This window comes from Scyliorhinus canicula, chromosome 3, assembly GCF_902713615.1.
Source record: "Scyliorhinus canicula chromosome 3, sScyCan1.1, whole genome shotgun sequence".
NCBI lineage: Eukaryota > Metazoa > Chordata > Chondrichthyes > Carcharhiniformes > Scyliorhinidae > Scyliorhinus > Scyliorhinus canicula.
The window spans coordinates 90,517,650-90,589,738 of NC_052148.1; the positions used below are offsets into that span (position 1 = coordinate 90,517,650).

A 72,089-nucleotide genomic window follows, 5' to 3' on the forward strand; every position below is an offset into this window, starting at 1 on the left:
ATATCATCAGGCCTACAGGCTCACCAACTAATCTGTATACATGGCAACTAGCCTTTTCCTCTCAAGCTCCGAATAGAGTTATGATGAATATACCTTTATTTATAAATATATGGTGGCATAAGAGGCACAAATTGAAAGTGCCTTAATCCAGCCAGGCTGAAGCATGTCAGAGCAATTTTTATAACAAGTTGATCAGGCATAGTCAGTATGAATCTGTGATGTTAGTTTTAAGAAGCTGATGTTATTTTCAATCTGCTACATTTATTCTAGGAATTCACTGAGAAGCAAGTAAGCATTGAACACCATCATTATGTTACTATGGTCCTCAATTTCTATCCTCCAGAAAATAGTATTTATATTTGTGATGTAGAACTGATTGATGAAGACTACTTGTGGAGACAATTTCCTTCACTCATGAGATCATAACGAAAACCTAACATGTCTCTGGTTGGCAAAAGTAAAAGAATTTAAAGAGCATTACAATTGGAGTGGGCTGTAAATTAATCGTTCTGTTGGAAGCACGGGTAGCATGGTGGTTAGCATAAATGCTTCACAGCTCCAGGGTCCCAGGTTCGATTCCCGGCTGGGTCGCTGTCTGTGCGGAGTCTGCACGTCCTCCCTGTGTGTGCGTGGGTTTCCTCCGGGTGCTCCGGTTTCCTCCCACAGTCCAAAGATGTGCGGGTTAGGTGGATTGGCCATGCTAAATTGCCCGTAGTGGCCTAAAAAAAATAAGGTTAAGGGGGAGGTTGTTGGGTTACGGGTATAGGGTGGATACGTGGGTCTGAGTAGGGTGATCATGGCTCGGCACAACATCGAGGGCCGAAGGGCCTGTACTGTTCTATTCTATTCTATTCTAGCCTCTTGTGCCTTCCTGAATCATGTGAAATGGGGCTGGTTCAGCACAGTGGGCTAAACAGTTGGCTTGTACTGCAGAATAATGCCAGCAGCGCGGGTTCAATTCCCGTACCGGCCTCCCCGAACAGGCGCTGGAATGTGGCGACTAGGTGCTTTCCACAGTAATTTCATTGAAGTCTACTTGTGACAATAAGCGATTATTATTATTATTATTATTATTATAAATGGATAAAGGCTTGGCCACAGAATTACAGCATCAACATTCTGCAGCCTGTCATGGTTAAGGTGAAAGCAGATAGATGTATAATAATTAAAATTAAATTTAGTACATCACGAGGATAATGTTAATATCAGAATTTTTAACATAACAGTAACCTACCAATATTGCATGATGCCATTTCACCCCAAATACTTTCACACCAGACAGTTTGCATGAATGGATATGACTAGAATATATATTTCACATTGGAAATTTCTATTTATTACACATTAATGGGAAGTTTGCAGCAATTGCTTATATTCAAATCATTGCCCTCATTCACCTTTTAAAACGTGACCACGCATATTACCTAGTAGAGACTAGCACTAATTTTTACTTGTGATTGTTGCCCCCACAGAGGCACACTTATTCCCTGTGATCCAGGCCCACTTAGATCTTGGAACTGTATCACTAACCTTAATGGGTGCTACTGTACCCTTCTGACTATTAATTTCCACAAGAGTTGGACTTTTTGCCTAAAATTCAAAGCACTTGATTACATTAAGGTTAATAAAACTGTTTTCGAAATTCCCCCTAACTCGTTAGGTGTCCAAAAGTAAACAACTTTGCCGATAATTAGTACTAAGAAACATAATCTAATTATGTTATTTATTTTAAAAGACTTTCCTTCCCTTTAATTTGTTAAAGAAATGAAGGAAACTTGTTTCTAAAGTAGGCAATCACAGGTTTAAATTGAACCTATTTGCCACATTTGGAAGGAACCTTGGTAGTATTTGGCAGTTCAAAGCGCTGCAGGAGGATATTCATGTCACATGATCATAATGGATCAGTCATAGAATGGAGCAGTATTAATAAAATATAATGTACAAGCTGGCCTGGAAATACCTGCACTTCAGATGATAAGAATAAGGACAAGAGCTGAAATGTAGTGAAAATATCAAAATTAAGGCTGCTCTAGACACAATAAGCAATAATCAAAAGATGATTTATGTCACGAAGAATGGCAATTAAATACTGATCAGTAGGGATTGCAATGCGGACAGCAAGTTGCCCTGTTAGTGTGGGTAACTCTTCAACATTATTATCCCAAAAATGTCAATGTGACTGGTCGCTGCGCTGGAGGTCCAGAGGAGCAACAGCAACACCTGGAGGACACTTGTAATATGACAACAAGCAACACTGGAAGAAGATAAGTATTGCAGGACTGGAATAGTCACAACTAATTATGTTATAATATTTTTATACAATGCTGTTGAGTCCCTGGAATTTCCTAGTCACCAGTAGTAAATGATCTTTTGGTGAGTGCGCATTAGGAGCAGTAATTGTGGAGCAGTGAGATAGACTATACTGATGGTTGGACTAACACCTGCAACCAGGACAAAAACAGGCCAAAAAATGAATAAATTGACCGTGTTGGACTGACAGCGCAATAATTACAAAAAAATGAGGTACCAGGGGCTGTAATTAAACATTGCAATTTAGTTTATTTTTTATATAGCGTGCAGCCAGAGCCTACTGTAGCAAGAATAAAGCTCTTATTGCCTTGGTGCTAGATAGAAATGCAATACTAACGTGGACATATATATCCCAGGTGCCTTGGGCAACCCACACAATTCATCTTTAACCATTCAAAACCCATCCAGTTATTGGCCATCGGTCAGTCCACGTGTGTAGGTACACCCACAGGATTGGATTTCTTTATTGTCACGTGTGCCGAGGTACAGTGAAAAGTATTGTTTTGTGAACAGTCCAGATAGATCATTCCATACATGAAAAAAACAATAGGGAAAATATAAATATACAATGTAAATACATAGACACCAGGCATTGGGTTAGGCATACAGGAGTGTAGTACTACTCAATAGAGAAGATGTTTGAAGAGATCAGGGCCAGGATTCTCCCCTACCCGGCGGGGTGGGGGGTCCCGGCGTGATGTAGTGGCGTGAACCACTCAGGCGTCGGGCCACCCCATAGGTGCGGAAGTCTTTGCACCTTTAGGGGCCAGGCCCTCACCTTGAGGGGCTAGGCCCGCGCCGGAGTGGTTGGCGATCGGCCGGCTGGCTTGGACGGCCTTTGGCGCCATGCCAGTCGCGGCTGAAGGGACTTCGCTGGCCCGCGTAAGTCTGCGAATGCGCCGGAGCATCAGCGGCTGCTGACGTCAACCCCGCGCATGCGCAGGGGAGGGGGTCACTTCTGCCTCCGCCATGGTGAAGACCATGGCAAAGGCGGAAGGAAAAGAGTGCCCCCACGGCACAGGCCCGCCCGTCGATCGGTGCGCCCCGATCACGGGCCAGGCCACCGTTGGGGCACCCCCCGGGGCCAGATCACCCTGCGCCCCCCCCCCCCCCCCCCAGGATCCCGGAGCCCGTCCGCGCTGCCTGCTTCTTCCGGTAAGGTAGCTGGTTTGATCCATGCCGGTGGGAGAGTGTTGACAGCGGCGGGACTTCGGCCCATCGCGGGCTGGAAAATCACAGGGGGGGGGCGCCGACCGATGCGCCGCGATTCCCAGCCCGCCAAATCTCTGGTGGCGGAGAATTTGGAACACGGCGGGGGCGGGATTGACGCCAGCCCCCGGCGATTCTCCGACCCGGCGGGGGGTCGGGAATCCCGCCCCAGATCAGTCCATAAGAGGGTCATTCAGGAGTCTGGTAACAGCAGGGAAGAAACTGTTTTTGAATCTGTTAGTGCGAGTTCTCAGACTTTTGTATCTCCTGACCGATGGAAGAAGTTGGAAGAGTGAATAAGCCCGGGTGGGAGGGGTCTTTGATTATGCTGCCCGCTTTCCCAAGACAGCGGGAGGTGTAGACAGAGTCAACGGATGGTAGGTGGATTCACGTGATGTACTGGACTGTGTTCATGACTCTCTGTAGTTTCCTACGATCCTGGGCCAAGCAGTTGTCATACCAGGCTGTGATACAGCCAGGTAGGATGCTTTCTATGGTGCATCAAAAAAATTGGTATGAGTCAATGTGGACATGCTGAATTCCCTTAGTTTCCTGAGACAGTGTTGTGCTTTCTATGTCGTAGCATCGACGTGGGTGGACCAGGACCGATTGTTGGCGATGTGCGCACCTAGGAATTTGAAGCTGTAAACCATCTCCAACCATTGATGCAGACAGGGGTGTGTATAATACTTTGCTTCCTGAAGTCAATGACCATCAGCTTAGTTTTGCTGACATTGAGTGAGAGATTGTTGTCGTTACACCATTCCACTAGGTTCTCTATCCCGCTTTTATATTCTAACTCATCATTGTTCGAGATCCGACCCACTACGTTGCGTCATCAGCAAACTTGTAGATGCAGTTGGAGCCAAATTTTGCCACAGTCATATGTGTACAGGGTGTATGGTAGGGGCTAAGTACGCAGCCTTGCGGGCCCTGGTATTGAGGACTATATTGGAGGAGGTGTTGTTATTTATCCTGACCAAGTGTGGTCTATGTGTCAGAAAGTTGATGATCTACTTGCAGAGTGAGGAGCCAAGTCCTAGGTTTTGGAGCTTTGATATGAGTTTGGCTGGGTTATGGTGTTGAAAGCAGAGCGGTATTTAATTAAATGAAAAATGAAAATCGCTTATTGTCACAAGTAGGCTTCAAATGAAGTTACTGTGAAAAGCCCCTAGTTGCCACATTCCGGCGCCTGTTCGGGGAGGCTGTTCCGGGAATTGAACCGTGCTGCTGGCCTGCCTTGGTCTGCTTTCAAAGCCAGCAATTTAGCCCTATGCTAAACAACCCCTAATGAATAGGAGTCTGGCATAGGAGTCCTTGTTGTCGAGATACTCCAGGGATGAGTGTAGGGCCAGGGAGATGGCATCTGCTGTTGACCGGTTGTGATGGTATGCAAAATTCAGCGGATCTAGGCATTAATAATAATAATAATAATAATAATAATCTTTATTGCAACAAATAGGCTTACATTAACACCGCTATGAAGTTAATGTGAACAGCCCCTAGTTGCCACAGTCCAGTGTATGTTCTGGTACTAAGAGGGAGAGTTCTGGGAGTGTGGATTTGATGTGCCCCATGACCAACCTCTCAAAGCACTTCATAATGATCAATGTCAAGGCCATCGGACGTTAGTCATTGAGGCACATTGCCTGGTTCTTCTTTGGCGCTGGTATGATGGTGGTCTTCTTGAAGTAGATGGGGACTTTGGAACAGAGTATGGAGAGGTTGAAGATGTCCACGAACATGTCGGCCAGCTGGACTGCACAGGATTTGAGTGCAAGACCAGGAACCTCCGTCAGGACCCGTCGCTTTCTGAGGGTTCACTTTCAAGAAGGCCGACCTGACTTTGCAAGCTGTGATGGTGGATATGGGTCTGTCCGAGGCTGCTGAAGCAGTTGACAAAGATTTGATGGTACACCGGGTAAAAATCCATGCCAATAATTTTAAACACTGAAACTTTGTAATGGTGACATCAGGGTGAAGGGGAAATTCACCCCTGGTCAGGATCTAAACGGGTGATAGTGGATTAGCAAGCATTCTGCTCCCTGATCAATTTACTTTCCATGGACTTCATTTACCAAACTGCTGCTGCCCGCTTTGTACCCCCATTGGAGTTGGCTTTCCACCAGTATTATTTGAACCCATTTGTTAATTATTGGATCACATTCATACAATCACTGTCAAGGATCAATTATTTCATCTTGGTTCCCTGCAAAATTAGTAATGAAAATACAAACCTTTTGTTATGAGCCATCTTTGCTTGCTATTTTAAGCATTGATCCATTTATGTTGAGAAGAATTTCAGATCAACATGTGATCATGTTTGTTATTAATAGTGCATGGTGCTATTTTGTCCCATGTACTTTCACACCAGACAGTTTACTCAATGGAAATAGCTGATTCACCAGAATCTATATTTCACACTGACAAGTTTCAATCTACATTTCATGGCTAAACATGTCAAAATGAGAGGCAGGTTCACAAAATGCTAGCACTTATTATGCAGAAACATAAATCAGAGGTTATCGAAATCCTATAAATCCCCGCTATAGTGTTTTAATACTGGAAGTATGTATTTAAATTGAATGGCACCGGAGCAGCTGAGGCAGCAGTTGTTTAAATCGCCCAGTTTGGTTGAGACAGAGGACTACCCGCCCACTGCTCAGTGATCAGCCGCTCCAAGTGGCAGCCTCATTTGTGATGGAGTTCGCCCCGCTTTGAAGGGATTGATATTCCAATTGGCTGGTCGGCGTGGTAATCCTCAGCTCTGATGATACCTGAGTCTAACCGGAGCAACTAGGCTGCCTTCCAGTGGCGCCCTCCAGTCTTAATGCAGCAGTGCTCTCTCTAACATTATTATCATAACAGCCTTACACATCTGTACACATTGGGCCTGTGCTAATTGAATGTTTACCGGCCGCTGTCTAAATAAAACTTGACAAGTTATAATCTATAGAAGAGAAAAGGTATGGATTTGTTGATTTTATGCTAATAAAACCAGGGGGAAGTTTTCAGGCCGCAAATGAAATAATTTGTGTTTCTTTTTTCTCCCCCCCGAAAAGACAGTTCAGTAATGTGTCATAATCACATGCAATTATACATTTGTTTCTGTATTTCCCCAGCACGGAGGCTAAACAGTTATTTGGATCCAAAATTTTAATTGACTGCAGCTGGAATCCAATGTAATTGAATGCTCGCTGCATCACTTAACAACACACACACACACAAAGTGAAGCGTCTGTGTTTCTCACACAACGCTTGCCATCTCACCGAGCAGGAAGTGCACACAGATCATCCAGCACAAGCAGCATTTGCGGTCCAGCTGCTTTTTGTGTTGTTCTCTGGCAGAGATTCATTTTTCTCCCCCCACTGTGATAATGAACATGGGAAGGCAGGCAGTAATATACTAAACTTGATTAGGTTTAGGTTTACTTCAAGATCACTCAGGTAACATGCGAACACCAAAGAAAGCAAATGAGAGACCAGACACACAGGGGCTGTGCAGCTGCTGTGATAGTTGGCTGCAGCAAGAAGTGTACAATCACCAGAGCCCACAAGCATTTGCTTCCTTATCATTTGGAACAAATTTGTTGTTCTTAAGCTGTTAGCTAACCCAAACATCTTTTAAATGCTGCCACAATGCGGGAGAGGTGGTATAGATTGGTAGCTTCAGGCTCAATCGCTTGGAAATTGGGAGAGCACCAATCTACGAAACTAAAAGGAGTGCAGGAAACAAACCTTTACCTGGGACTGATGTGTCTCAGATAGGTCCTGCAAGAACAGGGAAGTGACATGGAAGAGTGGGGTTATCAGGGGAAGTGGAAATTCATCAGGGACAGGGGAATTGTGAGAGGGAAGGATTATCAGAAAAGAGAGTTGGTGATCGGGTACATGGAGGACATTGGGAAAAGGAGGTGATGGCAGTAGGAGTGGATATGGCAATGTTCTATGGCACTGCATTGCAGCTGAAAGGGCCATTCAGGCACCTCCCTGCTCCACATTCAAGAAAGTGTATTTTAAGAACCTAGCTTTTTGGCGACTGACTCCAGTGTTCCTTTTGAATGTTTTTTTGCCCATGGTCAGCAGGTAAATGTGTTCCAGATTGGCAGCTTCAGTGTCCATTATGGGTGCAATGCCATCAAACATCTAAGCCAATGTCGTTCACATACATCATTAGTACAATGGGCTACTTCAAAAAAAGACGACAACTTTGGGATTGGTGCAAAGCAGTTTTACTTTAACTCAGACATTAATGAAGAAATCTGTATGGGACATGCAGCCTTTGGAAATCAATGTTGCCGCTGGCCTGCACTCCCATCTGGCAAGGTTCTGTACCAGGAGTAAAGCCTAGCAAAATTACCCTGAACAACTTTAGTGTACAGGACCAATGACATTAGCGGCATAATGTGAATTCACTATTCCAGCTATCTTTGAGGAAACCCTACACGTCTCTCTTTTTCAGATGGTGATTGACCTGAGCTGTATTTCCAGCATTTTATGTTTTATTGCAGGTTTTATCCTTTTGGTTAAACAACTTCTGGGCTAAATTACTGAATACACTGTACCTGATTTCGAGCTTATTCAGCAGCAAATGCAAATTGGAAATTCAGATGCACGTGTTTTTGTGATTTTAATGGGCCAAAAAATCGTGGCGGTAAGCACTTGGATTTCCAATATACACAGCTTCACTTGGCAAAGCTGCACTCCAGGACAACACATTTGTAAAAGTGCCCCTCAATTTATTTAACTGCTTGTTCTCAGTACAAATGGTTGGTAATAATATCAAACTCAGGAAAGTTATAATCAACATTTAGGGATCATGTGTATTCAAGCAGCATCATATTTTCTTGTTCCTATCTCTGTCACTTCCTCCTGTCCTACAAACTTCCAAGATATCTATGCTCCTACAATTCTGGCCACTTGATTTTCACCAGGAATAAGGCTTTGGTGGCCATGCCTTCAACTACCTTGGCTCCGAGCTCTGGAATTCCCTCCATAAACCTCACAACCTCTCAACCCCTCTTCCCTTCTTTAAGTCACAGCAACCTGTGTTCACCCGTCCTAATGTCTGGCTCAGTGTCATCATTTTGTCAGCGGACGTTGCTGTGAAGTACTTTGAGATGTTTTTACCATGTTAAAGATGCCATATAAATGTAAATTGCTGTTGTTGGTAGGAATGGCTGGTTTCCTCCCCTTAGTGAGCCTGTTGTATTTTTACATTGGGCTGTCACTTTCACTGATAATAACTGTATATTTCATATTTTTACAAAAATCCTTCTCCAAACTGCCATGGTGACATTAGAACTCTTGTTTTATGAATTATTAGTCCTGTCTTCTGGATTAACTAGTCTAGTAACATGTCTGCCTGACTACCATACCAGTCACAAGTCTGTGGCTCGAATGCATTGTAAGAAGGGTTGCCAAATTATTATCTCCGTTTTCCATTGATGACCCATTTCAGCCCAGAAAGTAGGTATGAAGCTGTAAGTTATAAGAGGGCTGCAGCTGACAGCTGAGGAACTGGAGCTAAAACTAGAGACACTACTTCAGAAGAGGAGTAATGGGCATGAATCAGAAACTAACCTGGAAGAAAATGCCATTAAAGGTCATTTAAAGATGTTCTGCCATTTATGGATTTTAAATCTGCTTTTAAAGCAATACAAATATTCTCCTTACCATGTATAGCTCCTCATTTGGTTGTACACCACACCGTAAACCCACTACTTAAGTTATAATACATGTCAATTGTTTTTTAACCTGCAGTTATGCCTGTTTGATTTACTCGGCAGTATGATTAATGAATACCTGGTACAACAGCATACCTGACAGTAAACGACAGTGTGCATTCAACATATAAGAATTTAAGGAATATGAGCAGGATTGGACCATATTCCCTGAGCTTGGTAACCTAAGGTACATCATATCTAATGCATTGTATATAACTTATGTTTTACACCTCGATGATTTTCCATAAATGTCTGCCACAAAGTGTGTAAAACCGAACAGTGTGGAGTTGATTCACATTGCAGTGATGTAGAACCCCTTTCTCAGAGTTAAAGACATTCCATTTATTTGCATTCTTTCACTGCTTTAAAGCTACCAGAGATTGTTAGCAAGTATTTGATCAATCAGTTGCAGCATCTTTTTATTTTAATAAACTTTATCTTCCAATAAATTCAAATATGTTTAATGTACTTGCATTATATTGCTCTGTGCTCACTTTTTAGGTATTGTAATCTGTATATTTTACCCAACCTTCCAAAAATAGCGTTTGAAGGAATATAGTACCAGCATGTTACGTGAACTTCACCAATTGGAAGGTATACCCCTTTCATAATCTGTATCTTTCTGACCAGCAATCTGATATTTCCCTTTGCAAAAAGTTATAGGGCAGGATTTACCAGCCTCGTCACGACCTGACTTGCGGTGCATGAGCTGCCTCGTGAGATTTAACCGAACCTCGCAGGACGATGCGATCTGGAACTCACCCTCACTGGGCGTGATCCTGATCAACATAATTAAATGAGTCATTCGGTTAATTTAAGTATGTCTGCTCCATATTCTTCTGGGGCGTGGGAACGAACAGCCTCCCCAGCGAGACCTTGACCGGGAGCCGTTTAGCACCCCTCCACATAAAACGTGGACCAGTCGTAATGGCATCTGGGGGTGGGGGGGGGGGGGGGGGGGGGTGGGGGTGGGGGGGGGGGGGGGGGTGTTTCCAGGTCATTTGAGACTGCCGGGTGGTTGGACTCTGCCAGGCAGCCAGGGGCACTGCCATGGTGCTAGGCTGGCAGTGCCAAGGTGCCTGGATGCCAGGTTGCCCATGCCAGAGGTGGGGTGGCGGGAGGGTGGCGGATACCCAGATGAGTTAAGTTGGGTGCAGTGGAGGGGTTGAAAGATCAGGGCGCCCGATCCGCGAATACTCTTCCTGCACTGGTGAGCTGAGCTTGTCAGTGCAGGAAATTATGTCAGTGCAGCCCCGATGGGGCATTCCTCGCCGAGGTCAGAGAAAAACGGTAAAGTGTCGTTGAATAGGGGGGTGTTTCTTGGCACTGCAGCTACCAAGAAGCACCAAAAAAACGCGCCCCAAAACGGACTCTGCTTTTTTCCGTTGAGTCGTCCCGATAGTTTGTATTTGATTCTCCACCAATACACTAGATATCAATCTATTCATATCAATCAAGGTGCCCAAAAATAATGGAACGATGATATGAAACAAATGACAATGGAATCAAGAATCCATGAGAACACGCAGCCCACTTTAAGTGCCTGGGATTTCACTGTTGCAGCTCTCGGCAGAGTTCAAGTCATGAGGAAACATGCCATCATTTTACATGTGACTACCTGTTGTGCCACTTGAGATATTGCTCGGCACTCATTTACCCCAACATGCTGGGAAGTCTGGTGTAACCCGGTAATTCAGTGCCAGGGTGGGTGTATGGGGGTAGAGGTGGTTTGGTCATGGTGTCAGTTCAGCCCCCACCCTACCACTCACCATCCAAAGATAAGAACCTGTAGCTGTTCTCTCCACTGTCCCCTTGAGGCCAGTGTAACACTTCCATATTTCCAATGCAGACTATGTTTCAACAAAGTAGTTAATTGGCTGTAAGACATTTCAGGAGGTTCTGAGGTAGAAAAAGAAAAGACGCAAGTCTTTTTGTTCCTCTTCAGAATTAAAGTAAAAATAAATTTGCATCCTTTTTTACTGATGTGAATGGTCAAGGGAAAATCACTGGGGTTGGAGTTCCTGCTCCCTCTTATAGTGTTGCCAATGTCATCAATGGGTAGAGGCTTTGCCCCTTCCAATGCACATGGAACTCTCAATGTTTGGCCAGAATCCAGTGTCACTAAATTCGATTATCTCATGTGACTTTATTGATGTAAAATTCCTTTCATTTACAATTTTACTGTACTTTGTGTCTACATTTAAAGACAGGTTTGTGGCACAATGTTGTGAGACAGTAAATTAAAGATATCTCCTGCCACCTGGTGGTATTTCTGAGTTTTACATTTGTGCTCCCCAGACACAACAACCTCCCCCATTTCCATTGAAATACATTTTTAAAAGTAAAATCAAACAACAGAAAAGCACTTCATTACTTTATTTTACCCCCAACTGCATGTGCTTATAGTTTCTTCACTTAAAAAGGCACATCTATGCATTGATGTAGACCATAACTTGAGTATCTTGTATTATTCAAAGGACGATTTGAATGTGGTGTTTCAATGAGGTTATGGGCCTGGATTCCCCGCCCTGTGACACAAGGATTGAGCGGAGAATCGGGCATCTGGCTGAAATTGAGGTTCACGCCAGATGCTGAATGAACCACTATTCTCAGGCCCTCTGCTGGCAGCGAAATCAGGGTTCTCGCTCACGCACCTGCGGGAGAATTCTAATGGATGCAAATAGGACCTAATGACCCATTTGCATCCACTTAGCGGGTCCGGCTCCAGATTCTCCAAGCACTTGCGATTCTCCCGTCTTACTGGCTGGGAATCACGTGCGTGCGGATTACTACAGGTATCACCAAATGTGTACCTGACGCGGTGGACCTCATGGTGGGCCAAGGGGACCACACCTAAGGGAGTTGCTCCCAAACTCCATTCGAGGGCCACCCCCCCCACCCCTACAAAGCACTACCTACCGATCCCTCCCCACCAGATCCCCCACCACCACCCATCGCCCAGAGACCCGTCAAAGTGGAGACCATCCCCCTCCCCATGGGGGATCCCCAGTCCTAACTAATAGGACCCTCTCAGAAACCCCTAACTAAAGGGACCACCTATGTAAGGAGATCGCCACAGGCACCCCCCAACTAAACGGACACTCCCACAGACGCCCCCAGAAAAGGGATCCCTGTCTGGAAACCAGAGAGCAGTCCTGACAGGGGCAGTGAAAACAATTACAGTTGGAGCACTCACCTGGAATGTCCCAGCATGTCCATTGCTGGGAAGAGAACAGATGTGACCTATGGTTAAACCCCTCCGTTCCTTGAGCTGCAAGCCATTCATTTGTGTGGCCTGCGATTGACAGCTTCCACAAAACAGCTCTGAGCCTTTCTTCATTCATCTTCTTCACTCTAAGTGCTTTAACTATAATGTTTATAAACATCAACCAAATCAAAGAAAGTTAATTTAATTCCAATCACGCCCTCATGGTTCAGTGATCTTGCAGTGCTGAGCTGGAAATTGACAGCACTTTGATGTGGTTGATGTTCTGAGGGGTTTAAACACAGGTCACAGCTGGTCTCTTTCCAGGAGTGGACACCTGGTGCTTCCAGATAATTGTTACAACTAATGTCTTCCACTGCCCTTGTCGGGACTGCTCTCTGGCTTCCAGACAGTGATCTCTTTTCTGGGAGGGGTCCCTTTAGTTAGGGGGTCCTGTCGTGTCTCCCTATTTAGGGGGTCCATATTGTCATGGGGTCTCTGAGAGGGTCCCTTTAATTAGGAGGCCCTGGGGGGGATCTGACTATTTAGAGGGTTCATGTGGGGAGTCTCCCTATTTAGGGAGTCTCTATGGTGGGGGGGGTCTTCCTGTTTGGGGGTCCCTGTGGGGGTCTGCCTAATAAAGAGGTCCTTGGTGGAGGGTCAGGTCACCTTCATACTTGGGGGAAGGGAGGGCACCCAGAAAGTCCTGGAGTGAGGGGCTGATTTGCGATGCAGGGGGTTGGGGAGGGGTTGAATTGCAATGCGGGGGTGTGGAATGCGCAGGCCTTCGCTATCAGGTCACTCACTCAAAATGGCGGCTCGAAAGCAGGATCACCCCGGGAATCCCACCAGAAAACGGGTGCGATGGGACGGAGAATCCTGCCCTTAGTCTCTCAAACAGGGGATCCAGACCCTGATGCCTAATAAACATTAATTATTCCAAATATTTGTAAAAAGAATCATTTCAATATACACAGCTTTGTATACTGTCAGTCTCCTGGCTGATGAAGTGTAAATGAGCTGCTGAATGATCTGAAGAATTGTTTTCCACTTTGATATATTGTTTGAAAACAACATTGAGCTCACCAGGGAGGCTTCCTTTTAATGTCGTGCTTTGAAATTCTGAAACCTGACTTTCCTCTATATGAATAAATAAATGTTGCAGGAGCTTTTGTCCATCGCAATAAATGGGAGATTTCAGTTCTGTCAGGCTCTGGGTTATCCTGATTTCATAGAACATAGAACATACAGTGCAGAAGGAGGCCATTCAGCCCATCGAGTCTGCACCGACCCACTTAAACTCTCATCTCCACCCTATCCCCGTAACCCAATAACCCCTCTGAATCTTTTTGGTCAGTAAGGGCAATTTATCATGGCCAATCCAACTACCCTGCACGTGATTGGAATGTGGGAGGAAACCGGAGCACCCGGAGGAAACCCACCACAGACACGGGGAGAATGTGCAGACTCCGCACAGACAGTGACCCAGCGGGGAATCGAACCTGGGAGACCCTGGCGCTGTGAAGCCACTGTGCTATCCATTTTTGCTGCCGTGATGCCCATATTTCCTGCTGTCATTATGTGGGAAATGATTGGGACCACATTGCTATGGGCCTCGAGTTACATGTAGGTCAACGTGGTAAGAAAGGAAGATTCCCTTCCCTGAAGGGCATGAGTGGGCCAGTTGTTCTTTTTTGAACAAGAATTCATTATTTTATAAGTCACCAGGCTGACACTTATGGCTAAGGATCAGGCGGCTAACCTTCGTGCCTCGCCGTAAAATCATCCTTCATGACAGTGGGTTGGGAAGCCGGTGTTGGGACACCGATCAGCAATGACGCAGAACATGGAGGCCCACTTACCTTGCAAATATGAGCAATTAGAAAGCCATTAAACTAATTGAAGTCAATGGAATGAAACTTTACGTGGCCCATGCAATTTTTCAGGAAATGCACAGGCAAAGTGGGGGAGTGATTCAGGAGCAGCAAGAAAAGCATTATTGGAGACGGAATAATTCTGGGAAGGTGAAGACAGCATCTGATCCAGCTGGTAGAGGCAAAGTTCTTTTGTTCTGGACTATGTCACGATGGTGCTGCTTGTGTATGAATAATATTAATTAATTAAGTTCAATGTCAGGAACATAATTATAATAAATGTGCATATCATTATCAGGCCTCTGTGTCAGAATCATCCACCCAGATCAAAAGCTCCATGCATCGCAGCATGATGGCAGAACGACATGAGGCACGACTGGTCTCTGAATGTAAACACCCAGCAAGCAAACCTCCCAGGGGAGCTCAGGTGAGTGCAGAACTTAAAGTGGAGAGAGTACTGCCCTGGTTGTGCCTGTGTAGTTCCAAGGGTGTGCCAGTTTGATGCCAGGGTAGTGTGCCAGTGTGTGCCGGGGTGCCGGGGTGCACTTGGGTGAACTGGGTTGCTTGCTGTCCGCTGGGGTGGTCTTCAATAATGGTGTCCTGGATCAACAAGTGTCTAAATTGTTGGTGGGACGGGTGATGCAGAGACCATCGCTCCTGCTCCATCAGCCGAAATTGGGATCTCGGCGTAACATGGTGAGAAACCAATTATCACCACTGAAGTCTATTTGCATACAATTAACGAGAGCCACCCCATATCCAACAGCCTCCTATCATTCAGCAGCCTCTCCAGCAAGTGCTCATGCTGGCACCGATTAGTACTCCTTTTAAAAACATGAATCTGGCGCAAGGGCTTCTGCGGAGAGCCGAGGTGGTGAGTAGCCATTGTTGCTCGCAGGCAAAGAGCCCGGCGTTCTGGGCTTGCCACCCCAGTGCTCGGTGGAGGATGGGGGACCCTCGGCTGAGGCTGGGGGACCCTCTGTGGAGGTCGTCCAACATTGGGGGTGTCGGGGCATGCGATGGGGGGACAACCGGGAGGTAACTGCTCACGGCACCACCATGCCAACCCTGGGATTGTGTGTTTCCATTCCAATGGCAATTCCTGTCCCTGCCCGTCTGCCTGAACGATCACCCATAACCCCCACTGACTGCTGAGGCCTCTGGCGGCACGGCTGAAGGCGATGCTGATAGGGAATTGGCAATCATGGTTTACACATGCCAAGTGGATTCCTGTGTGTGGGTGGGCGATCTAGCATGTGGGAGTCATTGTCTAGCATCCCAATCACACCCTGAAGCCGGTTCCCTGTGCTGGAACACTGCGGGAGGCAACACCACACACCCAGGGGATAGGAACAGCTCCGGAGACTTGCTCATGGCCGGAGGCTGGGTGAGCACCAGGGGGTGGAGGGGATGCCTGGAGAGATGAACAAAGGGCCCGGGAGTCAGCGTGCATTGTGTAAGGAAGTGACAGAGGCATCATAATGGTTGTGCGAAAAGGTGTTTAATGTGTTGTACAAACCCACTCCCGATTGTGTCGCCCCCCCATCCCACAAACCCACTCCCCCTTCCCACCTCCTACGTACATCCCCCACTTCTTCCCCCCTACCCCTGTGACCTCAGTGATCTTCAACGTGCTTGGCTCTCCTAGCTCTACCAATATGTCTAGTTGTATCCACCAGAATACACATCAGAGGTGGAGGCAACCAGCTGCTTACCTCACCCTGTGGCCTTCAATTCCCCTCGCAGGCATCCTCTGATGGCTCTGGGGTCGGAGGGCACCGGCTCACTTGCTCACTTGTCGATGGCACATGCACAGCTGTGTCGCCCTGTCCACCCTTCATCAGAGGGGTGGAACTCGGGGGAGCTGGTGGCCATCGTCGGCACTCCATGGGACGGGCACGGTTTGGTACCCAGCACCCCCTCCTCCCAATCGGTACCCATTGTGTCCTGGGGTTCACCTTGGGATGGAGGGGCAGCTGGTTCAAGCCCCGGCTGCCTGCGCATCATCTGGCTCAGCCAGCCCTGGCGGTTTGCCATGGTCCGCACCATAATGTTGACACCCTCCGAGATGCTCCTCAGTGACTGGGACAAGCTCTGCAGTGCCTCAGCCATGCCCAACTGCGACTGGGACATGTCCCACAGAACTTCATCACGATCATCCTGGTGGGGCGGCATGGTGGCGCAGTGGTTAGCACTGCTGCCTACGTTGCTGAGGACCTGGCCCCGGGTCACTGTCTGTGTGGAGTTTGCACATTCTCCCAGTATCTGCGTGAGTTTCACCCTAAAAGCTAAAGGTGTGCAGCTTAGGTGGATTGCCCATGCTAAATTGCCCCATAATTGGAAAAAAATAATTGGGTACTCTAAACTTAAAAAATGAAGGTCAGCCTGGTACTGGGTGACATCCCCCAGCGAGTCGGGAATTTTGCGGAGGCCCTCGGCAATGGCCTCAGACAGATTCACTCATGCTGTTGACATCGTGCACAGGCTCTCCACAGCAGTCACAACCCTTGCAGTGTTGGCCTCAGTGCCAATCATTACCGGCGCCATCTCCTGTGCCTGTACTCGCTGGGACTCCTCCAAACAGCTATGGATCCTTTGGAGTGATGCTGACATCTCCCTCTGGACGTCCACGTTGGTCCTTATTGTCTCCATCAGCTCCAGGTAACTCTGTTCCAGAGGTTCAGCATCAGGCTGGGACCCAGCTAGCTCCTGCGTTCCAGCAGACCTCCAACAGCTATCTTGCCTGGGGGTTCCTGCCTCCACCTGACATTATCAGCGGTGTGGTGCTCACCAGATTGTGCCCCAGAAGCCTGACCTCTAACATGCCCCACGGAGGTGTGTGTATCTGTGCTGGTGGAGGGTGGGGATGACAGCTGTGCCGCGGCTATGGTTGCATCCTTGGAGCTCTCCTCCGAGGTGTTCTGCTCGGAGTCAGGAGATGGGCCGGTGTCGTCAGCTGGAGGATCTGGGGAAGAATGGACATGTGGTCAGTGGGAGGGATGGGTCAGTCAGCAAGACAATCACTACTCACGTTTAACAGGTCCTCTGGTTGGAGCCTGGTGGTTCCTCACCTCTGCGTCATCCGCCAGCCCCCGCGTTGGTGACCGCCCTGTCTTCGGCCACAGCAGTCGCTTCCAGGGCCCACTCCTCGAATGATGTGAGAATTCTTATGTATGGCACCCCTCCGCCAGTCTGGGCCCTCTCCCGAAAGTTATGAGAGAGCTTTTCCTGAGGAGGCGCAGAGAGGACATCATTAGCCACACATGTGGTTCAGTGGTGAGGAGGGTTGGGGGGGAGGGGGGGGGGGGGTTGTCCAGGGGAGTCAGGGTGGAGGAAGAGTTGGGGGTCGCATGAGGAGTTGGATGCTCCCTTGGGGGGTGGGGGAAACGTTGGTGCCTACTCACTCATGCTGCCCGGTGAGAATCATTGACCTTCTTCCTGCACTGAAGGCCAGTCCTCACGGTCACATTCCTTGAGCGGACAACTACCACCACCTCATCCCAGGTAGCACTGGCTGCCTTGTGGTTCACCCTGCAGGAACCTCAGGGAATAGGACATCCCTCCTGGCCTCCATCGCATCTAGTAGCCTCCCCAGGTCAACATCTCCGAAACCTGGGGCCGGTCTCCTGGGTGCCATTGTTGTGACTTGGTTGGGGTTGGCTGAGCAAGTGCAGCTTAAGTGCTGCTCAACCGTGTTAGCAAAGTCCCGTCGAATCATTTGCGACAAGAAGCACGTGAGGCCTCGCAAAGTGGACCGATTGACGTTGAATAGCGTTGCCGGCCTCGCTGGACCAAGCACCAGGGAGCACAGGGCAATTCCCACTTGCTACCACAATTGGAAATGTTTATGGAGAATTGCGCCCTATATGTCTGAAAATGCTTGGATCGAATGGTTTGGCTTCCTGATTCTGTAAGTGATCGGGAGCACCACCTGTCTTTCAAATGATAAGACGGTTCAAGAATTATACACGTTTTATGTTGAAATGTCCTTGGGCTTTCCGCCTTCTGCAATCCTTGCACTTGTATAATATCTGCAGAGGTTTAAAAGCGGGGATTACATTTCTCGATTATCATTGTGACTTTTATCATAATTTCTTGCTGCGGTGTTTTTTTTCATTAAAGTAAAAAGGTTGTTGGCAAGACCTGATTCCTCAGATATTATTGTGCCTCCTCTGATATTATTGTGCCTCCTCGGATATTATTGTGCCCCTCAGATATTATTGTGCCTCCTTAGATATTATTGTGCCTCCTCAGACGTTATTGTGCCCCTCATATATTATTGTGCCTCCTCGGATATTATTGTTTCTCCTCAGATGTTATTGTGTCTCCTCAGACATTAGTGTGCCTCCTAGAGCTTATTGTGCCTCCTCAGACGTTATTGTGCCTTCTCAGATGTTATTATGCCTTCTCAGACATTATTGTGACCCTCAGATATTATTGTGCCTCCTCAGATATGATTGTGCCTCGCCAGACATTGTTTTGCCTCCTCGGATATTATTGTGCCTCCTTGGACATTATTGCGCCTCCTCGGATATTATTGCACCTCCTTGGATATTATTGTGCCTCCTCAGACGTTACTGTGCCTCCTCAGACATTATTGTGCCTCCTCAGATATTATTGTGCCTCCTCAGACATTATTGTGCCTCCTCAGACATTATTGTGCCACATCAGACGTTACTGTGCCTCCTCAGATGTTATTGTGCCACATCAGACGTTATTGTGCCTGCTCAGGTGTTATTGTGCCTCCTCAGACGTCACTGTGCCTCCTCAGATGTTATTATGCTTCCTCAGACATTATTGTGCCCCTCTGATATTATTGTGCCTCCTCAGATATTATTGTACTTCCTCAGACGTTATTGTGCCTCCTCAGACTTTATTGTGCCTCCATTCCTTTCAAGAGAATCTATCAGCTGAGAGTAGGTTTGGGATTCTCCATCCAGCTACACCAGAATTGTGAAACTCGATTGGCGGACAATCGCGAGTCAGACGAAAATCGAGGCCAGCGCGGACTCCCAACGGAATGCTATGCTCCGGTGCTCAACAGCGGTGGCATGGGCATGCAAATTGTACAGTAAAGGCCATTGGCATATAATTAATGGGCCTGACCTGGTATTCTCTGGGTCTCCTGTGATGTTCCGCCTCTGTCAGGCGCAAGTACTGACGGCATGGTTCACTTATGGTATTTAAAATTGGGAAAGAGCGCCGTGGCTGATGAAGGTGAGACAGGAGGTAAGACATGGTCCTCAAGGCTCAGCTGTGGGCTGCCCGCCCTGTTGCTGGCCCTGCATTCTTTCCCCTTGGTTTCTGTGGCCATTAGCATCCAGTTTCCTTGGGTTTCTGTGGCTATGACTTATCTTTCATTCTCACTCAACAGTATAAATATTTCACACTTTCTCTGTCTGTTAGCTTTGACAGAGTCACCGGACTCGAAATATTAGCTCTTTTCTCTCCCTACAGATGCTGCCAGACCTGCTGAGATTTTCCAGCATTTTCTCTTTCGCCCTTGGCTACTCCTTGGGATGGGCATGTGGCCGGAGCAAGCCCAGGGGACACTATTCCCCCCCCCCCCCCCCCGCCTGCCACTGCCTGTCTTAAAGACCCGCTCTCATCTTGATCAGGGTCCATGGCCTCGCCCATGGAGCGCAGAGACTGTGCGTGTCCCTCTGGGAACGTGCTACATCCTTCAGTGACCATATGACATCACCCACTGACTGTGCCAGGTCCCCCTATATCTGGGTCAGATCAGCCACGTCAGGCCAATGCTCTCGACCCCCACAGGTATGACCAGTTGTGACTGGGCGATGTTCTGGAGTGCCACAGCAATGTCCACGTGGCTCTGGTACGTAGCTGCCTATGACCACTGGCCTCGGCCACTGCCTGCACAGAGGGTTTCAGGCCTTGGACATTCTAACCCATGGCCAATACTGTCTCACCCAAGGCCTGAAAGCCTGAAAGCAGATACCACCCATGCTGTGTTGCTCTGGGTGGCATGCATAGTCAGAATCGCCTCCGGCCCCTGCAGGCGGTTGGACTTCTCCAACTGCACCTGCAGGCACTGGATACTCGCCGATATCCCCTCATGTAATTCCTGGCTCTGCGCCTGTATTGATGGGACTTTCCACTCCAGAAGCCCAAGGCCCATCTGGACAGCAGCTGCTACCCCTGGGGTTGGGCCACGCTCCGACTGTCCACCTGCTTGGGGGTTCTTACATCCACCTGCTGCATCACGTGCACGCGCATGGTGCGCACCAGATAGTACTCCAGGAGTCTCTTCACTAACATGCCCAACCGAGTTGAGGGTCTCTGGGATGGTGACAGAAATGCTGAAAAATTGGTGTTGTCCCTCGACGGGTGCTCCAGGGGTGTCACGGGGTTGCAGCTAGGCGCCCGGGCCATCAGCAGGTCCCGTCTCAGCACCGGATGAGTCGTGGGGTTGTGACTGGAGCATGAAACCCCAGTTGGACCTGTCTCATCGACAGGTGACCCTGCAAGACGGAGACAAGGGGCATGGTTAGACTGCGGGTAGTGGTGGGGGGGTGCCACACGTGCCATAGGGCTCACTTGGTTTTCCGATGCCACCCTCCGCCTTTGCAACTGCCTGCTCTCCGACCCCACCGACCAGGTCCAATGCCCTCTGCTCTGTGATGGTGAGCGGCCACAGGTCCAACAGCCCCCTCCGGTCATTTCTCCCTCCCAGGCGCTGTGGGCTGTGTACTCCTGGGGGGGCAGTTGATGCACAGTGTGAAACACTCGGACTCTGACAGCACAGCGCATCCACGGCTGGTGGCCTATGTGTGCAGGACAGCTGGCCATGGCAGGCGGGTGGGTGTTGGCATGTGGTGCAGGGTACGATGTGAGCAGACTGCCAGCGGGTGGTTTTTGATCTCCCCCTGGGGTGGGGAAGGTGCTGCTATGGTGTGGGGCAGGGGTTGGTGCAGGGGTACTGTGGCAGTAACTCACCCTGACCACCTTGAGGAGGTCGTGAAGCTTCTTCTGCACTGCTGGCCGGTCCTGGCAGTGGGGCCCACAGTGCTCACATCCTCTGCCACCTGCACCCAGGCCCAGTTGACATCTGCGGGTGGCAGCCTCCTTCCCAACCTGAGGAACAGGAGTGCGGGAGTGCCAGCGTGTGCTGGCGTCATCCCAGCGCATTCGCAGGGAGGTTCTTCTCCGCGCCGGTCATGGCGGAAGTTGACAGCAGCCGGCGTGGAGGGAAAGAGTGCCTCCATAGCACAGGCCTGCCCGTGGATTGGTGGGCCCGGATCATGGACCAGGACACCGTGAGGGCATCCCCCGGGGCCAGATCCCCCCCCCCCGCGCCCCCCAACCCTCCCCCACCCCCCCAATGTGGACGCTGCAGGCCGCCCATAGAGCCAGGTCCCGCCGATACGGACCTTGTTTGATTTACGCCGGTGGAACAGGCTGAGAACGGGTGTCTGCTCAGCCCATCGCGGGCCAGAGAATCGCCAGGGGGGCTGCTGCCAGCCCCAGCAAAACCCCGGCACCGGAGAATTCAGCAGCCGGCCTCGGGGCGGGATTTACGCCGTCCCCTGGCAATTCTCTGATCCAGCGGGGGGTTGGAGAATCCCAGCCAGGATGTCCCTCCTCCCATCCATGGCATCCAGTAGCATCTCCAGCTCGGCATCAGCGAACTTCAGTACCGTTCTTCGGGGTGGCATCTTCTTGGCTGGAATGAATGTGTGTGGAGAGTGGAATGCTTGTATGTGGCTGCAGCTTTTCAGGTAATCAATTGCCAATCCTGACCACAGCAAATCACACGCCAGCGTTTGTTGAAATTATACTAGTTCTACGTGGCACCTGTGCTAGCCCATTAGGATGTCCTGAATTGTTCCCGGACTGGTGCTGCTTTGGGGGCCGTAGAACTCGCGTAATTCAGTCCCGGTGTCAGCACTTTGGGCGACGCCGAATCGGAATCGCTGATTGGACAGAGAATCCCTTTTGACGCCGAAATTGGGGGCGCCGCCCATTTGACACAGGTTTCGGATGCTCAGATGCTCCGCCCCCTCCAAAACGGTGTCATTGCAGTGCGAACCTCAGGCCCTCCCTGGATGCTCTGCCGAGTTCCCGACAGCGTGCTTCATTTATGGGGCGCAATTCTCCCAAAGTGAGACAAACAGACCCGGAGTGTTTCACTCTGGCGTCGGAGGCCGCTCCTCTCCCCCTATTCTCCTCCCACCAGGGGGCTAGGAGCGGCAGCGCGTGTATTCCGAGCGCCCGGCCTTGACGCTTGTGTCAAAGCGGCGCGCCGGGAATGACGCGGCCGGCGGTGCCTAAGAGATGTCAGCCGCGCATGCCCGGTTGCCGTCTTCCCCTCCGCTGTCCCGCAAGACATGGCGGCTTGATCTTGCGGTGCGGCGGAGGGAAAAGAGTGCGTCTTTTAGAGACGCCGGCCCGACGATCGGTGGGCACCGATCGCGGGCCAGACATCTGCTGAGCACGACCGTGGTGCTCGATCCTCCCTCCGCCCCCCCACAGGCCCTACACTCACCGGCCGCGCACTGTTCACGCCGGCAGTGACCAGATGTGGTTGGTGCCGTCGTGAACCGGTCGGGTTCGGCAGGCCGCTCGGCCCATCCAAGCCGGAGAATCGGCGGTCGCCGTGAGAAACGGCGAGCGGCGATGCACCGAGCGGCCTGTCGCAAAACGCGACATGCCATTTTGGGGGGGTGGGAGAATCGCGGGGTGGTGCCAGGGCGGCATGGCGTGATTCGCCCGGCCCACCTGCGATTCTCCCACCCGGCATGGGGAGCGGAGAATTGCATCCATGGTCTCAGCCATGCGGGAACCTGGTGTGGCGGCTGCGGACTGTGTGGGGGTCTGGTAGGGGTTGGCCGGAGGGACACTCACTGGCAGGACGGGTCCATGCACTACCGGCGTCATGTTTTATGGCATGACCGCTGCAGGTCATCACCATGCGCATGCGCAGCCACAGACCCGGCCAATCTCTGGCCGTTGATTTTGTCGAGGCTGGGAGTTTGACACGGAGCGGCTGCTAGCCCCTCACTAGTCGCAGGATCGGTGAGGGGGTGGCGCTGACTTTTTCCACATAAAATGCGACAAAGGAAAGTGGCCAACGCTTTTTTGAACATATATTGTCAAGGGAGTGTCCCTTTAAGAAATGTTTTTGTTTTATCACGTGGGTTCAGTGATATAATTGTGTGGTGGAGCTGGGCTGTAGCTCTGTGAGTTTTTACTTTTGTTTTGGGTTGGGAGCTGGCTGTGGCTCTGAGTTTTACATCCGTCTTGTGTTTGAACTTGTTTGTACTGCAGAGGTTGAAAAGAAGGGTTTCTCGATCTTCATTTTTAAAGCTGTTTCCGGATGGCATAATAACTTAAAAGAGATAATTGCTTTCTGGAAGGAATTCAAACCTACTGTTTGGAAAGGAAACAAGAATATCAATACCAAGTCTTGAGTGCAGTGTGCTGGACCACACTTTGAAAAGGGGGTAGGTTTTTACTTGGATCTTACTATTAAATTGGAACAGTTAAAGGGGGAATTTATTAAGGGGTATACATAGAGTACTGTAGCTGTGTGGGGTATTTATGTTTGTAGTTGATAAAAATGCTTTGTGTGTGTGTTTATAAAAATGTTAACTAAATTCATAGAATAAAGTTTGATTTTTGTTGAAAAGCACCTAAGACCTCTGTTGAATAACACCTGAAAGGCAGGCTCTTGTGCTCAGTGATTTCCAAGTGTGAAATGCTCCCTGGTTGCTTCCTGCATCAACCCAAGATGTTGAATGTATAATATCACAATGTCATTGATCAGAATAGGAGACTGCAATGTCAGAATGCAATATTTGGTCAACTCTGATGTTGAGGCCGAGTGAATTCATCGCTCCTGAACAAAAATAATGAAGCACAATGGCTCTGTTCTGGGAATATTTAAAGGGCAACTAAATAGATTGGAGTTGAGATATTTTAATTTACTTTTGCTGAGGCATTGTGTAAGCATTGTGGTGAGTTTCTGGAGCAATTTGGAGAATTTTACTGACCACAGGTAAGAAGCAAAGGCATTGGGCGGGATTCGGCGATCGGACAGCGAATCCACGTTGGCGCCGACATCGGGGGGGGGGGGGGCGCGCTTTTGCGAAGTTCTGCCCTCTCCAAAACAGTATAAATGGCGTACTCATGCCATCGAGATGGCCTCAGGACGTTACCTGAGGCCCTCCCCAATGCTCCACCCTGACCGGCTGAGTTTCCGACGGCATGGGTCTTTCATGCTATTTTTTGGGGGGAACTCGGCGTTGTGGCTGCAGACTGAGTCCAGCGCCACCACAGTTGGCGGGGGTTGCCGATCCGTGGACAGTGGGTGCTTTGACAGGGACTGGTGGAACTGGTGGGGGGTGGTCCGGGGGTGGCAAGTCTGGTCAAAGTGGGGACTATTTGGCAGGCGAGTCCGCGTGCGGCCGGCACCATGTTGCACGGCCCGGCTGCTGCAGGCCGCCATCGTGCGCATGCGTGGCCACGGAGCCGGCAATTCTCCGGCCGAATCCGCAGCTAGAGCTGGGTGCTCTACATTGCGTGCCTGCTAGCCCCCCACCAGACGGATGATCGGTGGCGGGTTTGTGTCATTTTTTTCAGTCGTAAAACGGCACCATTCCCACGCCGGCGTCAGCTATTGTCTCAAAATCGGAGAATCCAGTCCCCTGTATACATGTGGTAGCAGTAACTGCAGTCCCTCTTATTCTGTAACATTTGCAGGATGTGGATAGGAGGAGACGAAGCTCTGTGAGAAGGGACATGAATGAGGCTATCCTTTGAAAACCCTATCTACCAAGCATTCAGAGATGTTCCTGTCTCTGATTGAGGTGATGGGAATGGTGAGGTCATGAGTGTTGGCGAAGGGAAAGGAGTAGGCATGAGTATGGGTAGAAGAATTTACATGAAGAGAGAAATTAATGGAGGACATGAGGACAATGCCCGGCAAGGACAGATTGCATTACGATAGAGAAATTGCTGAGGATGAGTAGTCACTCAGTTCAGAGTTTTCTTTTTTTTAAATAAATTTAGAGTACCCAATTACTTTTTTCCAATTAAGGGGCAATTTAGCGTGGCCAATCCACCTACTATGCACATTTTTGGGTTGTGGGGCCGAAACCCAGGCAAACACGAGGCAAATGTGCAAACTCCACATGGACAGTGACCCAGAGCCGGGATCGAACCTGGGACCTCAGCGCCGTGAGGCAGCAGGACTAACCCACTGCGCCACCGTGCTGCCTGAGTTCAGAGTTTTCTATCTGAAGTTGTCCCAGTCAAAGTCACATTCATGAAAAGGGTAGATGTTTCATCCTGCGCCCTATCTACTGCCCACGTCCATCACAGCATTTTCAGATTTGTGAGCTCCATGAATCAGAAATTTGCAATGTGGGTTAAACTAGACCATATGGGCTGCAGCGTTTCAAGAAGGCAGTTCAACATCACCTTCTCAAGGGCAATTAGAGATGGCCAATAAATGATGGCCTTGCAAGCAATGAAGCATCCTGGGAAGGAACAAAAAAAAAATCCAAAGCTGCAAATGTCTAATTGAAGCGAAGGCTTGACTTCAGAAGCATCATACCCATATCATATTGTTAACTCTGCACAACAAATTGTGGGCGAAATTCTCCCAAAACGGGAGAAATCGTCAAACTGCCGTAAAACCCGGGCGGGTTTTACGGCATCGCGCCCCTTCCCGACGGGGGACCGATTCTGGTCCCCCGTCGGGGCTAGCAGCCCGACGTCGGAGGCCCCGACAAGTCGGGCTTAACGAAAATCGTTAAGCCCGCTTGTCGGACTTAGCGCCGGCTGACGCGTCATATGACGTCAGCCGCGCATGCGCAGGTGGGAAGACTCCACCCGCGCATGCGCGGGTGACGTCATCGCGTTTTTGCGCGAAACCCGCGCATGCGCGGTCCGGGTTGCCCCTCAGCCGCCCCGCGTATTGATACTGCGGGGCGGCGGAAGGACAAATAGTGCGCGGGCATCGGGCCCGCTGCCCGCGATCGGTGGGCACCGATCGCGGGCCCATGGCACCCTTGGCACGGCCGTGGTACTGCCGTGCCAATCGGTGCCATGGTTATTTTTTTCCAGGTGGTCACGACGTTTTTACGAATGGCAGGACCAGGTGTGTTTGCCGTTCGTAAAAAGGTCGTAAAGGGCTGGGACTTCGGCCCTTCTAACAGCTGTGAATCGCTGCTGGCCGTAAAAAAACGGCGGGCAGCGATTCGTGTCGGGATTTCGGCGGGGGGGGGGGGAGAATAGCGGGAGGGCGTCAAAAAAGTCGGGAAGGCCCTCCCGCTATTCTCCCACCCGTCGTGGGGGGGGGAGAATTTCGCCCAAAATCTTTAATTGAGAAGAAGTTCAAGCAATAATTTAATTATTTAAAAAAAATTAAACAAAACATATGTCATGAGTCACATAAAACAAACAGGTTTTGGGATCTGTGTTTAGCAGCAAATAAGTCTTGTGAGAATCAGGCAGCATCTAGTGGAATGTTAGTCATTCCACGTTGAGAACTCATATCCATTCTCTATTGATGAATTTAGCTTTAATCCTGATTAACCTCTTTTTGTTAATATCAATTGACCATAAAAGCTGAACAATAATGTAAAGGAATGGCCGAAGACAGACTGGAAAAATGACAGATCAAGCAATCTCCAACACGTTGTAATCGTCTTTTTTATATTTGATTACTTAGTCACACCCTATTCCAACATTTATTGGTCATATGTAATGGCTTTTATGTGGTTGTGGCTCATTTTTATAAAACATTGCAGTCCATGAGACGCCTTCTTTGTTTTGATTCGGTACAACAAAGAGCCTGGAATCACAAATCAGCTAGATTGTATAAGAATGGCAGGCGTTCTTCTCTAAAGGACATTTGTGAACCAATGGAATTTTAACAGCAATCTGATGGTGACATGGTTGCAATAACTAATACTAGCTTTTATGCTTGATTTTTTTAATTAACTGAAATCAAATTCACAAAATGCTGCGGTGGTATTTGAACTTACTGGTCTTCTGGATGAAGAGACTAGTCGCATAGCCACTTAACCACTCCGCTCCTATCCCCGATATACTGTGGGAGAATGTGATTGTCCATTTGATGTAAATGTAGTTTGCTCAGTTTGTGCAATTAAATTCTGTCCAAAGTCCAGGAACTGATGTTTATCAATAAAAGCATATTAATTAATTTAATGCTGAAGTTGCTAATGCTGAATTTATCTGAGATTCTGAACCAAATGCCATCTATATTGATGAGTTCTTGCAGCTCCCATTCAAATTACAGGCACTGAGATGTTTTACTAATAGAAAAGTAAAAAGACAGCTAAACAAAAACCTGCTCTGCTGGTCATTTTCTGACAATTTTTATTTAATGGGTCCATTGATTTGTTCAGATTTGGTTTAAAGTATTCATTTTAAAACATACAGCAGAAAGTACGCTTCACAGAGAAATGTGTGTCATATACATAATTGAATACTTCAGAATTGCAAACCAGAGGCATTGCGTAAGTCCATTTGAAAGTCATATTTCACCCTTCCTAGAGTTTTATATTAATCTGTAATCATCATTCTTCTTTTTACCCACCCAGTCAGTTAATTGGAGCTCAACTCTCACTGTCATTCGGTACAAGAGTAACCTTATTTCATAGGTCATCAAACCGCATCCCAGAGACACTCTATTCATGAGGGGCCATAGTGGGAATTTACATCTCGCCCTAGAGTTTTTCTCTCCATTTGTTAGCATGCCAGGTCAGTGAGCTGCTCTCCTGTCAAAGGGAAGATAATGGCTGCAGCACAGCCTCCCACTCATTACACACTCAGTGCATCTGACCTTGTTGCAGAGCTCAGATGCATTTTGATTTTTCACATCTTATTCTGAGTTCTTGGCCCAATCTCAGAAAGACTTCAGCATTTTGTTAAAATGTACCGTTTAATTAGGTTTATGGAGCCGATTCAATGCCTAGAATTAGCAGCAGATTTATCCTAATAAAAGTATGAAAGACAAGATTTGTTTATACAACAGCCATCATTTTACATGAATTAAATACTTTATGTGCGGCATGCTTTAATGTTTCAGTCAACTCAGAAGAATTTTTTGTTGGATAGCTGTGGCTTAGTCAATGACATGACAGGAACTTAAAGCTCTCCTGTCAGATACCCTTCCACCTGCCTATCATAGGTTTTCTAGTGTTTAGTCCTTTGCCATTTTTATTGGATGAAATAAATCACCAATTCAAAATGAGTAGAATTCAGGGGCCCAGATTTTGTCGCATTAGGGCATCTCCCGGCAGCTGCCGTCCTTTAGATTTGCCCTTGCAAAATTTGTTTTTTCAAACATTTAGGTGGCAAATTGAACTGATAGTATCACAGCCAGGAAAATCAGGCATGGGATCTGAGTGAGCTGGACAATCAATTGTGTGTATCTCTTAAGATTGAAGGTTTGTGAAATAGCCAGATAAAGAAGGAAGTATGAATTAGAGTTGGTGAATTCAATGTTAAATTAAGTACAGAAAGAAATGTAAAGTGACTGGTTTAAGAGAAAGGAAGGGAAAGTAAAACAAACTTTAATTTAGCATTTGAAATAAAAACAGAAAGTGCTGTAAAAATTGTCTGATATCATCTGTGGAGAGAGAAACAGAGTTAATGTTTCGAATCAATATGACTTCTTCAGAGTTGTAATTTTTACGTAGTAGCAACTTTAGATTTGACATTTTAAAAACAATTAATTCTAGAAGAAATTGTAATAGTTAATTTTCAGTACCAGAGAGGCTGATAAGCAGTAATTAACAGTTATTGTGCTTTCAAAGCGTACTGGCACCTATAATCACAAGACTTAACTTCTTGTAACAGACCTTATACAAATACGGCGACATCACGCCGTACATGCTGACGTGCGACAGATAATGACATTTTCTCAAAACCAGCAGTGGAAAGATAGATCTCAGACAACATTTGTTCCTTACGTGAAGTTTCTGTATCATTTATGCTTAAGTAACAAGCACAATTAGCCTGTTTTTTTATTAGCAAACTCTAGACCAAGGCCCCTACATTGACTTTGTCTAAATTATACTATTGATGCCTGAAGCGTATTTGGTACCTCCAAATGTTATTCAAAAAACAAAAAGATTATTTGGGAGGGTAAATATTTAAATTTACCCCAACAAGTATTTAATTTATGAATGTTAAAAAACATGTAATTTTGGTAAAATCAAATTGATGTTAAATTGAAATAGGTATTGAAATCAATGCATATTGTCATTTTTGCTGCTTTTGTACGCCATAATGTAAATTTTACAGAAAAAAAGTTCTATTTTGTTGGACAATTTTAAAAAGCCTCTGCTTCAGAGCTGATGCACTGCATCATTTCAGGCCATCTGCACAGGGAATCATACTGTGTCCTCCAGGCTCCCAGGATACTTGTCTCTTTCTGTTGCACTCAGTGACAATTCTGCAAATACCTACTTCACACCACTGGACCTGCTGGTTCACATTCAAGCCAAATGCAACCCGTAGGGGACTGTGTGTGAACCTTTAACCAACTGCTTGGTAGAGAGGCACACTGCCATCAAAATGACAACCCTGTTTTAGCAATTATCTCACTCAACAGCCACTCACTCAATAGCTTGTGAGTTTCACCGCTGCCCATCAACGGCTCTGATTAATTTGCATATATTTTATTTTATGAAGAGGGGGAAGGGCTGCTGTCTCCCTGAATCATTGATGCTTTCAGCAGGAGGAACTTTTATGCTGGCACCGAGATGTCCAGAAACTAAACCTTCTTGTTTTTTTGTTTGGTTTTGTCTAAAACCATATACGGAAAAGGAAAACGCTGGTTCACTTGAAAGCTGTCAGTAGTGGTTATATACTTATCTCTTTTAGTCTGTCAGCTCTGACTGAAATTTTGAAAAGAAAAGCATAGTTACCACCAGTGATTACTCCCGTTGCTATGCCAGTCTTCAACGATGTCAACAATGGCCCAGCAATGCCAACAATGGGTCAGTCAACCAATCAACTGAGTAAACGCTATAAAATGTCGAATTGTTAGTCCTTCTGATCTTTCCTCTTCAAGCCTGTTATCCTCCTGCTTTCCTGGTGATAAGTGCAGAAGCCACCGCTTAGAACTTTTGAAAAGGTCTCTTCCAAAGACGTAAACTATTGTTTTTTGCACTTTCAAGGGAAATTGAAGGACAGGAAGCATATAGGAGGTATTTGTTGCTCATCGAGGAATTTTCTATTATTTCAAAAATGTTGACAAGGCTTATTCCTCTCACAATAGGCATTGACACAGGTAATTACGAGAGGGATCTTTGTGAAACATAATCTAAAAATGTTTTGAAACCACAAATGACTATAATAATATTTACCAAATATATTACTTAATGAGCATCAAGGAATTTAAGTTATTCAATAGAAAATTGAAAAAGATTAAAAGGAAAAGTCATTTTTCATGTTAACACAAAGTGCAAGATGGGGGAGGAGGAAGAGTTGTCAGTCAGCTTACACCTTGCACAATTTTCCTTTCCATTGACTTCAGTGGGGAAGAATATTGGGCAGGATGGGAAGTAAAACTAACTAGCGATTCATTGTCGTATATTTTGCTCCATTAACAAAGGCCAATTTCGCCTCCATAGTTTAGTTTATGGGAAATTAAAGCAGATTGTGCTGGAAGTTCACAGCAGTGGCAATTAGCATTTAAAGGCAATTAATACTTTGGTATTATGGCACAAAAGTGGTCTCCGCTGGAGGTGGTATTGCAGATGGCTAGCACCACCTTTCTGGGTACGATGAATGGCCAGTCGGTTCAAGTATGGCCCATTGGATATGCACTCTTAACACAAGCACCCGGGTGGGGATTGTGCCTACCCTTTTGAAATATATATTTTATTAGCTTTTTCAAAATTTTTCTTATTTAGAAATTACATAACACATATTGAATTAACATTTAACAATCCTTCCCTCAACCTGAAAACAATTAATGAACCAGTTACCCCCCTCCTATTTTAGCTGCTGACTAAGGTTAATTCCTTAAAGTGAGATATAAGCGGACATACCCTATAAACAAGTGGTGAGCTGTGCTCTGCACTAGGGTTGCTGAAAGAACCAATCACCCAAGCTAAGCTACTTTGTAAGAATGCCTGTTATTGCAAAATGTCTCAATGCATCCTGGAGTGTTTTTGGAGGTACTGGATGAGATTGTTCAGCTGTTACACCAGAGGAAATATCCGGTCCCGTCGAGGTCCCCCCCCCCCCCCCCCCCCCCCCTCCCCTGCTGCGGGTTTCCCGGCGCAGTGGGGGTGTATTGAATGGGAACCCAATTACACCTCCCACCACTGTGAAACACGCTGCAGGCACAGAATCCCGGCCAATAAGAACTAAATACTGCGGACACTAGAAATCTTAACTAAAACTGATTATATTGCAAAGAAGAAATGTCATATTTGACAAAGTGTTCTCTCTGTTTCTCTCTCCACAGATGCTGCCAGACCTGCTCAGGTTTTCAGCACTTCCTGTGCCTCTGGAGGTGTTGTGGTAGATCACTGGATTACAGGCATAGACATAGAATTTTATTTCTGCATTCTCATATGGAAGCCAGGAGAAGGGGGTGTGTCCACAGAAAGGCCGCAACAGTTATGGGGGCAGCAGTAGCAGTGTCTCTGGGTCTGCAACACAACAAGGAGCTGGAGTAAAGTAAGGAGAGCCTTGGATCAGCGTGATGTCCTTTATCAACTTGGAGCAGGACTCATCTATGTTCCTTAACAGCACTGTGGGCACACCGACACCATGTGCACTACACAGTTCATGCAGACAGTTCACCACCACCTTCTCAAGGGCAATTGGGGATGGGTAATAAAGGCTGGCCTAGCCAGCGACATCAAAATACAGTGAAAAATTGAATTAAAAACTCAATGACGTACTTTCCTTTGACCCTTGTTTACTGATCTGTTGCATGTGTACACATTTTGTTGTTTTTCTTTCAGACTTACAGGCCTGGATCTTCCATGAATCAATGTTGGGTTCCCATTCCACTTGGACGTTCCAGTGCTCTGTCGGAGCTCTGCATTTCTGGCTAGGCCTTCCAAGCACGGTTTATCCAGTTATACCAAGCCTAAATTCCCACGGAAGTCCCCATTGCAGCACTGTAGAATCAGGGTAGATAAGCCCCACCTTCTTCTTACAGCTGCCATTAGGTAAGTTTAGATGCCCAGTGTATATGTTAATGAATGAATGAATGATTGAATGGAGGAATTAGTATATTTGAAAGTGATAGGTGGGCATGGTGGCAGGTGGGAAGGGTGATAGCTGGGTGAGGTGGCATAGGGTCATAATGGCTAGGGTGACAGGTGGGTGAGATGGTAAGTGAGTCGGAGAGGTGGTCAGTTCGGAAGGGTGGTCAGGGGATCAGGGAGTAAGTCGGGGGGGGATATTGTGAGTAATTTCGGGTTCAGTTCTGTAATTACTCAGGCACTGCATACACTCGAATTTTTCTGTCTAACATTTCCTGGGTAACTATTCAGGTAATCGCATGGAACTGTCCCAGTCTCTGCTCTAGCTCAGAGTTGGCGAGCATTGGAATTACCCATCTGAAGTTCAAACATTCCAGGCAATTCTCACGGGAGGTCAGAACATTGTGACTTTGGTGGGGTCCCAAAATGCATCCTGGGTTGTACAATCTCCGACAATCCGGAGTTCGGATGATTTGGGCCGATACCTACAGTTCTGATTGCTTGCAAATTCTGTGAGTTGCTATCTCTGGGGTTTTCACCGATCTCTCAATGAAGTTATGGCTAGAAACTGGGTGAAGCCAGAAGAACCCAGGTCTCTTTGAAGTCATCGAATTTTGTTTGCATTGCATTTATCAGTATAATTCAGCATTCAAAGTTGCAAACAATTTTTATCTTTGAAATAATTTAGGATTCATGAAAAAACATTCTGTGCATTTGTACAGAGTAAATGACATAGAATCGTAGAATCCCTACAGTGCAGCAGGAGGCGATTCAGCCCATTGAGTCTGCACCAAACCTCTAAAAGAGCATCCTACCCAGGCCCACTGCCCCACCCAATCCCCGTAATCCTGGACACTAAGGGGAAACTTTAACATGGCCAATCCACCAAACCTGCACATCTTTGGACTGTGGAAGGAAACCGGAGCACGCGGAGGAAACCCACACAGGCACGGGGAGAATGCACAAATTCCACACAGATAGTCACCCAAGGCCAGAATTGAACCGGGGTCCCTGACACAGTGAGTTCAGCTATAATGTTCCCTGTCACAAAAACATGTAATCTTTTACAAAAATCGCAAGTTCTTCTCCAACACTATTATTTCAAAGTGTAATTTTTATTAAACACTGTTCTGAAACAGGTGGAGACACATGGGGCGCGATTTTCCCAAAGGGAGACTGAGTGCCGACGCCAAAGTGAAACCCGGAGTGTTTCACTCCGGCGCCGGAGTCCGCTCCTCGCCCTCTATTCTACACCACCCCCCCCCCCCCCCCCCTCCCCAGGGGGCTAGGAGCGGCGTTGCGAGAAACTCGGCCGCCGGGCCTTGACGCTTGCGTCAAAGCAGCGCACCAAGAATGACGCGGCCGGCGGCGCCTAAGTGACGTCAGCCGCGCATGCGCAGGTTGGCCGGCTCCAACCCACGCATGCGCAGTTGCCGTCTTCCCCTCCGCTGCCCCACAAGACGTGGTGGCTTGATCTTGCGGGGCGTGGAGGGAAAAGAGTGCGTCTCTTAGAGACGCCGGCCCGACGATCGGTGGGCACCGATCGCGGGCCAGTCCCCTCCCGAGCACGCCCGTGGTGCTCGAACCCCTCTCCGCCCCCCACAGGCCCCACACTTGCCTGTCGCGCACTGCTCACGCCGGCAGCGACCAGGTGTGGTTGCTGCCGGTGTGAACCCGTCGGGGTCGTCAGGCCGCTCGGCCCATCCGGGCCGGAGAATCACCGGTCGCCGGGAAAAACGGCGAGCGCCGATTCTCCGGGCGGCGTGTCGCAAAACGCGACATGCCATTTTGGGGGGGGGGGGGGGGGGGGGGGGAGAATCACGGGGGGTGCCAGGGCGGCGTGGTGTGATTTGCCCGGCCCTCCCGCGATTCTCCCACCCAGCGTGGGGAGCGGAGAATCGCGCCCATGACCTATATGAATCACTGTCTGCTATTTATTATTTACTGTTGCTGCTATTCCTGGAGATAGATAGCAACATCTGGGACATGGTTGTCCAGTGTGGCCAGGACCAGGATTTTTATAGTTTTATATTAGACCCAGCAGTAGAACTGCCCTTGGTAGCATTCACTCAGTGATAACATGCCTGAATTAGCATTCCCTGTGCAGATAAATTCAGAAGCCAGGTTTTCTGGAACATTGGGTCTTATGGAAATGGTGTCAGCTAACCTGGTGTGCAAGGAAACTCAAAATCCTGACTCCACAACAAGTGCAGGCCCTCTGGTAAAGTCCTCATCAATCTCCGATTAGATCCATAGTGCTCCTTGCAGTGGAAGAACCTTGATTTGGGTTAAGAACTGCCACACTCCCAGCAGGTTTCCTATTTGAACAGTTTGTCGTGCACACATAATCATCAAGACATTTGCATAATTGCAGTCATCAGCATGAAGAATTAAATGATAGATGGTTCCAGACATGTACTTCATATCAGCCATTGTCCACAGGCAATGGACAATCAAATGGCACTGGCTTCAAACTGGTATGAAACTAACAATTACAAATGTTCATTTTTGAAAACTAGTGGAATTAAGGAAATGCATCACTATGGTGACTGGATTTACATTCATTTAGCCATCACAGGAAACTAAACAAGATTTATCAATCTTCCTGTTAAGTGGACAAAAATTTCATTTGAATAAGTGAGCAGAAAAGGCAACCATTATTAATGTCACAGTCAATTAATGTCCCCAGGTAGCAAATCCATTAGTATCTGAACTAATCCAGCAAAAATGAATGCTAATGGAACTTGGAGACACTATGTGAGGATATGGCAATAATACATCACTGACCCATCAAAAGCATATTTGGTTGATCAGTACAACCATGTGACTATACACTGCATGGTGACTTTCAGTGTGGCTTGCTACTACAACCTGACATAAATCATAAATTAGATTTAAACTCAGTTTGCTACAAAAGTGATGTTGATGAGCCTATTTTATTTTGGGACTGTATTTTTCAACTTAGGCTAAACTGAAAGGAGTCATGTGACCTGTTCTGAAGTCTGGTGATAGTGAGCCTGGATGGTTTGATTGTTGGAGATCAAAGGAAAGCTTAGATTGTTTCACTGGGAAGAAGATGCCAGGTGTTTGCTCTTGGAGACAATGCCAGCATCCTGTGTTAACAGTGGAAGAGTCTCCAAAGTCCCGGAAAAGTGTTGCGAATTTCAGAAAGTAAGCTGTATATTCAGCCCATTTAACAAAGTTTGTTTTTCGCCAGATAATTCATGTTGCACTCATGGCGGCTTGCCTCTGATATGCTCACCTGGGAAAACGTAATCTCCGTAATTAGTGGGATTCTCCTTTCAAATAGCTCCCCAGTACTTGTTCCAAGTCCAATCGTGGGGGTGGTTGCCAGAAAGACAGCACCATGCTTTACAGTTGGAGCCTTCAGCAACCTTCTCGATGGGGTTGAGCACAGGCAGGAAACCCTCGACCCATAGTCGGATAGACCTCCATCCAACAAAGTGACCAACCCAGCCTGGGAGATGGTGGCCACGATTGTGAGCACCAGCCCACTCCAAAGGAGAATGGAGCTGAATGCCATAAGAAGATGAATGATCGTTTTTGCGCAGCAAGGGTAAGTCTACCTCCTCATGTCTCTCTCAGCACCCCTTAACACAGCCCTCACACCTCCACATGTGATCACACTCCTACCCATCTCGTGGGGGTCTCAGCACTGGTCAAGAGCCGACAGAGTCAGCTGGAGTGATGCCGGAACTCAAGGCCCTAACTCCATTTGAAGAACAAGCCCTAAAGCTTGTGGATGAGGATGAGGACTGCTCCTGTGCAGGGGGTGAGGTCGGGGCCAAAGACACATCCAGTCATGAAACTCGACTAGCTCCATGATTCTCCAGAATCAAAAACTGAAAGGAAGAGAGCATCAAAGGGAGCGATGAGGAATCCTGACAATGCCCTGACCCTGTGCCCTCTCAGGATCTAGGACATCACCCTTGCACATCTCCCTTTTGTGAGTGCCTTTCCACTGAGCCTCACTCCCTCCCCGTCACACAATAGCTACTTCCCCGTAGTTGGCCCTCTTACCTCCATCTGAATGAAGCACTTCGACCCGTGAGAGCCTCAGCGGTCCATGTGCCATGAACACAGACAACCAAGTAAACTTAATCAAATCAACTGAGACAAATTAAAGGGGCAGTCCCTTGAAGGGAAACTACCTTAAACAAAAACGTGAATCACAAATTAAACATAAAAACATCAAACCAAAATTTGGTGCCAATTAGTGGCACACTCAAGCATTGCAATGCTGACTAAATTGGCAGAATTTATTTGTCAAGGAAGGGTCAGGGACCTGATGAGGCAACAGACGAGGCACACCTGATGAGTGTGAAGACTGAAATTAGCATGTCAGTTTCATCCGAAGAGGATACCCTCATTCCCCTTGCTCTCAAGGGCTGCGGATTCAATGAGTCCTCCAATTTGAACAGCCAACCACGCATACACTAATCACTAACATCCTGGCCTCCATAACCAGTGGCCCTGAACTTACATTCATCTCATGCCCTCAGGTTTCAAAGTGTTGCTCGGGTGTGGGGGCTCAATCTCACTGATGTCGTCCTCCCCCTGTGTGATGGTCTTCATGCATCATGAGGCTGGAAAACACCTCTTGTCAGAGTCCTCCCTCTGCCCATGCATCCTTTTTGTGCAGCAAGGGTCAGCCTGCCTCCTCATGTCTCTCTAGGCACCCCTTAACACGGCATCTAATGGGATTCTACACAGGTACCTTACAGACACTCCCAGCGCTGACCCTGTGGATTCACCTGCTCACACCCACTTTCCAGCTGCCACTCTGGAAAGTCAATCCCTCAGCAGGGAAGTTGCCACAAGCCCAGCAAGAAGGGCATGGGAAGCATTGCCTGAAAACCAGCCATCAAACTCCTTTAAACATAGAGATTCACAGCCATGAAGAGCTGCTGAGGTCTGAGAGCGACCCTACCACCCACGATGCATTTGAAGACATTTGAGGACTCTGGGTCTGTACTTGTTGGAGTTTAGAAGGATGAGAGGGGGTCTTATTGAAACTTACAAGATACTGCGAGGCCTGGATAGTGTGGACATGGAGAGGATGTTTCCACTTGTAGGAAAATCTAGAAGCAGAAGACACCATCTCAGACTAAAGGGACGATCCTTTAAAACAGAGATGAGGAGGAATTTCTTCAGCCAGAGGGTGGTGAATCTGTGGAACACTTTGCCGTAGAAGGCTGTGGAGACCAATTCACTGACTGTGTTTAAGGTAGATATAGATACGTCTTGATTAATAAGGGGATCAGGGGTTATGGGGAGAAGGCAGGAGAATCGGGAAGAGAAAATATCAGCCATGATTGAATGGCGGAGCAGACTCGATGGGCCGAGTGGCCTAATTCTGCTCCTATGTCTTATGGTCTTATGGTCTTATGCTGGATGAACCGATCTGGACACCCTGCATTCTTCCATTTGCCCCCTCTGCGACTGGCACCCTGGAGGGTGATGGGGACCTGAGCACTCACTTCCGGTATCTCTTTCAGAGGTGAGGTCGCCAGGTTCGCGCCGGTGTGACATCACGCTGGCGCCCGATGAATATTCCGTGAGTAGGGAAGTCCACACGGGAGAGCTTGCTAATGATATTATAACGTATTTAAATGAGGTTCACGGCCTTCTGTGGCAGGATTCTCATTACACCACCGGCAAGGAGTTTGGAGAATCATAAAATGCGATCTCGCTTTGAGAATTGCGTTTCCTGATTCTTGCCATATTTTCCACCTTCTTCTGCCCAGAGAGTTAGGTTCACAAGGATATCTAATTCGCATTTATACCGGGATACAAGGCTTAACTCTTTCACGTTGTCATGGGGAAGTGCAGAGGAAGCCATTTTTGAGATCAAGTTACAGTTTCCCAACAAATGGGTGAATACAAAACAGATCGGATGTTTTGGGGAGAAAAGTAGTTGTTTCGACTTTGCAAGCCTCTGCTCGAGGAGGACGGTCCCGAGTCAAAGAGACGCCTTCTGCAGGATTATGGGACATCCATCCTGGCATGACTGGGGGAAGAAGAATCATCAGTGCAGACTTTACTGCTGATGGTAGATATAAGGAAACTATGAAAGTTGAAAAAAGTGCCGTTAATACTGTCGCTACCAGAGGAAGTCAAAGTTTCATAATCCTAAAGCGAGTACCTCACCTCCTGACCCCCCCAAAGCCTGTCCACCATCCACAAGGCACAAGTCAGGAGTGTAATGGAATACTCTCCACTTGCCTGGATGAGTGGACTGGAAAACACTCATGAAGTTCAACACCATCCAGAACAAAACAGCCCTCTTGATTACTCCCCCTTCCACAAACATTTAATCCCTCCACCACTGAAAAACAGTGGCAGCCATGTGTACCATCTACAAGATGCTCTGCAGGGCGGCAAGGTAACATAGTCATTAGCACTGTTGCTTCACAGTTCCAGGGTCCCAGGTTCGATTCCCGACTTGAGTCACTGTCTGTGCGGAGTCTGCGCATTCTCCCCATGTCTGTGTGGATTTTCTCCGGGTCATCCGGTTTCTTCCCACAGTCCAAAGATGTGCAGGTTAGGTGGATTGGCCACACTAAATTGCCCTTAGTGTCCAAAAAATGTTAAGTGGGGTTACTGGGTTACGGGGATGGTGTGGAGATGTGGGCTTAAGTATGGTGCTCTTTCCAAGGTTCGGTGCAGACTTGATGGGCCAAATGGCATCCTTCTGCACTGTAAATTCTATGATTTTATGATTCTATGAACTTGCCAAGGTTCCTTAGGAGCACCTTTCCACCCACGGGCACTACCATCTAGAAGGACAAGAACAGCAGATACCTGGGAACACCACCACCTGGAGGTTTCCCTCCAAGTCACTCACCACCCCGACTTGGAAATATATTGCTGCTTCTCCACTATTGCTGGGTCAAAATCCTGGAACTCCGTCCCTATCAGCACAGGAGTGTGCCTACACCTCAGGGACTGCAGCGGTTCAAGAATGCAACTCACCACCACTTTCTGAATCTCAGCTAGGGAGGGGCAATAAATGCTAGTCTAAACAGTAATGCCCACATCTCGTGAATGAATTAAGATTCATTTGACTAAGATTAGATTGATGAGTATGGAACCAGCCGATCAGAGTCCTACGTAGTTCGATGACAGTGGGGAAGTGTTGGAGGAGGTTGGTGTGCTCAAAGGCTACAAGGATGTGAAGGAATAATTTGCCTTTGTCACAGTCAGATGCATTGGAAGCAGTTCAGAGGATATTTACTGGATTGATATCTGGAATGAGTGGGCTGTCTTTTGAGGAAAGGTTAGATAGACTCTGTTTGTTTCCAGTAGCGTTCAGAAGAGTTAGAGTGACTTGATTGAAGTATGTAAGATCCTGAATGGTTTTGACAAGGTGGACGTGGGATGGATATTTTCCCTTGTGGCAAGTCCAGAACTGGGGGCACTGTTTTAAAATTAAAGGTCGCCATTGTGTGTTCTTTGTGATTCTGTTGTCAGAACGGAATGCGTAGTGTTCACAAAGACACTAGAAGCTAAGTTCATCAATGAAGCTAATTTTATTTACACTGCTAAAATAAAGTTAGACACATTATATTAAACTACACTCAACTAATACTATCTCTATATTCTAACTGTAACTTATTCTATCCTCTCCAGATCTCCTATGCACTTTACTCCAGTCTCCTCTCCTCTCCTCCACTCTTTCCCAGAAGGTTAAGAGTCAGTGCCTTTATAGTACTGCCTCCAGCTCCATCTAGTAACATGACATTAACATTTTACATACTTGACATTTCTATAATGATTAATTGATTGATTTGATTTATTGTCACATGTACCGAAGTACAGTTAAAAGTATTTTTCTGTGGCCAAGAGAACATACACAGTACAGTATAGCCAAAAATGCAAAACACAACCTGGTCTCGCAACAATGAATCTGTAACAGAGGAAAAATTGCAGGATTGCGCTCGGAGTCTTAAATCAGTAACAAATTAGTCAAATGATTCTCCTTTGAGCTGCAGCCTTTTAAAATATATATATCGTTCGTATGTCTCATTGACTTGCTTTTTTGCAATGAGTATTTTTCCAATACTCAGGGAAAGTCCCAGAGGATTGGAAAATCGCTGTTGTAACCCCCCTGTTCAAGAAGGGAACAAGAAAAAAGATGGAAAATTATAGGCCAATTAGCCTAACCTCGGTTGTTGGCAAAATTCTAGAATCCATCGTTAAGGATGAGATTTCTAAATTCGTGGAAGTGCAGGGTCGGATTAGGACAAGTCAGCATGGATTTAGTAAGGGGAGGTCGTGCCTGATAAACCTGTTAGAGTTCTTTGAAGAGATAACAAATAGGTTAGACCAAGGAGAGCCAATGGATGTTATCTATCTTGACGTCCAAAAGGCCTTTGACAAGGTGCCTCACGGGAGACTGCTGAGTAAAATAAGGGCCCATGGTATTCGAGGCAAGGTACTAACATGGATTGACAATTGGCTGTCAGACAGAAGGCAGAGAGTTGGGATAAAAGGTTCTTTTTCGGAATGGCAACCGGTGACAAGTGGTGTCCCGCAGGGTTCAGTGTTGGGGCCACAGCTGTTCTCTTTATATATTAACGATCTAGATGACGGGACTGGGGGCATTCTGGCCAAGTTTGCCGATGATACAAAGATAGGTGGAGGGGCAGGTAGTATTGAGGAGGTGGGGAGGCTGCAGAAAGATTTAGACAGTTTAGGAGAATGGTCCAAGAAGTGGCTGATGAAATTCAACGTGGGCAAGTGCGAGGTCTTGCGCTTTGGAAAAAAGAATAGAGGCATGGACTATTTTCTAAACGGTGACAAAATTCATAATGCTAAAGTGCAAAGGGACTTGGGAGTCCTAGCCCAGGATTCTCTAAAGGTAAACTTGCAGGTTGAGTCCGTAATTAAGAAAGCAAATGTAATGTTGTCATTTATCTCAAGAGGCTTGGAATATGTGGAGTCTGCACGTCCTCCCCCTGTGTGTGTGGGTTTCCTCCGGGTGCTCCGGTTTCCTCCCACAGTCCAAAGATGTGCGGGTTAGGTGGATTGGCCATGCTAAATTGCCCGTAGTGTCCTAATAAAAGTAAGGTTAAGGGGGGGGTTGTTGGGTTACGGGTATAGGGTGGATATGTGGGTTTGAGTAGGGTGATCATGGCTCGGCACAACATTGAGGGCCGAAGGGCCTGTTCTGTGCTGTACTGTTCTATGTTCTATGTTCTATGTTCTATAAAAGCAGGGATGTACTTCTGAGGCTTTATAAAGCACTAGTTAGGCCCCATTTAGAATACTTTGAGCAATTTTGGGCCCCATACCTCAGGAAGGACATACTGGCACTGGAGCGGGTCCAGCGGAGATTCACACGGATGATCCCAGGAATGGTAGGCCTAACATACGATGAACGTCTGAGGATCGTGGGATTATATTCATTGGAGTTTAGGAGGTTGAGGGGAGATCTAATAGAAACGTACAAGATAATGAATGGCTTGGATAGGATGGATGTAGGGTTGTTTCCATTAGCAGGGGAGACTAGGACGCGGGGGCACAGCCTTAGAATAAAAGGGAGTCACTTTAGAACAGAGATGAGGAGAAATTTCTTCAGCCAGAGAGTGGTAGGTCTGTGGAATTCATTGCCACAGAGGGCGGTGGAGGCCGGGACATTGAGTGTCTTTAAGACAGAAATTGATAAATTCTTGATTTCTCGAGGAATTAAGGGCTATGGGGAGAGAGCGGGTAAATGGAGTTGAAATCAACCATGATTGAATGGTGGAGTGGACTCGATGGGCCGAATGGCCTTACTTCCACTCCTATGTCTTATGGTCTAATACCCGTACATACTTCTTTTTATCCTCACTGTCCGTGAATTCAAAAGAATTGAAAACTTCTGATGCCTGCGGACCTGTCAGATTCAGGAGGAGGGCAATTTTTCTGTGATCAGGAGCTGATTCTAGTGCAGAGGCAAATAGAAAAATTTCAAATTGTTGCTAGAAACTTTTCCAGTTCAAGCTAAGTTTACCGGACATTTTGAAGTGTTCTGGTTTCTTCAGACCTTCCATGTTGCTCGTGGTATTTTCTTACTCATTTTGAGATTTGTCTCGCAGTGCGATTTTTCTTTATTCTTCTAAGTTGAATTTTCTTTCTACTCACACTGCTTACTGTCTAGGAATACACTTCCTGGTAACATGTGGTGTTCTTTGTGATTCTGTTGTCAGGATGTAATGCGTAGTGTTCACAAAGACACTAGAAGCTAAGTTCTTCAATGAAGCTAATTTTATTTACACTACTTAAATAATGTTCAACACTTATTCCTACAGTAAACAATAGATTATATTAAACTACACTCAACTAACACTGTCTCTATATTCTAACAGTAGCTGTATTCTATCCTCTCTTGATCTATGCACATTACCCAGTCTCATCTCCTCCAGTCCACTCTCTCCCAGAAGGCTAAGAGTCAGTGCCTTTTATAGCACTACCTCCACCACCATCTAGTTGCTAATTGTAACATGACATTAACTCTTTACATACTGAACATTTCTATAATGTCACAGCCGTTTTAGAAAAGAGATGAGCAAAATCTTTTTATCTGAGAGTAATAATAATCGTTTTTTATGTCACAAGTAGGGCTACCTTAACACTGCAATGAAGTTACTGTGAAAATCTGCTAGTCACCACACTCCGGCGCCAGCTTGGGTACACAGAGGGAGAATTTGTAATGTCTATTTCACCTAACAAGCATGTCTTTTGGGACTTGTGGGAGGAAACCGGAGAACCCAGAGGAGACCCACACAGACACGGGGAAAACATGCAGACTCCACACAGACAGTAACCCAAGCCGGGAATCAAACCTGGGTCCCTGGCACTGTGAAGCAACAATGCTAACCACTGTTTTACCGTGCCGCCCATTAACTTTGGAACTCTTTGCGTTAGAAGGTGGTAGAGGCGGGGTCATTCATTTTTTTTAAGGCAGCAGTAGCTAGATTCTTTTTCAGCAAGGGAATCAAACGTTATGAGGGATGGATGGGAATATGGAATTCGAAATATAAACAGATAAATATGATCTTATTGAATGACAGAGCAGGCTCATGGGGCTCAGTAATCTACTTCTGTTCCTATTTCATATGTGTGTATCTTCGTAGTACATCTTTGTGACTTAGATAAGAATTGTTTAGGTACCATGGCAGGGGAAGGATTGGAGGGACTCCAACATGCAGTTCTGGAAATGATGGTTACAGATTTGGGAGGTGATAACACACTCAATGATTTTGAGGGGAATGGGAGATTGGAAACAAAGTGATCAAGGATTGGCATATTCAGGAAAGAGGTGATGACAGCAGATTTGAAGGAGAGACGGTCATCACCTGAAGAGAGAAAGACTTCGGCAATATCAGATTAATGGAAAGGAAGGGAAGCTCCTGACACATCTTCATTTTAAAATCCTGTTTACCTGTAATATATTGCAGCTTTGACAAAGGTCTATTCCTCAAACATTAATCATTTATGTCTCCATAGATGCCACATGACCGGCTGGCTGTTTCTGACATTTTCTGTTTCAACATCAAACATTGGTATTCAAAGCATTTAACAAAAAGTTTTTGACCAAAATATTTTGTTAATTCTTTGACAAATGACAAATGATATTCTTGCTCCACTTACTCATGATGTCATTGTAGCTCTTCGGATTCCCCAGAGACATTGTTGACAGGGTGACTGGGCAGCTGGTCTGTTTTCAAGCAATAGCAAAATAGAATTAGCACACATTAGCTTGTGTACAAGCCATCGGCCTTTAGCAGAGAAATGAAGAACTGAAAATAAGTGCCCCCAAAAAAGCAAAGAATCAAAACATTAAAAATTCAAATGTTGAGGTTTTCACCGTCTTTAATGAATACGTGTATGTAAAATACTCTGGGGTAATTTTGTGAGGTTTCACTTTCAGCATAAATACTGTGCCACCTCTTCTCATACAAGGACTTTACTTGTTGAGTAACTTGTCGGCCCAAATATTTTCTTTTCACTGATAACAAGCACTTCATGTATAAACATGGTTACAGTATGGTCAGCAACAAGTGTTTTATTTACAGAGCAACAGACCAAAGATTTTTCATGATCCTACACATTTATATATGTATATATATTAGGTCTTTTGAGCACAGTGCATGAAGGAAAGTCAGATCTCCACATCTACGTAGGAAGCAGGCCACTTTTCCATCCACTTAAATTAATGGACAAAAGATCATCTGGACTCCCTTACAGCCGTACACTTTTTGGCACCTGACATTCCTCTGTACAATGGCTATTGATGGGCTAGTCACCATTGCTATGAATCTATCAGTGATTGTAGTACTGAATGCTTTTCTCCTACATTACCTGTTTTCCTGGCACATTATATAAAGTTTAATGTTTTCAAGCTACATCGTAATTATTTTCTACTTTTAACATATAGCTACATTGCATCAGGTAAACCCAAATTCCAGTCTATGGATTAATCTCCAAATCCATCCTGTCATGACCCCTCAGGGATGTTAATGTTTCAATCAAGTGGCCTCTTACTCTTCTAAACACCAGCGGATACAGGTCGAGCCTGTCAAACCTTTACTCTCAAGACTACCAGCCTAATCCTGGTATTAGTCAAGTAAACCTTCTTTGAATGGCTTCCAATGCATTTACATATTTCCTTAAATAAGGAGACCAATACTGATCACAGTACGCACCAGTGCCTTATATAACTGAAGCATGACCTCTCTGCTATTATGTTCAGTTCCCTCGCAATAAACAATAACATTCCATTAGCTTTTCTAATTACTTGCTGTACCACTACTGTGATACCATTATTCAGTGTCACTACTATTTTAAAATTTGTATTATACTTCTGGGATCATATACTGATGCATTGAGGCATTAATACATTGAAATTGAAGGATCTCTATTGTTAAGAATAGAGCAAATTAATACTTTAAAAATTTAAATTTACAGTTTGTAATAGGTGTGGTACTGTTACAGTGCTCCATGTTATTATCCATTAAATCAGATAGCCAAGTTCAGACCCTGTACAGGTGCAGCTAAACATGGGAATCTGGAAGCTGCCCTGCATCTCCACAGGCTACATTATAGCAGTATCTCACCAGCTAACTTGGCATTGAAATCCACATAAAGGTGTTAAGTTGAGGTATCTATGCGTAGTTATCTACCAAACATGGCTGAAAAGTTGGGCATGTACATCAGCCAGTGTAACTTAATTTTTAACGGCATGATAAATTATAATTATTACCAAACAACTTCGTTGGTACGAAAATTTAGTTTCGGACGTGTGGAGCCTCATTCCTTCAAAATGTAATTTGTGTCAAAAAAATATTTTTTCTTTACTTTTTCTTTCTGTCCGTTTCATCTGCCTCACTCTCAATTCTAACTTTCCCTCTCTATATTTTGCTTTTCCTGTAGGGTTTAAATCTTGTTCCTGGTTCAGACACTTTACTCAGTGAAGATTCTCAGTCTGATTGGTTGACGTACTATGCCAATGCTTACCGGGCTCACGCATGCCACAGATCCCACGTAGAGGTTGTCACGCTGGATCAGACTTCTGATGACAACAAGTCTCAAAATCCCACAGAAACTCTGTGGGTAACTTGCAATGTAGTCAATGGTGAGTGGCCCTTTTTCGCCGTTGACCTAAAAATCCAATGCTGTTATTCCCCTTTCAGGTGCTCTGATATCCATAACTCCCATAACAAGAACATGAGCTGCTCTTTAATTATCACAGCCAACACTGTCCTTGAATAAACTGCTCCGAAATATATGAGAACCCATGCCCCAGGTTGAATCCTGCAACAGTTTTTCCTCTCTACCCTTTTGCAAAATGGTTCACCTCTTATTTGACCTCCCATAGTGGGCTCAGTTGAGATGGGGAGCACAATGCACAGGGAATTATAGGCAGAACTCAAGCCAACCATTCTATGACAGAAGTGTCAATTTTCAAAAATGCTCTGCCACTATTGCACACAAATCACTCACAGACATGCAGCAGTTAACTGTCAGCACAGCTGAAGAAAAAAAAAATCACCTGTAATTTGGCAGCTCAAACTTAGGAGAAAAGAAACAAACCTTCACACTACAGGGTGGATTTATAATAGTTTGCACTTGTCGAGCTGTACAATGCTGATAAGATCCTTGGTATTCGAATCACATACCGTTTCTTGTATAAGGGCTACTGTTCAATGCAAATCATTCATAAAAGCCACTTGAATCGTCAAGTAGAGTTAAAAATAAATTAGTTATGTTTTGCAGTTGTTCAGCAGGTCAAAAAATTGTAATTGAACAATTGTTTTGTGATCTTAAAGGCCCAGTTCGTTTTATTTATTTTAAGTTCAGTTCAATGCACAAATATTCTTCCTGAGGTATTTAACATGTGCCATAAATTGGACTGTTTGAATTTATTTTGATATAATTAAGCTAATGTACCATTAACCATGGGCTGGTAGATCTCCCTGTACTCCATTGACCACCTCCGTACATCCTATTTCCAGATTAGGTACAGAGACAGCTGCTACACTGAGTTTATCGTACTTGTCCCTTTATCATGGGCTTCTAAGTAATGACACACTGGGTCCTCGAGTGGGAAAGTCAATTCATTCTTCCAACGTCCTGTATCAGAATGGATAAGAGCTTTGACACACATTTCTATGAATAAGCTTTCAATCTCATCTGTGCTGTCAAGGGGAAGAGCCTGTGGAGGTCAGACACTTCCCCACAAGGCGAGAAGATCAGATCATGACACCCTTGTGCAGTAGCTGGTTATGGAGTGACATTTGCAAAGTGTCCTTTCTTCTGTCCCTCAGCACAAGGCATCCAAGTGTGAGAATAGGAGAAAATCATTAGTAAATGCTTATTTGAAAAACACGACTTAACCTTTAAAGGAGAAATAACATTTTTGATGAGTATCTTCTCTCTAAGTCCTCTTTCTCGAGATTATATTTTTCCCTAAATTAGAGTACTAATTGGAATTTTGTTTTTAATGACAAGAGGACAAATCGTCCTGGATTAATGGTTGCCAGGTATCAATTTGCCTATTGCAGATCAGATAAAAGGTTTGTTTGTTGTTGTTTGCAATGTTTCAATATGTACTCAGTAGCACCAAAGTGCAATATAACAATGGATTTTAAACACCAAACTCTTTAAAAGGTTAGGAATGATATTTGAGTCAACTATCTCTTATGTTCAATCAAATAATGCGACTGCATTGCCGAAACACTTAAGCTAAGCTTCTTCCAATAGCGTTATGCCAATTTAACATTTAAAAGAAAATAATCCTGATGATTACTTCACTTTTCTTTGACTGTCTTGGAATGTAAATAATTAGTCATTTTTTTCCCCCACAGCTACAAATAAATAGTCTGGGCAATTCCATCTTTTAAAGTAGCACCTATATTCAATATTAAATCTGATATGGAGAAACAAACCTTAAGCTATCTTTTAAGGCAAGCATTAACTTTTTCCAAATAATCTAAATTGCTTTAAGACACAGTGCTCAGTGCTCGGAGGGTTACATCAGGTCATATATTTTTGCAGAAGCTTTTAACTCTGCGTCTCGCATTTCTACAGAATAGTAGTCATCCATTTAAAGATATTTTCTACAGCTATTTGACAGTCTATATGGGCAATGATTTATGTGGGTCTTGCACAGAAACAAAAAATGAAGAAGCCCGACACCGATTTAACTGAAAGCTGGTGCTGCATCATAAACAGAGTCATTTTACTCGGCGCTGTCAAAGCTGGGCAGAATTTACAGCACCCCCAGACTCTTAGGCCTGCAGGCAAGTTGGTGACAGAGAAAATCTCAGACTTCCCCAAACTTTGTTTTCTCTCCTTCGTAAAATGTTGCTACAAAGTAACTTTCGTGTCAAGGGTCCAGGGAATCACAGCTGTTAATAATCTCCCACTGAAGAGTGAACACATATTTTTAAAAATATTCATTATAAAGGGCAAGGACTGTAAATCTAAAATATACCAGCAAGTGGGCTGAAGGATAATTTTGCAATATCCTGAGTGTTTTGCTTTCTCATGCTTAAACAAAAGGGCACATGACAGTACCAGGTTGCATTCATGAAGGAATAGAGTCAAAACAGATTGTATTGTTCCTGTATAGGCCATTAGTCTGGCCACCTAATCAGGAGAGACTTTCTTTTTCATTCTTAAAGAGTTACAGATGCAAACAAAGAAACTCATAGAAAAAAAAGAATAAGGAGGAATGCTGAGTAAATGGGTTGATCGATCAGATATGGATGGAATGACTGGATCTAATGACATTTTCCTGTTCAGAAAAATAGTTTTGTTCTTAGTGCTTTTAATGCATAGAAGGCAAAACTTACTTCATTAGCGTTCATACATTTTGTCCACAGAACATGGCACTGATTTGTGTAAAGTCAGATTACTTCACAGAGCAGTCGAACACAAGGCAAGATGTAAACCAAGCAGCACCTTTGTTAGTATTCACCCTGTTGATCTATACTCTGACCGAGCTGGCGCAGTGCCTTTTGAAAGCGGCAAAGGATGCGGAAAGCAAACTGCAGTAGTTAGCGAATTGGTGATTGAAGAGTAATACGGATGGCAGGTTAGTAGACTGATTACAGGACCGCATTGACTGCCAATCAGGCTCCCTTCCCTCAATTATCTGTCACTGCACAGGGGCCATCCTTTACAACTCAATTATGAACTTACATCTATTTTATAGAAAGGTTATTTTCATCTCAGATATTTAGGGAGGTTATGGCATGGATTTGATAGATTCCCAGATTAGATTGGGGTACGCCATTACATTTATTTGTGAGGTACACTGGATTGATCGGTTGGCCTCTGAATTGTTCCACCCAACGCCAAACAAGATCGTATGAACAAGTTATGTGAACACTGCGCTGTGCTCAATTCAGTAATAGAAGCTTATTTTGAGGAAAACTTATTTGTTTTCTAGCAACTGACAAACATGAAAACAAATGGGAAGCGGGAAATACGCCTCTTTAGATACTATCGCTAACTTTGAAAATTTGGGCAATCGGCACTAGGGATCTAGGGTTGGATTCTCCATTCTGGAGATGAAGTACTCCACCAGTGGAGAATCGTGACTGATCTAGGCTGGCGCGAGGAGTGGGGCCCAAGTGAGATTGTCTCGCCTTTGCCACACTAAATTGTGCATGGGGATAGCTCACCGGTTTCGGTCAGAATCCTTGTAACAGGCATTGATTTTGAGTGCGTGGCCCGATACCAAGATCAGCCCCTCCCATCACCACAATGAAAATCCTGCCCCCTCCAGTGACAAGTAAAGGCATCCTCCCACCTCCACACGGGAATAATCGGTCGTCCCCCACCTCCACAGCACGTACCAAGGATGACCTAACCCTTGCCTTGCCATCAGAGACACCCCCATCAGAAGCCCCATCAGACTGCGCATCAGATCCCCAAACAGAGTACCCCAACAGAGAATCCCAACAGAGACCCCCATCAGTCACCCCTGCCTGTAAGCTGAAGAATAGTCCAGGCAGTGGAGTGAAAAATCACTGCATTTTCACTTACCCTTCCCTAATATCTGCTGCCTCAGACACAAGTGTTTAAAGCAATAGCTGTAACAAGTGTCCTCAAAAGCCAAGTACAATTCAATGGGCTTCAAATCCCTTGACAAGCTTTGAAATGCAAATCTTCCATTCAATTTCACGACAGCAATGCATTGTATTAACCAGTGATTGGCAGTTTTAATACTCGAGAGATGGTGCTTGGTGATTGTTTATCTCTCTTTCCCTTTATGCTTTAATGCATCTCTGCTACCCTGCTTTGATGCTAACCATACTGTTTATAAGCATTCTTACTATGATTGACAGCTCCTCACCACATCAAAAGCAGCTACGTACTTTCACTTCTTCTTTTTCACAGCAGAAAGTATTTTGTTGCTTTTGATGTGATGTGGAGCTGTCAATGGACTTCTGATAGATTTTGGGGGTACCTCAGTTATGCACTGACCCCTTGACCCATTGCAGGGTTCAAGGCTACATTTGGGAAAACTTGCACCAAATTCCACCGGGAAGATTTCCTGCTGTGGAAGTTTGTGCATAATGGCGAGGGTGGAGACTCGGGCTTCTAATCTGTTAATCCACTCACTATTGTTCACTGCATGTTCACTATTCATCGGTTCTGAATCAATAACTGTGGGTAATGGAATGATGCTGCTGGAATAATGTAGGAATTGCTATCCTTTTGATGCAGATTGAGAATCTTTAACCCATTACATTTGCAGAAAGACCACAGGCGGGATTCTCCATCAGCGGGATCCTCCGCTTCGCTGGCAGTGCACTCACACTAATGGATTTGCCGACAGTGTGGTGGTGCCCCCTGGGACGGAGGATCCCGCTGCCGGCGGCGGGGGTGTGCTGCACCAGAAAACGAGTGCAGTGGGACAGAGAATCCCACCCCACATTTCTTTACCTTGCAGAAAGAGCAAGAATGCACAAAATCATTGCTGGATTTTTTTATTATATGATACAATGGACAGGATTCTCTGCTGGTGGGATTCTCCGTTCCACCAGCGGCGCACCCACACTGATGGGTTTCCTGGTGCCAGGAACGGCGAATCCCGCTACCAGCGAGGGTGCGCCATTGAGGAACACACAGCAGGTGGACCGGAGAACCCCGCCCAATGACTTAGCAGAAATTCTCTGGCCATTGAGATTCTCTTTCCCCGCAGGCAGCGCACCCCCCGCTGGAGTGGGGTGGCTTCAGAGGGAAATCCCATTCACAAGCAGCAGGAATAGAGAATCTCACCACCAGCAAACAGTGCATTGCCGAGAAACAAGCAGCTGGGGAACCGGAGAATCCAGCTCTTTGATTCCCCGCTCCTTCACTCCGGCTGGATTCCTGATCCTGCTACAGTGAATGGAGATTTGGCTTTGAACCAAATTCTCTGTTCTCACTGGCAGCAGTAGTGAGGCAGACTTGCAATGGAGAATCCTGCCCATGATAACAGGGCAGCAGAAAAAAGTGGGTGCAGGTGAGCTCTGCCACAGAATTGGATATCTAAGACTTCATTACCCCAAATGTGTAAATGCAGTGTGTGACTGCACCACCAAGTGGGAGGGGAACAGATGAGGATTTTTTTTCTTCTAATGTCTGAAAGAATCATTTCTGACTTGCAGCCTTTATTTACATAACTTCTATTCTACAAAAATTCTGGTGAATAAAGGTGGCAGGATTCAATCTTCCAAAAATGTATAAATGTATGCCCTTTCAAGTAACCTCAATGGTTTTTGACTTCATGAATAGATCAGCAAATTCCACTGCTAACTTCATGGGAATTCATTTTCCCATCCGCGGGAATGGTCTACGAGGCCTGCTCTGTCATTCTGCAGGCTTGACCAAACCTAACCCATTGTTGCCGGCTCCATTAAATCCTGGTCCTCTCTTTCTCCCCACAGCTCCTACCTGACCTTCCGAATATTTCCAGCATTTTATATTTTCATTTTAAATTAATTAATTTTTTTTTCTTAATTATTTTTTAAATGGCAGCCTTAAGAAAGTGCATATATGTTTCTCAGAACAGCTCCAAGGACATTAGTGTTTACTTATTGAACATTAATTTCCCTTTCAGAAGCCTTAATGAAAGCTCACATCTCTCCTTAAATTTAATGTTAAAATAATTAGACAATTGAATTCATAGAATCATAGAATTTACAGTGCAGGAGAAGGCCATTTGGCCCATCGAGTCTGCACCGGCTCTTGGGAAGAACACCCTACCCAAGCCCACACCTCCACCCTATCCCCATAACCCAGTAGCCCCACCCAACATTGAGGGCAATTTTGGACACTAAGGACAATTTATCATGGCGAATCCACTTAACCTACACATCTTTGGACTGTGGGAGGAAACCGGAGCGCCCGGAGGAAACCCACGCACACACGGGGAGAAAGTGAAGACTCCGCACAGACAGTGACCCAAGCTGGGAATCGAACCTGGGACCTTAGAGCTGTGAAGCAATTGTACTAACCACTATGCTACCGTGCTGCATATTCTAGGTCCCATTTCTCTCTAGATCAGCAATGATAGATGTCACACTTGTCATTAGCCTCACGTGTACTGTTTTTTGTTGTGTCTTTTTATTTGTAGATAGATGGTGGTACAAGTGTGAAATAAAGACATCAGACACTTTTAGTTTTTTTCTTTTAGAATCATAGAATGGTTGCTTGGTAGTGCAGAAACATAGAAACATAGAAAATAGGTGCAGGAGCAGGCCATTCGGCCCTTCAAGCCTGCAGCACCATTCAATATGTTCATAGCTCATCATGCAAATTCAGTATCCCACTCCTGCTTTCTATCCATACCCCTTGATCCCATTAGCCGCAAGGGCCACCTCCAGCTCCCTCTTGAATATATCCAACAAACTGGCCCCAACAGCTTTCTGTGGTAGAGAATTCCACAAGTTCACAACTCTCTGAGAGAAGAAGTTCTTCCTCATCTCAGTCCTGAATGGCTTATCCCTTATTCTTAGGCTGTGACCCCTAGTTCTGGATGTTCCCAACATCTGGAACATTCTTCCCGCATCTAGCCTGTCCAGCCCCATCAGGATTTAATATGTTTCTATGAGATTCCCCTCTCTTTCTTCTAAACTCCAGTGAATACAAGCCCAGCCATTCCAATCTTGCTTCATATGTCAGTCCTGCCATCCCAGGAGTTAGTCTGGTGAACCTTCACTGAACATCCTCAATAGCAAGAATGTCCTTCCTCAAACTCGGACACCAAAACTTCACACAATACTCAAGGTGTGGCCTCACCAAGGCCCTGTATAACTGCAGCAAGACATCCCAACTCCTATACTCAAATCCTCTGGCTATGAAGGCCAGCATGGCATTAATTTTCCTCACCATCTGCTGTACCTGCATGCCAACTGTCAGTGACTGTTCCAACATAACAACCAGGCCTTATTGCACTTCTCCTTTTCCTAAACTTCCACCATTCAGATAATTATTTGCCTTTCTGTTTTTGCTACCAAAGTGGCTGCCCACATTATATTGCATTTGCCAAGTATTTCCCCACTCAGCCACTCTGTCCAAGTCACCCTGCAACCTCTTTGCATCTTCCTCACAGCACACACTGCCACCCAACTTGGTGTCATCAGAAAATTTGGAGATATTGCATGCAATTATTTTGTCCAAATCATTCATGTATATTGTGAACAACTGTGGCCCCAGCACTGAACCCTGTGGTACCCCACTAGTCACTGCCTGCCACTCTGAAAAGGACATATTTACTCCCACTCTCTGCTTCCTGTCTGCCAACCAGTTCTCTATCCACCCAATACCCCAATACCATGAGCTTTAACTTTGCTCACTAATCTCTTGTATATTGCTGAAAAAGAAACAGCTGTTGAAGATTTTCATCTTGCACTCACCAGGACAAAAGCAGAAATGCAAAAGAATGCCTGCCGTTCTTAATGTCAAATCTAAAATCGTATCCATTAGACCCACTACCAAGCATGACCATGCAGCCATGCTCAAAAGCAAATTTAAAAACAGTTAGATTTTTGTAAGGGTAACAAGGTGCATTGTGGTGTGTATGATAGGATACGTCCTCCTGGTTCACTGCGTCCGTGCATGTACGGGTTGTCCAAGGCACACAAAAGCAATGCGCTATTGCACACTGTTCTGGAAAATACAGAAAAGGTGTCATTTGAAACATTAAAGTCTGGCAATATCTGGTCTGAGAGGGTACAGGGAAAGAATAAACATTTTAAATAAGACACTTACCATGCCCCTTTAAGCCCTGTAGCCCATCCCCTATCGGAGGCCCCGATCTTTCCCGCCAAAAAGTAGCAAGTGCGGGCTCCTCCTTCCTCCCACCCAGGAGGTAGCAGCCATCAGGAGAGCAGAACACGAGGGAGCAGCAGCTGGAGAGGTCAGAACGGAGCACAGAGGAAGGAGGACAGAAAACAGAGAACCAGCATCAGGAGAGAAGAGGAGAGAGAGAGAGAACTCGGTCATGGGAAAAGCAAGGCAAGCAACCGAGTATAAACTGTAATAGATTTAAAGAAGGCTAGGATTTAAAGTTAAAATGCTAAGGTGGGTCTGAAGGTCCCTACAACCAACCAGACAGCATCCAAAATCACTAATCTTTTTACCTTTCTGTAAAGAAAGTGTTTGCAACTTTAAAAAAAAGTATAATAATAAAAATAACTTAACCTGAAAAAGTGGTTATTAGCTTACTTCACTTCCTTAATAACGCAGGACCCAGGACATCGATGCTATTAAGGGGTAAGTAGGTAAAATTCTTCGGTGAAGGTATGGGTTATACCGGGGGTTAACTTGAAAAGATAGTTTGACCTGAATAGCACCCACAGAAGCCTGCATCGGAGTCAGGGAGTGAGAATCCCTGTTCACCATTTAGAATATTGGCCCTTTTCGGTATAGGGGGAATTCTAAGAAGAGTGGTGAATTTACAAAAACATGGCGCCCAACGTGGGGCCTAGAATATTAGAAGTTTCTAGGTAAAGTGGGGCTAGAATATTAGAAGTTTCTAGTTCCCAAGAACTAGTTGGGATATTAGAAGTTTCTAACCGGCACAAAGGCTAGAATATTAGAAGTTTCTAGTCTATGTGTGAGTCAAACTTTACCTGCCGAGTTTAGTTTGGAAAGTCATGTGTGATTGGCTTTTGTAAGGATATTCTGTGGAATGAGGGGACTGAAGCTCAGGTTGGGTGTGAAAATCAGTAGACTAGAAGATACTGACCCTGAGAAAAGTCTGCAAGACATTTTGGTGACAGCACTAAAATCTTGCATCCATTACTGGTAAAAGAGGCCAAAGAATAAATCATCCTCAGAGTAAGGCAGATTGTGCGGAAATTTTCTGGAAAATAGGGACGCTTATCTTCAGAAACCAATAACCAATCGACCCTTAACTAAAACAGGAAGATAGTGTCTTGGTCAGCCTTGGATAGGGCCCAGAAAGGGTACTTATCCTTAATTTTAGAGTGCACCTGAAAGGGACAACCAGGAACAGAAGTAAAAAATCCGAAAAATGGCAATTAGGGTAATTCTCTTGCCCTGGAATACAGTCAAGAGAGATGTAGCAATGAAACAGGAATGGAAGAAATTAAAAGAGCAAAAGAAATCCTGGAAAAGAGAGATGTATCCAGACGGAGATATCTCCTTCTTTGTTAGAGTGCCCAAAGCCCTGCAATATACAGATCCAGTAGGGATCCTTAAAGCACTTTGTAAGTTTGCATTTGAAAAGCAAGCTGAATCACTAATCTTGTTCGGACACAGACAGAAGCATGCAGCTGCTCAAGTGGGCAAAGTGTGCTCCAAACTGATTAAAATCATTGACGAAGAAAACATGAAAGAAATAATACAGATCCCTAGTGAACACAAAAGTAACTCTGAAGTGGCAAACAAATATATAAAACAACTGCAGAAAAATGAAACATTAGAAATGGAAAATGACGAGGAATCAGTCCTAGAATCAGATAGCACAGTAAAAACAGTAGGGTTTCAAACAAATGTGCCAAGTAAAAGTGCAGATGAATGGGAACAGACGAGACTCTTAAAAAAATTATACATAGGAGGAAAGCAGATCCACTTAGTGGAAGGAGACTTTACAAATGCCCAAAAGGACGTACAAGTTAATCCTTCCAATAGAAAAGGGAAATTAGGGGCAGGAATTTCAGGGGTATTGGCTCATAGATACAATCCGGAGCTACAGCTAAAAATGGATAAGGAGGTAGTTCTAAGAGGAGAATTTAAAGAAGGGATAGTTAGAGCCACAACTCTGAGCCATGGGACAATGATTATACATGTGGTATCACTAAACAATTCCGGACAGCAGTATGGTATCATGGAGGAGACAGAAGTAAATCAAGCGAACATGGAAGGGATCCTGAGACTTAGTGCAGGGAGAGATATAGATATGACAGTATTAGGAGACGGAATATACAAAAATAACTCAAGGGAATCTCTGAGAGCAATAATAAAGACATGTGCATTAACCCCTCCAGTTAGGGCAGGTCAGATAATTAGGATTTGGCGAGAGCAATGGCCACAATTCCTTTTAGACACAGCAGGAACAAGACAGCAATCTGAATTTCAATTCAACCAAATGCCAGCACCCCTGTTAGAGATAGAAAAAACATGTCCCGGTGCTTCAGATAGCCAAGAGAATTCGGACCCCTTTGAAAATTTCCCAAAGGGATACAATTTTCCATACCCAGATCCAAGTCCGTTTCAGGAAGAAAATTGGCCTCGGCAATCTGCCACACATAAAAAAGGAGCTTTTATCGATTATTTCTTTGAAACACAAGAAAGTGAAGAGGAACAAAGCCTAGTTGGGATTATTGCGCCTCCTGCGCTGGGACAGGAAGAATTATCCTCATCAGAGAATGAGGAAATATTAAAACCAAGGAGAAGAATAGGGAATAGAAAAAATTCTAAACCATTAGAAATAGGGGATTATAGTGATTACTGGAAACAACAACAACCTTCCACTTATCGACCAATAAATAAGGATTTACCGTATTATATGTATAATCCAGAAGCAAAAATGGTACACCATAGAGATCAGGAAGGATGGGAAAGAGAGGTTACATCTAGGGGACTTAAAATAGGAGAAATATTAGGAGGAAGTCAACAAATTGATTCTACGAAATTACTGGAATTACCAAACGTTACCCCCAAAGCTAAAATTTGGCAAATGAGCAAAGGGTATGACAGTTTTGGAAGAGCCATGAGTAGAGTAAGGAACAGCACAGAAACACAAGGCCAGATAATAGCAGCATTAAGACCACAAGAAAGGATACAGATTCTTCCAAGACCCCGAATAACTGCTCCTACTCCTATGGATAGGGCAAGTTATGCTCCACGAGATAGCCAAGTACCAATTGCAATGTTTGAAGAATATATAGAACCGGTGGAAGATTTTGTACAACATGGTACCCCCTATTTTGAGGAAGAACCGGTACAACGACAGATACATTTCTCAGAATATAGGAAACGAGATAGAGGTGCCCCTTTAAGAACACCATGCCCCAGAAGTGAGAAAGTAGTTCAGTCATTTACACCAGGTCCAGAGGAAGGACAGGGAGGTATGGTACCGTATAAAATAGTAGCAGCAGTAATGAAGACAGCAGGCCCAAAGAAACATGGGGAGAGTAGAATTGAGTATTCACAGAGGTTAAAATAGTTAGCGAAGAAAATGGGGGCATCAGGAGGATCCACCAAATTGATTGATTTGCATACAGTGGGAGAAATAGTTACAGGCGAAGTCTCAGATTTAATAAATGAGTTAGATTTGGGAAATGAGAGAGCTAACTTAATGAAAGAAATGACAGAGGCAGCATATGCAGGGGAACACCTCACAACATATGTCGACCGAATATATGAGGTTAATAAGGAAGAGGGGGTCGATGTAGTCAGATTCCTGAGGGAATTAGGACCCAAGATTCCAGGAGGAAATAGCCTCTCAACAATACTGTTAACGACCTCCAGAAGAGAAATAGGAAGAGAACTGGTGAAATTTGATTTGGCAGGCAAAGCATTTAAGGATAAACACACAAAAGGGGAACAAAAAAGAGTAGCAGCTGCCCAAAATAATGTTTCAACACAAAATGCTCAGATTAGACCACCAAACCGACAGATACCCGACAAATCGGAACAAAATCTAGCCCAACCAGCAATGCCACAACATGGGTATAATCTGCGGTCACAAGGGCCACCTCCACCACAAAATCTAGATTACTTACCAAGGGAACAATTCCTAGCCCTCAGTCGGGAGGAAAGAGACAGATTCATTGGGGAGAGGAGAAGAAGAGCAGCTGGTCAGGGGAGGATTGAGCAAGGTAGATATCAACCACCAGAATGGTATTCGGGACCCTCGCGAGGGGGATTCCGAGGAAGAGGCAGAGGAGGCCCCGGTATATATTGAAAGGATTCGGCTTCTCCCCTTAAACAGGCTATCCAAAATCAAACAACAGAAACAGACAAAGGAGAATTAGTAGTAGTATACAAGGGGGAAAGATTTATAGTGGACACAGGGGCTGAGATATCAATGATAAGGGAAGAAGCTGGAAATCTGACAGGAAAAGAATACATAGTAGAAGGAGCATTAGGGAATAAGGATATTAGACCAGAAATTAGATTGGGAGAATTACTGGCAATATCAGGAACTGAGAATCTGATGGCAGGGAAAGATTTAATAAAAATAGATACTGGAAAAATAAGGATATTAAAACCAATTGATAACATGGAGGAAATAAGGAAACAGAAAGAGAAAAGTATTTTAAATGACGAAGCTTGGAAGAAGATGGAAGAAGTATTAATGGGAGCAAACCTAGCGATAGGTAAGAATGACACAGGTTTAATTAGCAAGCGGTTCCAACACACAATTCACGGTGGACAACACAGACCTCAAAAACAGTATCCTTTGACCAGAGGAGCTAAGAGCGAGCTGGAGATAATAATCAAGGAATTGGAGCAGCAGGGGATTATTCAAGGGGTCACATATACCTCAACAAATAGTCCACTTCAGGTAGTAAGAAAACCAGATGGTACATTTAGGATGGTAACAAATTACAAAGCTTTAAATAAAGTCACAAAGAAGGACAAGAGATATTTAATAAATCCACAAGCTACCTTAGAGCAAGTCGCGGGAAAAACTTAACTAGTATAGATTTGGCGAATGGATTCTGGAGTGTTCCATTAGACCCAGACAGCAGGGAGAAAACAGCATTCACCTTCGGAACTAAGCATTATGTATATTGTAGACTGCCACAGGGATATGTTAATTCTCCGAATCACTTTCAGGCAATAATCAGGGAACTGATTAAAGATGATTTGGCTTTAGTATATATCGATGATATATTAATTGGAGATGACGATCAGGACAAACATGTGGAAAGAGTGGCCAGGATAATTAAGACACTTAGTGAAGCAGGCTTTAAAATAGGGCTAAAGAAATGTCAAATTGGGAGAAGCGAAGTCAACTATTTGGGTTATTCAGTATCGAAGGAAGGTAGAGAGGCCAGTATTGAAATGAGGAAGAAGGTAGCTGAAATTACTGCGCCTGTTTCGAAAAAAGGGGTTCAAAAAATAATGGGAATATTGGGATATCTAAGGCCAGTAGTGAAGGACTTTAGTCTTTATGCTAAAGCCATTTATGAAACATTGAAAGGGGATTTTATTTGGACCAGCGAGGCCCAGAGAGGGTTAGATCAGTTAAAGACAGCAATTGCGATATCGGGACCATTAGTTGGGAGACAGGAAGAGGATGATTTAAGCATTAAATTAGACATATATAAAAATGGATATGGTATGGTGCTTGCTAATCATAGCAATCAGACACCTATCAAACATCTGACAGGAAACTGGTCGAGAGCTGAACAAAAGTTTTCAAACATCGAGAAATGTCTAGCAGCTATAACAAAGAGAATAGCAGAGATAGAAAACTTGTCGGGTGGTAAGAAAATTTATGTCACAACTGAGTTTTTGGAATTAAAGGAGCTAACCAAGAGACAGATTTGCCAGCAAGGCACGAATACAGCTCGATGGGAAAGATGGGAAACCATTCTTCTAAACCCTGACTTAATGTTTATTCATAACATTAAAAAGGGACAGAAACTTGATGAACCAGTTAGTAAAACGGAGTTGGTGAATGCTTGGGTATTATATACTGATGGTAGTAAAGTCAAGAAGGACGAAGAACAAGCAAGATGGGCATTCATTTTAAAAAATTCAGGAAAAATAGTAGTGGAGGAACAGGGAATAATCATTGGATCAGCTCAGACAGCTGAGGTAGAGGGAGTATTGCAAGGGTTAAAGGAGTGTCAGCAGAGAAAGCTGCAGGAAGTAACCGTTGTAACCGATAGCTTTTTCGTGCAGCAAGGATTGGAGAAAGATTTGAAGTTTTGGAAACTAAACGGTTGGACGAACGGTAGAAATAAACTACTGGAACAGAAAGAACAGTGGGATGAGATAGATAAAATTTTAGCCGATATGGAAATCCAGACAATTCATCAAAAAGCACACACAAAAGGAACTGGGGAACTGTGTAAGGGGAATCAGGAAGTGGATGAATTAGCCAGACTTAGGACAATAATCTTGGGGACTCTTGGGAACTCAGCAGCCGACCATCAAATGATAATTCAGCAAATACATGAAGCCACAGGACATGGGGGTCATGTTGTAGTCGCAAGGGAGTTGAAAAAGTTGGGAATTAAAATAGCCTATTGGAGACAACATTTAACTGCAGTAAGGAGAAAATGTGAGAGATGTATGTCCTGTGGAGGACAGAGAGGGAATAAAACATATGGGAGCATAAAAACTGAGAAACCAATGCAAGAATGGTCATTAGATTATGCAGGACCACTTTTTCCCAGAAGCAGCAAAGGTAATTTGTATTTTTTAGTCAAAGCTGATAGCTGCATGGGAGAAATTGACCTTAGAGCAACCAGCAAAGCAAATGGAGCCACGACCAAAAGGGTATTGGCAGAAATGATGACCTCCAGAGGTAGACCAGAATCGATCCGAATGGACAATGCGCCGCACTTTAGAAATAATACTGTTATTAACTTTTGTGCTGACAGAGGAATAACAATCAATTGGGCCGTGAAATATGCACCTGAGAGTAATGGAATGGCTGAGAGGTCTGTAAGACAAGTAAAGAATTGGATCATAAAGAATCAGAATAATAAAGGCTGGGATAAAGACATTGAAAGAATAGTATTTGATCTTAATAGTAATCTCGGAACCTCTGTCTTCCAGGGACAAGGGGACCCAAGTGAATCTGGGAATTATCAAGTAGGAGACGAAGTTTGGGTGAAGCTACCAACTAAGACTGCAGGGAAAATCATTCGTGAGACTGTAAAATGTAAAGACAAGATTGTTCAGATTCTGGGTACACATAGAGTTGAATTAGAGAAGCATGGTGTCTGGAGCAAAATAAATTGTATCACAATCAAAACACATGACCCAGTGAGCATAAGAGGAGTTTGAGATTCTTTGAATCTCACTCAGGGGTGCAATGACAGAAGGAGGCTTAACAGGCCTTAATTGTATGATGTACATCAAGGATATGGAAAATAAACCAGTTCAAAAAGAAATGGGGGCAAAAGAAATCCGGAAGTCCTGGAGAGGGCATTTCTGGGTTAACCAAATGAAAACAGAAGGTACAAATTAAAGAAAAGGGCCCTCTCCACCCTTGATCTGTTCATTTGATTTTCAGATGGAAAAAATAAATAACGAACCAGTTCACAAGAAGGAAGATAACTGCACTCCAGAGAGGAATCTTTTAGACAGGATTGGGGGGGAAACTAATGATACAATTGGCTACATATTTGAGGGAATTAAATGACAGAACCCGGAGGAAAACTTTACGGGTTAGAAACAAATCAAAATATCAAATTATAACTGGACAGTGAAACCTCCGGTCAGACATCTCTAACTGGACATTAGCTGATGGGTGATCTGCGGTCTCCATGGAGTATGTACTACGCGGTGGAATTATTAAGGGTCTCGGCAGATAGCAGCGACTGACGAGGAACCCCAATATGATAAATGACAATAGTTTAAGAATTTCTGTAGCTTGATACCACGGCGGGAAAATTGTTACCAATGCAGCAAAACAATATTGCATTGAAGAGCTGTAATCGTTATTAAAAAAAAAATTTTTTTTAAATTTCATGTAAATTGATAGGGACTGTTATATATATATGATAAGGGGGGTATGTGTGTCGTTAAAGAACTTGATCCGCATTTCTAAACTGTGTGAATGTTTTAATAGAGGGGTAGTTTAGTGTGTTTTCTTGATTTAACTATATAGTACATTACAAATAATATTGATGTTGTTTATATGCCATATTTAGTATGTAATAACTATTGGTCCCAAAGCCAAGAAGGGATGTTTCGATATTGTACCTTATTTCTGGTATTTAAATTGTGATAACAGTTGAAAATATGTAAAGTTGTAGCACACAGTCTATTTGTGTGGTTAGGTAATGAATAATGTGTTAAGATAAGATTTTTTTACTATGTATATAACAATAGGGAGAAGTTGTTTGAAAAAGAGACGGTTCAATGTGGTTTTGCAAATGCTGTAATGGAAAGCATACACTTTAATGTTGTAAGGGAAATGATGACAGATGAAAGGGATTTGAAGGAAATTTGTCAGAAAGATATTCTCTCATGTAAACCAGGGGTTGGCAGACTTACATGATTCACGACAATGTTAGACATTAAAGGGGAAGTTAGGAATACAAGCAGGATCAATTGAACATTTTAAATTAATGAAACAAAGGGATCCGTGGGTGGTACAGGATATCACAATTACCCCATTCCAATCAGAAATGGAAAACAATTTGGACGACGGAAAAATGGGACATGTAACAGCCAGTGATGGACAAAAGATCTGTTTGGTTACTGATGAACTGAGTTGTGTGCTGTTTCTAAGGGACATGAGGAAGCTTATACGGTGCTGCTATCCCAAGGAAGTAAAATGCTTTGGAGGTGGTGGAACACACGGAAAGCTATTGTGTTACCTTCCTGAGCGGCTATGGCTATGGTTCACGGTAATTGGACTGGAACGGAAAACAAGACTCTTATCGACACTGGTCTGAGATATGCATACAAATGACAATGATCGGGGATATAGGTTAGTTAGTACAATTGGATGGAGGGACAAATAAACCAAATTATAGATATGTTTCAAATGGCAAGACGGGGTGTTCTGGAAAATACAGAAAAGGTGTCATTTGAAACATTAAAGTCTGGCAATATCTGGTCTGAGAGGGTACAGGGAAAGAATAAACATTTTAAATAAGACACTTACCATGCCCCTTTAAGCCCTGTAGCCCATCCCCTATCGGAGGTCCCGATCTTTCCCGCCAAAAAGTAGCAAGTGTGGGCTCCTCCTTCCCCCCACCCATGAGGCAGAAGCCATCAGGAGAGCAGAACACGAGGGAGCAGCAGCTGGAGAGATCAGAACGGAGCACATAGGAAGGAGGACAGAAAACAGAGAACCAGCATCAGGAGAGAAGAGGAGAGAGAGAGAGAACTCGGTCATGGGAAAAGCAAGGCAAGCAACCGAGTATAAACTGTAATAGATTTAAAGAAGGCTAGGATTTAAAGTTAAAATGCTAAGGTGGGTCTGAAGGTCCCTACAACCAACCAGACAGCATCCAAAATCACTAATCCTTTTACCTTTCTGTAAAGAAAGTGTTTGCAACTTAAAAAAAAGTATAATAATAAAAATAACTTAACCTGAAAAAGTGGTTATTAGCTTACTTCACTTCCTTAATAACGCAGGACCCAGGACATCGATGCTATTAAGGGGTAAGTAGGTAAAATTCTTCGGTGAAGGTATGGGTTATACCGGGGGATAACTTGAAAAGATAGTTTGACCTGAATAGCACCCACAGAAGCCTGCATCGGAGTCAGGGAGTGAGAATCCCTGTTCACCATTTAGAATATTGGCCCTTTTCGGTATAGGGGGAATTCTAAGAAGAGTGGTGAATTTACAAAAACAACCCTACCTTGTCTGTAACTGGTTCTGCATGACATGAATTGGCCAGATGGTTGACTGACTTGCGACAACAATTCCAGTGAGCTTTCCACATACACGGTAAAGGGTTCCTTTACCTTCGCAAAGAATACATGTGACCTGTATATTGACAGCAATGGTGTGTCTATGTTTTTGTTCGACCTTTTGATCCGATTCACTAATGTACCATTCAAGGAAGCCATAGATATTTGCACAGCATCATTGTATCGTGGGAATCTAGACATGCCACCATTTCCTGAACATGTATTCTTTGAACAGATGAAATTAGCAGGATTCAGGTGAATTTCAAATGGATTTAGCAACTTAGTGCTGGATTCTTAAACAAAAGAGAAAATGCTGGAAAACCTCAGCAGTTCTGGCAGCATCTGTAGGGAAAGAAAAGAGCTAATGTTTTGAGTCCGATGACTCTTTGTCAAAGCCTTTGTTTCAGATTCCAGCATCTGCAGTAATTTGCTTTTATCTAGGGCTGGATTCTTCCTCCCTGCCTGCCACAAGATCGCCACGGGCGGGACGTGGACCGTGTAAAGGTCCATTGAACTTGGACGGGAATTTCCGGTCGCCGAGTGGAAGCGGCTGGAGAATCCCTCCCTTAGTTTGTAGCAAGGTGTTTTTTTTTTCATTCCAAGAATTAATGCGTAGCTTGAATCTTTTTTTAAGGTGATGGGCGGGATTCTCCCATCTGACGGCAGAGTGTTGATGCCGTTGTAAAAACTGGAGAGTTTAACGACGGCGTCATCGGACTGCTAAGTGTACTGATCCTCTGCCCTACAGGGGGCCGGCACAGCACTGGAGCGACCCATGACACTCCAGCTGCCGATACCAGTGTCAAATGGGCGTGCATGCGCCCTGCGACAGGCACGAAAACGCGCTTGCATTGTAGCTTCCTTGTCCGTGACGGCCCCTACGCAACATGGCGTAGGGCTACTGGGGCTGGCGCAGAGCAAAAGAGGCCCCCACCAGGAGAGGCTGGCCCGCCAATCGGTAGCCGACCATGTCGCGCTAATGGTGGCGATTCTCGGGTCACCGGAGAATGGGTGGACTGGCGTCGGGGCAGCGTCGTGCGAATCGCGCCCGGCCCGGCGATTCACCGAACAGGCATGGGCTGAGAGAATCCCGCCCGCCATGTACATTTTCCTGTTATTGTTTGCAATTGTCCCCATGCCTGAAATCTGGCATGTTGGTGAATCCAGTCACCTGACTCATGCCGCTCCCACCCTTTATACCTCAAATTAACTCAATCCAGAAACAAACGTTATTTGATCTGGGATTAAATTGGAGGAGAATTCTACAGAAAATGTTATGATGCCATACTTAAACTATGAGGACGGACACATAATGAGAAAGTTGAAATTTTTCAGTTGGGTCAACCACTTGTGTAAATAAAGTATTGCAGCCATCGATCGTAACTCTTTCAATGGACACTGGAAAATGTCAACACTTTCAATGCATGAATGTGATTTTTCTGTCTCTGTCTATATACATTTTTTCACATGAAGATTTCCAGATGCTGCTGAGTTTCATAGGGTGAGGTGGAATTTGACAATGTCGTGTGATGTGGTCAGAAATGTGTTGTGATGTGTTTTAAATTCCCTGCAGTTTCACGAAATGTGACACCCAATGCAGCAACTTCATGGAATATTTATGTCTTTACTTGGTTGAGTCAGATTTGGAATAGATTTTCTTTGTTCTGACCTGACTAGACTATTTACGTATTGCAGTAAAGAAGCCAAATAAGTTATTGAGTTTCATTCAGCAGAAGGACAGTGTTCAAAAGATGTTATATTATTGTTTTATGAGGATTATAATCAGAACAGATGCACTTCTACCATCTAATCATAGCAAGGATATTGTTGCATTTGAGAAATGTAATCGAGCATCAAAGATGGTTCGAGGTGTCAGGAATTTATTTCAAAGTAAAGGACTTACTCACTTTGGAATCGGGAACACTTTAATCCATTTGAAGTTTTCAGTATGACTAAAAGTGTTGAATATTAAATTTTGCAGGGTGAAGTGGAGAGTGGGATTAATTGGATAATTCATTGAGAGAGCTGGCGCAAGCAGAAAGGGCTAAAAAGCCTTCTTCAGTGTTGTATGATTCCATGAATGCACAGAGTCATTCAAAATTCACAGAATCATTTAACAGTATAGCACAGAAGGAGACCATTTGGTCCATTAAGTGTGCACCATTCCTTTCAAGGAGCAATCCAGTTTGTCCCATTCTTCTGGTCTTTCCCCATTTTGGGCAGAATTCTCTGGCCGGATCGCGATGTGGGTGAGGCCAGAAAAAGTGGCGAGCCGTTCATAAGTAGGAGTTGGAGTGATTAGGTGTAAATTCTTCCCATTCCTGCAACTTTTGCCCTTCAAGTATTCATCCAAATGTCCTTTGAAGGCAGCCATTGAATCTTTTGCTGCACCCTATCAGGCGGTGTGTTCCAAATTCTAACAACTCATTGCATTGATAAAGGTTTCCGTCATGTCAATGTTGGTTCTTTTTCCAATCACTTTTAATCTGCAGCATCTCTTTATCTACCTCTTAACCACTGGAAACTGTTTTTCTAATTACACCTTTCATGATTTTAATGACATCCAACCAATCTCCTCTTAACCTTCTCTGCAGGGGAACAAACCTGTCAATACACAAAATTGTGTAATCTTTTGTCCCTGAAACTATTCTAATAAGTCTCTGATATGCAATTTCCAAAGCATTCATGCCCTTCCTGAATAAATATGCAGAAAACTTCAGCAGGGAGCGACCTAGCCTTTTTTATATATTGCATACCTTCCTGGTTTTTCTACTCCATGCCTCTATTTACAAAGTCCACACTCCCATATGCTGTGTTATCTGCTTTGTCAACCTGTCCGGACATCTTCTACTTTTTGTGCACTAACATGTTCAAACAACTTTAAAGTTTTACCATTTCTCCTGAATTCTCTCTACTCATTCTTAGACCAAAGTGTCCAACCTTGTATTTTTCTGTGTTGAATTTCATCTGTCATGTGGCCACCATTTCTATCAATCCGTCTATGGTGAACTGTTGAGTCTATTACCATTCACCTCACTGTGTTCTCCAATCCAAATTTTGTCTAATCTGAAATTTTCAAAATAGTGCCCTATACGCTAAGCCCAAATCACAAATGTCTGTACAGTTTGTGAGTATTGCTGAAAAAAAGACATGCCAAAGCTTTTCTTCAGGGCAATGCCTTGACCAAACAGGGTCAAACTGCCTGGTTTAAATTTCAAACAGTGCTTGGTAGTTAACTGCCAGTTATCACCAACTGCTGCATTCCCCATTGCAATGTCTCTACTAATCAGAGTGCACTTGCCAACCAATCAGCATTCTATTCTCACTTGGGAGGGGTTGGTAAACTATGGCTTGCAAGCCAAATATGGATCAGTACAAAATAGAATATATCTCTTTTGTCATTCTCAAAATGCATGCAACTTTTTAAATTAAAATGAAAACGTAATTCAAAATTTTAAAAATGCATGATTACTCATATCAAGATTATTGTTTTTGTCTACTTCACATTAACTGTTCATTTTAACAATCACCTATCCTCTGCACTCATTGGAAGTCATGCACATTCTCCTTTTATTTGATTGGTTGAGAGGTCTTTCCGTCACCACACACGATGATGAACTCTGTGACTCCTAACAGTAAAAATTATGACGAGAAGGAGAGAAGATCAAAAGCAGCATTTGGTACAAAATACCCCAAGGCTGACACACGAGAAATAGCCTGTGATGAGAGGCACTGAAAAATGAACATTGGAAAAATAGCCTGCTGGCATAATCAAAAAAAAGTGGGAACTTATACTTCACCAGTTTTGCAGGTTCATACAGCATTATTTGAGAGTGGAAGTTTTTCACTGACCGGCATTACGTGTAGTGATGCATGCTAAAATTCGCTCATGAAATATTTGGCACGTTTCACAACAAGGACAAAATCTTACAGAAAATTCAAGCCATGCCATTCTCGGCAAAAACAGTTTGTGACAGAGCCTGTGAAAATGGCCCTTCAAATTGATGTGGAACAAATGCAAAATCTATGAGTACAATGTTTCATTTCTACTATTATTAATCACCATGTGTATTACCAATAGTATTAAGTTGCACATATCCAGTCATGCAAATGAGCCTTCTTATTGACCACTTGTTTGAATATGCAGTCTCCTTTTTCAGAAATGAGTGTCTATATAAAATGGTAGTGGTCCCAGTGCTGAGCTATGCAGAGCATCACTGTGCACTCCAGTCTGAAGAAATGCCATTCACCACAATTCTGCATTTTCTATCCATTACTCAATTTGATATCTATGCTTTTCATATTGCCTTTATTCCATACACTTCAATTTTGCTTACAAACCAAATATGTGGGGGAAAATTCTCCGAGCCCTGCGCCGGGCTGGAGAATCGCCGCAACCGCACCACGACGCGCCAACGCCGGCGCGCGATTCTCCGAGGTGCGGAGAATTGGCGTCATTTGCGCCGGTGCGTTTGGCACGGCGTCGGCCATGGGCCGCTGGAATCGGCGGGGCCGCCGATTCTCCGGCCTGGATGGGCCGAGTGGCCACGTTGATACGACCGAGTCCCGCTGGCGCCGTTCACCCTGGTCGCTGCCGGCGGGAACTCTGCGGGAACGGTCACCGGGAGGTGCCTCCGATGGGGTCTGGTCCGCGATCGGGGCCCACCGATCGGCAGGCCGGCCTCTCCCCCCCCGGGTCTACTTCCAGGTGCAGCCAGACCCTGAACACTGACCCCATGTTGAGTCAGGGCCGGTGCGCGTAAGAAGTCCCCCGCGCATGCGCAGGTTGCCGCGGCCCAACTCTGCATGCGCGGGTTGGCCGGCGCCCATTTAGGGCCGCGAAAGGAGGCTGGAGCGGCGTGAACCACTCCCAGCACCGTGTTAGCCCCCTGTGGGGGCCAGAATCTGTCGTACCCGCAATGGCGTTCACAACGGTGCGAACATTTGGGCTCCATATTGGAGAATCGCCCCCGTGGTACTTTGACAAAAAACTTTTGAAAGTAAACATACACAACATCAACTACATTGCCCTCATCCACCCTTTCTGCGACCTCATGAAGAAACCTCAATCAAGTTAGTCAAACACAATTTGTCCTTATCATATCCATGCCGGCTCTCTATTATTATTCCTAGCTTGTCCGCCAAGCTGTTAATTTTATCCACAATTAATTTTATTCCATTATTATTTCCAAAAGCTTCCGTACCACTGATGTTAACATGACAAGTCTTTAATTGCCATGCTTTTTCTTATGCCCTGTTTGAGCAAAGGTGTAACATTTGCAATCCTCCAGTCCTTTTACACTGTCCTTATAGCTAAGGAAGATTGGAACATTATGGTCAACATTTGCAAAATTTCTACCCTTAATTCCCTCAGCAAATAGGATACAACCCATCCAAACCAACAACTTTAAGTGCCACCAACACTTCCAGTACCTCCTGTTTATTTATTTTTATATCATCCAGTATCCCAGAAATTGCTTTCTTTATCAAAGCTTTCGTAAAGTCCACTTTGTTGGTAAGCACTGATTCAAAGTACTCATTTCGTACTGTGGCCTTCTTTCTCCACCAAGTGATTTCCATGTATGTTTCTTATCAACACCACTATTCTGCTGATATTCCTTTCACAGTGAATATACTTATAAAGAGTCTTTGGATTCCCGATCATTTTAACCACCTACCTATTCTCATATTGCAACTTTTTCTTTTTCATTGTAGTTTTTATCTTCAGCCTGATTCTCTCTTGAATTATCAAGATACTATCTGGGCTGGAATTCTCCAGCCATTGGGATTTTTTGGTCATGCCAACAGGCCACCACTACCCATGGGTTTCCCACTGACATGAGGTGTCTTCAATGGAAAATCCCATTGACAAGCAGCAGGAGTAGTGTATCACTTACACAGTCATACTCCTGCACATTGTTTCTCTCGGAATATTCATCCAATACCCTCCTGAATGCCTCGATTGAACCTCCCTCCAGCACACTTCCAGACAGTGTATTCCAGACCCAAACTAATTGTTGTGTAAAAAAGGTTTTTCTCACATCACATTTGCTTCTTCAGCAAATCACTTTAAATCTGTGGCCTCTCATTCTTGGTCCTTTTAGAAACAGGAATACATTCTTCCTACTTACTCTGTCCAGCTTCCTCTTGATTTTGAAGATCGCTATCAAATTTCCTCTTAGTTTTTTTTCTCCAAAGAGAACAGTCCCAATCGCTCCCATCTATCCTCATAACTGAAGTTTCTCATTCCTGAGACTATTCTAGTAAACCTCTTCGGCACTCTCTTCAGTGAATTCACATCCTTCCTATAGTGTGGCATCCAGAACTGTACACAATATTCCAGCTGAGGACTAACTCGTGTGTTGTATAAGTTCAGCATAAACTCTATTGGTGGGATTCTCTGTGCCTCCGCGCTGAAATCGTGATCGGCGTGGAGGTGGAGAATTGGAATCAAACCCGAGATCGGGTCCGACGTCGCTCCCGTGATTCTTGTGAGAATCACTGCGAATCATGCACGCGAGGTCTATGCGGCGCCGGTCGGAGGTCATTGAAAGAGGCCCCCGGGCATGCCTGAAGCTTGGAGGATTCTGGCAGGGGTTTGCCAAGGCAATGTCCAAGGTGCTAGGTATGTGGGTGGTGCCGAGTCCAGAGATGGCGATGTTTGGAGTGTCAGAAGGCCCAGAAGTTCAGGGAGTGAAAGAGGCTGACGTTTTGGCCTTTGCCTCCCTGGTAGACGGGGATGGATCCTTTTTATGTGGAGGGACTCGAAACCCCCGAGTGTGGAGTCTTGGGTCAGTGACATGGCTGGATTTCTCAAACTGGAGAAAATAAAGTTTGCCTTGAGGGGGTCAATGCTGGGGTTCTCTCGGAGGTGGCAGCCGTTCATCGACTTTCTCGGGGAAAATTAAAATGTCAGCAGAAGCATCATTCTGAAGGGGGGGCGGGCAGGTGCAGAAAGGGTTGGGTTGGAAATGTCTAGTTCACCATGTTGATGTTTATGTTAGTATTATTTTGTTTGTTATTGTAGTAAAAATTTTGCAAATGCTTCAATAAAAATATATTTTTTAAAAATCCCCGCGGCGATTCTCCAACGTCAACTGTCTGAGTTCCCGACGGCGTGGTTCTCTCATAGTCCCACCCGTCAGGAACTCGGCGCGGCGGCTGCGGACTCAGTCCGCGGCCGCCCTGGTGGTGGGGGGGGGGGTGGATCCTTCACCGGGGTGGGGGACCTCTAGGGTGGCCAGGCTACCGATGGGGGGCCGCCGATCCGTGGGCGCGTGGATCTGGGAGGGGGGGGGGGGGTATGTTTTTGGTGCCGGTCCGGGGCGTGGATCGACCATGTCGCACGGGCGCGGCCAACACAGGCCGCCACCGTGCGCATGCGTGGACCCCTGACCGGAAGTGCAGGGCCCTGTATCAGCAGCCAAAACTTCGAGGAGTACTCCGGGGCCCTGCTAGCCCCCTCTAGGTAAGTGAATTGCTCCAGGCTTTCTTCTGGAAAGTCCAGAGTGATTCGCGCACTTTTTGTGGACGTGGGGACATAGCCCCATTATTGGAGAATCCCGCGTCCTGCTCTTGTACTCCATGCTCCTATTAATAAAACTCAGGATACTGTATACATTATTAACTGCTCTCTGCATGTTTCCAGCTATCTTCAATGACTTATCCACATATACACCCACATCCCTCTGCTCTGGCACCACCATAAGAATTGTGACACTTATTTTGTATTGTCTGACCTTGTTCTTCCGACTAAAATGCATCACATAATCTCACTTCTCTGCATTGAACTTAATCTGCCACCAATTGTTCATATCCTTTTGAAGTTCTCCACTGTCCACATCACAGTTTACAATTCTTCCACTTGTGTCCTCTGCACACCAAGATCAAGTAATTCAGTCCCAGCTCTATTCAGGTGCAACCCATTCAGCTTGTGCAGATG

At 45.2% G+C, this 72,089-nt stretch overlaps 1 long non-coding RNA gene across 3 annotated transcripts; it reads left to right on the top strand.

Annotated features, from left to right (window-relative positions):
* The first annotated feature begins 5,929 nt into the window (after positions 1-5,929).
* LOC119962788 lies at positions 5,930-49,154 on the top strand. Of its 3 annotated transcripts, XR_005459965.1 has the most exons (6): positions 5,930-9,432; positions 14,623-14,751; positions 31,804-32,018; positions 32,309-32,518; positions 45,995-46,196; positions 48,949-49,154. It is a non-coding gene; the product is annotated as an uncharacterized LOC119962788 (long non-coding RNA). The 3 variants fall into 3 exon arrangements; XR_005459963.1 differs by lacking the exons at positions 32,309-32,518; positions 45,995-46,196; positions 48,949-49,154 and having other exon boundaries at positions 31,804-32,244; XR_005459964.1 differs by lacking the exons at positions 5,930-9,432; positions 14,623-14,751; positions 32,309-32,518; positions 45,995-46,196; positions 48,949-49,154 and adding an exon at positions 30,393-30,535 and having other exon boundaries at positions 31,804-32,244.
* The last annotated feature ends 22,935 nt before the right edge of the window (positions 49,155-72,089 follow it).